Source organism: Abrus precatorius, unplaced genomic scaffold (assembly GCF_003935025.1).
Source record: "Abrus precatorius isolate BTA unplaced genomic scaffold, Abrus_2018 Scaffold2, whole genome shotgun sequence".
Taxonomy (NCBI): Eukaryota; Viridiplantae; Streptophyta; class Magnoliopsida; order Fabales; family Fabaceae; genus Abrus; species Abrus precatorius.
Window position 1 is genome coordinate 21,605,931 of NW_020874362.1, and position 72,089 is coordinate 21,678,019.

At 31.7% G+C, this 72,089-nt stretch overlaps 4 protein-coding genes and 1 pseudogene across 6 annotated transcripts in view; 4 read left to right on the forward strand and 1 right to left on the reverse strand.

The window, feature by feature from the left end:
- The window catches only part of LOC113858663 (protein LSM12 homolog), a 4,486-nt gene extending 4,211 nt beyond the window's left edge, over positions 1-275 (forward strand). Inside the window, exon 5 of one of the 2 annotated variants that reach the window (XR_003503408.1) lies at positions 85-256. The gene's annotated coding sequence lies outside the window, so the exon portion shown is untranslated. The other variant, XM_027491386.1, reaches the window with a different exon arrangement.
- An 11,624-nt stretch (positions 276-11,899) lies between these two features.
- Positions 11,900-15,567, forward strand: LOC113858877 (nucleobase-ascorbate transporter 6-like). Its single transcript, XM_027491665.1, has 14 exons — positions 11,900-12,030; positions 12,393-12,490; positions 12,571-12,747; positions 12,853-12,953; positions 13,253-13,328; positions 13,438-13,497; positions 13,611-13,795; positions 13,914-14,010; positions 14,134-14,220; positions 14,378-14,436; positions 14,523-14,614; positions 14,707-14,784; positions 14,881-15,041; positions 15,349-15,567. Exons 1-14 carry the CDS (start codon positions 11,919-11,921, stop codon positions 15,565-15,567), a joined length of 1,602 nt encoding a protein of 533 aa, XP_027347466.1. The 5' UTR covers positions 11,900-11,918.
- Positions 15,568-36,889: 21,322 nt separating this feature from the next.
- LOC113858287 lies at positions 36,890-38,106 on the forward strand. Its single transcript, XM_027490849.1, has 3 exons — positions 36,890-37,187; positions 37,266-37,414; positions 37,790-38,106. The coding sequence occupies exons 1-3, from the start codon at positions 36,926-36,928 to the stop codon at positions 37,892-37,894; spliced, it is 516 nt and encodes a 171-aa protein (XP_027346650.1). The 5' UTR covers positions 36,890-36,925; the 3' UTR covers positions 37,895-38,106.
- Positions 38,107-38,110: 4 nt separating this feature from the next.
- LOC113858286 (protein PLASTID REDOX INSENSITIVE 2, chloroplastic-like) lies at positions 38,111-42,446 on the reverse strand. 2 transcript variants are annotated; one of them, XM_027490847.1, is made up of 3 exons: positions 42,084-42,446; positions 41,919-42,017; positions 38,111-38,426 (listed from the first exon to the last, which is right to left on the reverse strand). In XM_027490847.1, the coding sequence occupies exons 1-3, from the start codon at positions 42,318-42,320 to the stop codon at positions 38,235-38,237; spliced, it is 528 nt and encodes a 175-aa protein (XP_027346648.1). In that variant the 5' UTR covers positions 42,321-42,446; the 3' UTR covers positions 38,111-38,234. The 2 variants fall into 2 exon arrangements, with proteins under 2 accessions (XP_027346648.1, XP_027346649.1); XM_027490848.1 differs by having other exon boundaries at positions 38,234-38,402; positions 42,084-42,386.
- A 27,154-nt stretch (positions 42,447-69,600) lies between these two features.
- LOC113859614 lies at positions 69,601-72,065 on the forward strand (annotated as a pseudogene).
- Positions 72,066-72,089: the final 24 nt, after the last annotated feature.

Consider the following 72,089-nt stretch of genomic DNA (forward strand, 5'->3'; position numbering starts at 1 on the left):
TTACCTGCTGTCTTGAGCTCTCAAGTTCTGTCTTGCTTATGGAGTTCATTTGAGGTACTTCCTCCAGATTCTTCTTAAAGAGTGAATGATGAAGCCTGTGATTTATGGTGTGTTGGACTTGGAACCCGAATAGGTGACTGGGTTTATATAATTTGTTGGTTTACCATTGGGAAATTGACCAATTACAATGAGCTAACATGAACTCAACTTGAGTTTAATTTGTTCCTTATATAATAAACCAAATGCTTTGGATAAATCAAGCTAATATTTCTACCTAAAGCTTTCTAGTTTTGTTCATTCATTATTTCTAACAATTTATGTGGTATAATTTGTTTATTAGGTTGTCCCCACTTAGTAAGATAAGGTTTGATTGGTTTTTAGTTATAATCCTTTTACACTGGTTGGTTGGAGAGAAGGGGAAGTTTAGAAGGAAGAGGAGGGGATGGGGCCGAAACCCTTCCTCACTCTGCTTTTGCTCTCCTCCAAAAGTGGGGGATTTGTAAGGGAGAGAAATATTTAAACTAATCAGACAAAATTATTCTTAATATGTATATTTAAGCAATCAAAATGTATACTAGTTAATTCATTTATTTCTCTTCCTCTCCTCTCCCTTTGTGAACCCAAATAAGGTATCTTTCCTCTCCATTAAGATTGCTCTCCTGCCCCTCCCCTCTTCTGAACTAAATAGTGTTAGGATAGTAGATAGATCTTTGGTAGAATTTGATTGCATTTTGGGGAGAAAGGGGAAGCATTGAAGAGACAAGATACGAGAAGCATCTTAGTAGTGATAGGGCAAGGAGGGAGTATGCTTCCCAATTTCTCTTGGGAAGACTGGGATTTGAAGCTTTGACTGAAGAGTACAAACGATGGGCACTATTTTATGATCTCATCATCCTATTTTCCCTAAGTTTTGAATTTTGATAAGTTCTGCAGCTTAGTGATGCACCTGCACCCACCATACTTCACTTCTTCCGTCTTCTATTGTGAAAAACAAAAGGATTCATATCAATTATCATTTGTCATGTTATAGTCCACAAATGTAAACTAATCAAATGGCAAATACAATCTAGTTCTTGACTTGTTCTGCACCGTTCTGTGATGATTTGCAGTTGTCCTACGTCAAGATTTGGAGGTTCCGGTCTTCCTCTTTTGCATCTTGTCTTTGTCGGGTTTGTTTTGTTGTCATCCTGGGTTCAGGTCTAATTTGAAGTTTAGTCATTGTCTTTAGTGCTCTGTGTTGGTCCAATTCGGAGGTTCTGCTATGTTCTGGTTCTGCGTCTCGCCTTTGACCCCTGCCTTGTCCTTGCACCTGCTGGACCAAGTCTGCTTCATCCCTACAAATGTGGTGTGTCATTAATAGGATTTTTAAAAGAAACGTATCATTGACTTAAACTTGAACCAAATCAACCTTTCTTCATCAGTTTGATTTGGTTTAGGTTTGGCAAAAGTGAAAAATTGGAAAATCAAGTCAATTGATTTTGATCAGTTCAAATCTCTTTCTTCCCAAACCCAAAATAATCTGACTTGTGAATACTAGGACATGATATATTTGTGTTTACTGCCCCGCCTATAACTGATGATGAAAATGCTTTATTGTTTATTTGCTTTGATATTATGACGGGCAGAACATGAATATCATTGAATCCCAAATTCTTGAATTCAAGACTTCTGATAGAATTGACACTCCAAGGTTAATTCTATGTTGTACCACTACCAAGGAGAATAAGATGCATCCATATACCAAGGAAGAAATCCCATTTTTACCCTCATCTTTAACTCATCATACTCAACAATTTCAATTCTAGAAATAACCAACATGTCTCATAAATCCCTAGTTATAGCTCCAAGCTAAATAATTGAAAGTTTCTCTCAAATTCTGGTGTTCATTGGTGATTAATGCTAACCTCTTATGTTTGCACCAATTTCGCGAAACAGCAACAATAATTATGACAATCTCATAAGCCCCAAGATAAATAAGCATTGCTTGATTTACTTCACAGCATGAATCACTCCTCATGTTACAAGCATAATAAGCATAATAAGCAATTGATAGAACCCACACCTTACAATGGTTGATTTGAAAAAAAATGTCTTCGTTGGGTGAAGAAACTAATATGGGTTGATTTTATTTTTTTTAATCTTGGAATTCAACATGGGTTTCAAAATTAATCAACCTTAAACCGGTGATTTCTTACCACTATTTTTTAATAATTACGTGCCATTTGGTTTGCAAGCAAAATTAATTTTACACATTGTAATGCACCTCAAATGCAAAATTTATGAAAAAATAATGAGTAAGTGTCCCAATTACGATTAAGGGTTAAATTTACCTAAAATATAAAATAACGAGAATACTGAATGCCTGATTAATGTTACAATTGGAGTGTTTGCACTTTTACGTTAAAAAAAACTGACCCAATACACCATTTTTTAATTTCGTTGTCAATGCAAACAGGCAATGGTAGTATTTTAAAATTTCGCGACGATAATGATGAACAATGCAAAATCGTTTTTTATATTCCGTAATCTTTAGCTTCCATTAAAAAAAATAAAAAGCATGACTTACGCGGGAAAAAATAATTAAAATACGATTTTGCAAAAGTTAAAATTCTTGGTATGAAGAAATAGACAAAAGATAAAACATGTAACTTCCTGCAGGTAAAAATAAAGAGTATATTGGGATAAAAATTTGGGGGAAAATGTTTTTGTATGTTTTTTTTTAAGTTCCTTTTATATAAAAAAAACACTCTTAAGTTTTGAGAAAAGTAATAAAAATATTATGTTTTTTATGTCTTATTTCACAGTAACTTCTTTTATTATTTTAACGTGCTTTTTAGTTAAAGAATCTTTTTTCTTTAAAAAGAACAAAACAAATAAGTTTTAAATTAAAGACCAAACTTTTGCGCATCATCACTATTTTTGTTTTTATAATTTTAGTTTATTTCATTAGGGAATTTGAAAATTTTAAATATTATATACTAGGAGTGTTCATGACCCACCCTATCTTACAACTCAGTTTGATGTATATTCTTTAAAATTTATTTTTTTAACACTTATCTATTAATAATAAAACTTTTTAACTTAATATATAATATTTTGCATTACATTTTATTTATATTTATTTTTTGTGAAAAGTATATTATAAAATGTACCTGAATGTAAATTTTATACATTTTAATTCTATAGATATACACAATGTTAAGATTATATATCATGTCACCCAATCGAGTTGACTTAATTTTGTTCATACATAACAAGTCTTGATTGGATCCAATTCATGCTCAAATTATTGATCCCATCAAAATTTTGGCCAGATAAGAGTAGGGATACACCTATCTCATTAACATTCTACCCATTATGCAATTATTAAAAAAAATATGACTATATTTTGAATGCGGCCCATTAACATACAAAAAATTGTAAGCAATATATTTTTTAATTCACTTCTTGTAGTTAGTCTAGTTTAAAAAGAAAAAAAAAATAAAGCATTTGTTCATAAATTGATCACTTTTTAAAAATTAACATATCCCAGAAAAAATATGCCATAGTATTTTAAAAAGAAGAGTAAACTACTCCAACCTCTATTTTCTTTTGCGCTCATTACAAAAACAAAATACTATCTACTTTTCAAACCTACACAAAATCTCCTTTGTTTATACAATCTATACAAAAGTCATTCTATATGTTAAAGTAACAAAAAAAATTGCTTATTTTAAGTTTATACTCGATCCACAAAATTCAGTAATTTTAGGCTTTTTTTTATATAAATAAATTAAAAAAATTATTATTCCTTAAATGTCCTGAAAAAAATAAATTTACGTAAATATCTTAAAAGTATATGTAACAGAAGTCAATTTAAATCGATTTTTACTATAGGTTTAATTTTTTTTTTTACATAGAAGTCAATTTAAATTAACTTTCACTCACATATGAATATGTTTTAGAAAGAAGTCGATTGTAATAAACTTTGTAATGCAAAATTAAAGTTGATTAGAAAATTTTTTATTATAAATAAATAAAAAAATTTCATTTGAAGATGAGAAAATTTTAAAATTGAGTATGAAAATTGGAGTAAGACGATAACATGTATTAGCAGTCGCTTTGCACCTCTGTTCTTAAACTTTACAACAATTTTTGACACAATAATATAATATGCTGCACACAATATGCATGATATGCTGACAGGATGTCACTCATTTCTTGTAACTTCTGGAGCTAATTTGATTGCATGATAACTATTAAATATCACAAAAATATCTTAGTATGACATGTTGACGGACATTTCTATTAAACTTGTTTCATATAGAGAATGAAATTTATCTAAGTCGACTTTAATTATGCATTACAAAGTTAATTATAATCGACTTCTTTCTAACACATATTCACGTGTTAGTAAAAGTTAATTTAAATTAACTTCTATTTAAACAAATTTCAAAACTAGAATGAAAGTTAAATTAAATTAATTTTTATATAAAAATTTAAAAATAGAATGAAAGTCAATTTAAATCGACTTTTGTGTAAAAAAATTTCAAAAGAAGAATGGATGTTAATTTAAATTGACTTCTATGTAAAAAAATTTAAACATATAATAGAAGTCAATTTCGTGTAAAATTTTCAAAACAAAAACTAAAGTCGATTTAAATCGACTTCTATTATATATATTTTTAGGATATTTACTTAATTTTTTTTCTTTTCAGGACATTTAGGAAATAATAATTTTTTAAAATTTATTTATCTAAAAAAGCCATAATTTTAAGCATTACAAATACTTATTTTCATATTTTATATAATTATTTACAATGAAACCCATGTTATAAGTATTTTGATTATTTTGGAGAGCTAAAATTAATTATTTTTGTTATTTATTTTCTTATATTACTCGAATATTTATTTTAAGAAAATTGAGATATAGTTAATAATATTAAATATTTATTAGAACGTGGGTTTACTCATAAAATAGGAGAAATGTTTTTGTAATGTTTAAAAACTATAGGAAATTTTATGAAATGAGTCTAAACTTAAATTAAGGGTGTTTTTATCACTTTAATCGAAAAGATAAAACCCGATCATTGGTAAACGATTCTGTTAAATACAACATTAAAATTAAATTAAAGAATTATATATTTTCAAAATAGATTAGATTTTATGTGAACTTTAAAAATTGAGATTTTTTTATGGTGAAAAGTGTAAAATAGAAGAATGGCTAAAATAATTTACTCTTAAAAATATGTATTACTAGCATTCTCTGCATGGTTAGTGACAAAAAAGATACACAAACCATCAAAGTGTAGTGGTATGATGCGAGAAGAAGAAAAAGGAAGAAGCTTGTTCTTTTGAATAACTTTTGTGTAGCACTTGTCTGACATAATTTCCTATGTAGAGTAGCCATGGAATAATAGTATAATTTACTGCTACTAACGCGCTGTGTTTTTCTTACCTTTCTAGTTCAGAATAGTAGCAGAAATGAAGAGTAATCGTAGGTCAAACAGAAATGGCGATTTTCAAAGCAGTGTATCGCCGAAAGGAGCATTTACTTTGGTAAAAGGTTCAAATTATATACGCGGTTTATGTTTATTTATGTTTATGTTTGTGTTTGTGTTTCATTTCTATTATTAAGAATGATGCTTTACAACAATGATACGTCATTTTCCAAACAGGGCTCATAGGTGTCGGTGTAGACAGACACAGGTAAAGTGCGCGGCATAAGGATGTGATCTGTGTGTCAAAATCAGTTATGAATTCAATGTTGTAGAAGTCAAATGACAAGATTAACAGTTAACACCTTTTCAGCGTTCCAGTTAGCCTTCCCTGTCAGGATTTAAGAAAGATAAAATTAAATTATTTAATTTATTATAAATTATTAAGATAAGATTTTTAATCTTAATTAATAACAACAGTATTAACACTATTTAAGGAATTGAACTTAAGGTTGCTATTAGCATTTTTTGGAAGCCCATATGCTAGTAAATTTGCAGAAAACATCATATTTCTATACATTCATTTACCAAATACCATATTTAAATAAATATCCCTTAAAATCCAAGCCTTTTCACTTATTTTATACTAAATTGCAAAGCAAGAGTTTATGTTCTAAGTGATTTTATATGCTTTTTTATCTGGTTCCAATATGATTATTTTTTATAAAAATTACTTGTAGTTTAGAAAAGAAAAGTAAATTAATATTTATTATTTAAATTTTAAAATTATATAATAAAATTTTAATATTAAAATACGTAATAAAATAGCTTACTTGTATTCTTAAAAATATTATGCTCTAATAAATTACTATTATCATTATATAGGCATAGATTATTAGTATGATTCATAATTATAAAGAATATAAGATTTTAAAATATTTTTTATTCTCTAAACATTCTAACAACTAAATAATTTTACAATATAATATTTCGTTTAATTTATTATAATATTTCTAACTTATAATATAATAGGTAAAAACTTCCAATAGTACTATCAAAATTAAACAATATAATTTAAATTAAGAATACAAATATATTACTAATTCTTTTTGTAATTATTTTAATGCAATTAAAAATATTAAAACCAACAAATTATTATTATAAATAAAAAAATAAATAATTTATAATATCATAATATTTTATTCTTTAAATATTGTAAAAGTTAAACGTTATCATTGTATACTATTTTTTTGAATTTACTATTATCAACAAAAAAAATATTATAATAAAAATAAACTACTAATATTATGATTTTAAAATTCAAACAGTATATTTTTATTGTTCATAATAAATTTTGTATTTAGAGTTTAGAGTTGACACGTATCTAGGGTTGAACAAAAAAAACTGGTTTTTTAATCCTAATCTATAACTATAGTCAAACTATTTTATAACACTAGATTATTAACAAAATTGGTTGTCTAGTTCAATGCAGTTTTTTTATTAGGTTTGTTTTACAATCATTTTGTAAAACTTGATTGCTCTTGTTACCATTTAAAATCTTATCATTTAAACTTATTTTATCATATTTCAAACATCAAATAATATTTGAGACATTATTTAAATAATAATTATTGTTACTATTGTTATTGTCATATATATTTATTTTAGGCAGTTTAATTGTTATAATTATTATTGTGTATGCGTATAGTATGATAACATATTGTGGAGGCATTTTGGACTCAATATCAATCTTCTTATTGTAATAAGATTTATTAAATTTAATAAAGTATCTTAGGCATATGCTTGGACTATTTTATTGAAAAAAATTGTAATTTGTTCATACTTTGACACACTATTTGTTGTGTTTTTCCATTTATCCATGTTTCACATATTTCATTTTGTTGTTGAGTTACAAGATATAGATGTCTTGTAATGCATAATATCATAACTCCTTCAAGTATAATTTTCTGCATTGTTAAGATACTTATAGTTTATGTTAACTTATTTTTGTATCTTGTTGTGACTATATATTGATGATTAATGTAGAACAATATGATGTTTTTATAGTTATGTTGTATAGGTGAGAGAATATTAGATTTTTTATGTGTGTGAATTGGCTTAAATTAATTTTTTTATAACTTTAATTTAATTTTAGATTAATTAGATGCCAAAATATATGTTGTTTAGCCCATATTCTATTGTATTTAAGTTTATTTGTGATAACTTTATGAGTAGACTTGACCGATTCCATTAGTAACCAAGAGGTCTTGCTCCTAAATATTTTGAGGTAACTATTGTTCCATTGAGACGATGGACATAAAACATCTAAAACGTAACAAAAAAATGTTCTCTCTATTTTAATTTTTTTCTCGTTAATCAAAGAAGCACTCAATAATAAATTTATTAATCTTTACTGCTCCAAATAATTATAACGCCTAATCTTATTATAGCATTAGTTTATTATTTGTCATATTGAAAATTAGATTACAATTTTCTTGAGTTAGTGTCATAGATTTTTTAGTTTTTATAACAAAAAGTTTTTAACAATATTTATGTTTAATAATATTTATTTTAATTAGAAAAAACATATGATAAAAAATAAGAAACTTTTGGATTGATAAATAACAGAAGAGATAAATAAGAAAACAACGGAACTATTTTTGTATTTTATAAAAATATTCAAAAATAAAAAGGAAAGTTGGTTATTATTTTATTTATTATTTAAAGATTTAGATTAAAAATTGAATATATTTTTTTATTTTTTTAAAAAAATTCATGAAAAAAAATACTCTATCCATAGGAAAAAAGAAGAAGAAATTACACGCATAGAAGAGTTGTATGCATTAATATGCAAAAAATGGTTGCATCTCATCTTTACTTATTTATTTTCTTATTTATATTTATTCTTTTCATTTTAGTTTAAGAACTAAAGAAAATATTAACTAATATTGAGAAATTCTGCATCAAAATCTTCATCAAAGATAAAAGAAAAACTTATAAAGTTATATGATCATAATAATGGTTATATAATCAGGGTAATAATTTACCAATTTGCTAATTCTTTTTATGAGGTACAAATGAGATAATTTATTGTGAAAAATACAAGAGAATTGTTGAAACTGTGTGAAACTATCAAAATTGAATATTAAATAATAATAATAATAATAATAATAATAATAATATGAGTTTTGTTGTTTAAATTTATTTAACTTTAAATTAATATAAAAGAAAAAAAATTAGATTTTGACATGCTTTTTATATTGTATCTAGAGAATAGTTACATATTAGCTGTTCCCTAAAATTATCTTTAAAAATCAGTAATGAATCTTGTAACGACCCTTTTAAAACTTTTCTTCACAATTAATCTCATTTGGTTACAATTGGAAAAGTTTTGGCTATTATTAATTACAAGATGAATTGAGTTGCAATAATAATGCTAGTATATATGCTACTAATCCATCCGAAAGAAAAGCGTTGGCCGGTAACAGATTTATTTTTCTATTTGTTAGGCACTTTGAAAACTCTTTTGGGAGATTGGCTGAGAATGAATCCATTCCATGTTTCTTGATGGAATTTTAAGTAAGGACAAATCATTATTCATCAGAGAATCTAAGAGAAACATTTTCGTTGCACATGTCTAAGAAATAGATCCTCGGCAGTTCTATTTTGAGGTGTAATGGATGCAGGTTTTCATTCCAACAATGTTTAATTATCAATGTAAACTGCATATCCGTACAATGTATGTACTATAATATAAACTTAATTTATATAAATGAAGTCAATAAACAATTCACCTTTCATATTCATGTCTCAATTTTTGTTAGATTAGTCTAAATACACTTAGTTTCTCTTAATTTACTGTACTTTTATACAAGAAAATCTCCAAGGACCTTCGCTTTCCATTCAAAGAAAAAGATTGTGACTTTAGAGGCATCAATAAATTAATGCATTATTCAGTTAAATGTTATTCTACGTACGAATTATCTAGTGGAAGAAAGGAGTAAATGCAAGAAAGAACCGCTCCATTTCTTCATGATAAAGGAAAGGATAACAGAAACGAACTTTTTTTTTCTTAATTCAATCGATTTAAATGTTGTTATTGAAATTTTGTAGTGTTTATTAATTATATACTGAAAAGATATTTGGACTGGCAAAAGTTAGTACAAATTCCTCAAATGAAGGATGAAAGAGCTGATATGACAGAAAATGCATGAACAGAAACAAGAGAGAGAGATCATGGTGTTTTTGCATTTGAAACTTTTTTAAAATGGAGTATTAGAAACTTTTATGTATCAAATGTAGTAGGTGCATTTTATTCCAAGGGTTTGGTCAATTTAGGTACCAGCATGTTGTAGATTTGAATCTTCTTTAATTTTTTTTAGTGAAATAAATGTAAATTTTAAATATTTTTTAAGTTTGATGATTTTCTTTATTTTATTATGAAACATCGTTCTTCTTATCTTAAAATTTGTTACTTTTAGAAAAAAAATTGTAAATACAATTAGATAACATAATTTATAAATATTTATTTTTTTTAAAAAAATATCACAAGGCATTTTATGACACAACTTTAACCACAAAATTTATTAAATGTGCTAAAAAAATTATGAAAGTCATACTATTTTTAACATTTCCTAAATCCTTTCAAATGATTTCTGTGTTCTTAAGTGCAGGCAATAATTTAGAGCAAAAACACTCAGAGTGACAATTTCTATAAAAAGAATATTAAATTTCAAATTAACTTCTGTAAATATGACTAATCTCTAATGCTACCATAAAATTAAATCATTTCAAGTCACTGAGTGATTAATGTGGTAAAACTAAAGCCGAAAATAAAATTGAAGAAACCTTTCGGTGATATTTTAATTAGTTAAACCAGAAAGTTCAAACTTAAAATGTTTTACTAGTTCGATCTGATGTTAACTAAATGTCTGTATCTATTATCATGACCATTCAAATGTCACCAAGAACAAATACTTTAAAAACGGTGGTGTTGAACATTTTATATCAGTTTAAATTAATCATTACGTAATACTTTAAGATATAATCGCATTAAACTTTGCTATGGTGCAACATCTTTATTCATAAATCATGATACATTCAAAATATCCTGATTACTTGCATACTTCTTAAAAGTAAGCACTTAACCAAGCATCTATCTAAGGAGTGTTTGGGTGGGCATCAAGTTCTCCTCTCACCACTGGATATTGTTACTTAATAAAAGAGAATTAATTATAACTTTAATTATTCTTGGATAAATAAGATTACCAGTGAATTTGAGGGATTTAATATTATTTGCTAATTGGCATTGCATTGCCTTAGGGCTATAGGAGCCAATAGACATGCACTTCGTGATTGTGCTCCAGTGAGCTCTTTTTAATAAGTGCAGTAGAGATTGTTTCTCAGATTTCAGAGGACAAGTACAAGATAGACAGTTCAGTGTTCAAGGGTCATGCAAATAGACACTGTAACAGAAGTGAGAGAGAAGAGACCTATACGTGAAGGTTTGACTGTATGTGAAATAAAAATGGACTAAACCATCACACAAAACCTGCAACCATATACAAAACTCCTTGTTTTGTTTATTTTTTTGGGCCAAAGTAGAAGTCACAGTTAACAACCAAATAACACAGTCAAGGCAAAAATATAAGAGCTTTTGATCATTTGCAGTCAGTAGTACTCATCAGTACATGTACTAGAGAAGAGAGCAAAAGGTTAAAAAACGGTGAACTTTCTGCTGGGTAAAATTGGTTAACTGAAATGGCCAGTGAAAGAGAGGGTTCTTCCTTCTTACTTCTTGTTAGCAACATTGTTTTTTATGATTTTTATTTTTTGACAAATATTGGTATTAGTTAAATACTAAACATGAGGTAAATAAAGGTGAAGGTCAAGATGCTTTTATGGAAACTTTATCTTTACGTGTTGAATAAAAAGAAAAGCATTGCTATTATAAGCATTAAATATTGGATTACAATATTGTAAAGCAATATGGAACTGGGAGATTCTTCTGTATTTTTGGTTTCTTTCTTGCTTTAGCAAGAGCTGGCTCCCTCTTTTTCCTTTTCTTCCACATATTCACACTCACTTTTCATGTTTTCTTAGCCTCCAAGTGGGTCTTGGGCTAAGAAATCCTCCAACATTTGCTGCATTGCATTACGTTGCTAACAAGTTGTCTCCCTTGGACTTGTTTGTGAATTTCCAAAGAGGGGAGAAAATGTTCATTTTTCTTTGAGAGCTTCTTCTCTTCTTTTGCTCTGTCATTTGTTCCCATTGCCACTGCTCTCTCTGATCATTCCACATTTCATTGGGAAAAGCAACCAGCTGTGATAGTTTTCTTCCATCCTGTTTTGTTGGTGTCTTTGTCACTGTTGCATAACTTCTTTTGTGGTTGAGAAGTTAATGTAGGAAAAACAATTTTTTTGTTTGTTGAAGCGTTGGTTTTTTGCTTTGTTGGGTTCTGAGAAGTTTGATTTTTGGTCGCATTTGAGTTGAATAAGAAGAATGGCAGGAGGAGGAGCTGCACCACAACCCAAGCTGGATGAGCATCAGCCTCATCCAGTCAAAGATCAATTACCCAATGTTTCTTACTGCATTACAAGTCCTCCTCCCTGGCGTAAGTTTTCTGCTTCATTGGAACCATTTTTCACTATTTGCTAGAACTTGACCCGCTTTCTGCCTTGCATTTTTTAGCCTATAGCCCCTCTATGTGTGGAGTGTGTTTGCATTCTTATATCAATTTTGTTAACGTTAATGCAGCTGATTTTAAGCATTCAAAAGTGGTAAGATTTTATTAGAAAAGTAAATATTTATTATATAACAATTAATAAAGTGTAATAAATGTTTACTTCACCAATAATTTTTATGCATAAAATTAAGACTAAGAGTTGACGTTTGTTAACTGATCTTAATTTTATGTTTGAGTACACAGTCATATTCAATATGATGATTGAGTTTAGAATTTTAATGTGAATGAAGCGGAGGCAATTCTTCTTGGTTTCCAACATTACCTGGTGATGCTTGGCACAACTGTCCTAATTCCCAGCTCTCTTGTTCCCCAGATGGGAGGAGGAAATGTAAGCCTTTAAAATTAAAAAGTATTCTTTTTAATATTGTTGGGTGGTTCATAATGAAGGTTGAAAATTTGCTTCCATAGGAAGAGAAGGCAAAAGTGATTCAAACTCTACTGTTTGTGGCTGGCATAAACACATTTTTCCAAACGTTCTTTGGGACTCGGTTACCTGCGGTTATTGGGGGATCCTACACCTTTGTGCCAACAACCATTTCAATCATTCTGGCTGGTCGCTACAGTGACATTGTGAATCCTCAGGAGGTTGGTTCCTCACAAAATCCTTGTTCATGTTCATCTTCACTCTTTTCTGTTTTTGTTATGTTATTCTCATCTCCCTTGTTTACCTGGTTTCTAACGAATGTGCAGAAATTTGAAAGGATAATGCGTGGAACACAGGGTGCCCTCATTGTTGCTTCAACCCTCCAAATTGTTTTTGGTTTCAGTGGCCTGTGGCGCAATGTAGTGAGGTTCTTGAACCTGTCCAATCTCTAGTTAAACTTCTTATCACTTTTTTCTCCTTCAGATTATGAATACAGTGGCTGGTCGCTTGGGATAGATGTTAGATAGATAGATAGATATAGATATATACTATTCTCCACTTTGTCTGTCAACTCAATTAGATATGATAATAACATTTTTTTGACTTTATTCAAAAGTACTTTGCAGTTTTACTGATTGATACAATTTTTTCCATCCTGAAAGTTATTAATTTGTTTTAGCCTATTGAAATCGTATTCATGGATAATTTTCTGTAATTTTTGTTTAGGTTCTTAAGTCCTCTCTCTGCTGTTCCCTTGGTTGCTCTGTCAGGCTTTGGGCTGTATGAACTGGGGTTTCCTGTGGTATATATATTTGCAACAAGAACTAGTTCTTGATTTCTTGTTTCTTTCATATATTTTCTAGTTATAATGTGTGATTCCCTCTGTGATGATTGTGGCTTTTGAATTACAGCTTGCAAAATGTGTGGAGATTGGGCTGCCAGAAATCATCATCCTAATAGTATTTTCACAGGTGATTGATAAATTTATAATTTTCTTGAGCATTAGAGCCATATTTCAACATTTCCCTGAGTACCTAAGACTAGAATTTGTACGTTATCTTTAAATAGAGGCGTGTTTTTGCAGTACATTCCCCATATGATGAAAGGAGAAAAGCCTATTTTTGATCGCTTTGCAGTTATATTCTCAGTGGCTATTGTGTGGATTTATGCTCATCTTCTTACTGTTGGTGGAGCTTATCGAAATTCGGCTCCTAAAACCCAAATTACTTGCAGAACTGATCGTGCTGGAATTATAGGCGGTGCTCCTTGGTAAGGATCTTATTACAGATGTTGTCGTCTTTAGGTTAATAGATGCTAACTAACTACTTATTTTTATACCAATGGCAACAAAAAATGGAAATTCAATTTGTGAAAACATTAAATGCAGGATAAGAATCCCATATCCTTTTCAATGGGGTGCTCCTACATTTGATGCTGGAGAAGCTTTTGCTATGATGGCTGCTTCATTTGTTGGTCTAGTAGAGGTTTGTCTACCTTCTACGCTGGTGAACTAGATACGCATTGTAGTAGCATTGCCCTTTGTGTGTGGTTTGTTGTATACAAATTCATTAGTTTTCTCATGCATAAAAAATGTACTTGTTCAACAGTCAACTGGAGCTTTCATTGCTGTGTCAAGGTACGCAAGTGCAACGCCAATTCCACCTTCAGTTCTTAGCCGTGGTGTCGGTTGGCAGGTAAACATATAGTCAGATATAATCAATCAGAATCTTTTGCTTTTTACCTAATCAAATTTTTGGTCTTATCGTTGTTGATCATACATTGCTTTAGATTCATATTTTCATTCTTCAAACTTTTTATGATCATCAATTATTGTCATTTCTGATGTATCAGGGAGTGGGAATTCTGCTGTCTGGGATCTTTGGGACAGGGAATGGATCATCAGTTTCTGTGTAAGATCCTAATTCAACAGTTGCATGTTATTTGGCATATTATTTTTCTAGTGGGAAGAGCATAAAATCATTGCCTTTTTTCCCAGAGAGAATGCAGGGCTCTTAGCTTTGACACGTGTTGGTAGCCGAAGGGTTGTTCAAATATCAGCCGGATTCATGATCTTTTTCTCAATTCTTGGTAACTTTTTAAGCCTGGCAATTTTGATGTGATTTGTTTCCTTTTTTTATCTTGAATATAATTACTTATAATGAATGAGCTACTATGTGTAGGAAAATTTGGTGCCGTTTTTGCTTCAATTCCAGCTCCAATAGTTGCTGCTTTATACTGCCTTTTCTTTGCCTACGTAGGTGCGTATAATCAACTTAGAGAAACATTGTTTTTTCTGGTCTCCAAGATTCATCAAGTTTGATTTACTTGCTGTTTCTTTGGTTCCCACTGCACAGGCTCAGCAGGTCTCGGTTTTCTTCAATTTTGCAATTTAAACAGCTTTAGAACTAAATTCATCTTGGGCTTCTCTATTTTCATGGGCTTCTCTATACCCCAATACTTCAACGAGTACACAGCGTTTAAAGGCTATGGTCCTGTGCACACCCGCGCAAGATGGGTATCCACCTATTCTCATCCTTTCTCTCTTTATTCTTTAATTTTGATGCAATCACAGTGTTATGCACTGTCTTAAAGAAACAGATCTGAAATTCCATCAAATTAATTCTTAAATAAGATTAATGTGATGCTAAAAAGACTATTTTGGGACAAAAACATTGGCAGACTAATACAATAAAGATTTAACTCCTTAAAGAATCAATTTGGTGGCTCAAATGTTTGAAAATACTATTTTTTGGTACTTAAGCTGAAAATTTTCTCATTTTTTTTGTTAAATATAAAAGTAATCCTGTGGTTCACTGTGATAGTTCAACGACATGATCAATGTGCCATTGGCATCTGAACCATTTGTTGCGGGTTTATTGGCACTGTTTTTGGACGTTTCATTGCGCAAGAAAGACAACCAAAGCCGTAAAGACAGAGGCATGCACTGGTGGGACAGATTCCGATCATTCAAGACAGATACGAGGAGTGAGGAATTTTACTCTCTACCTTTTAATCTAAACAAGTTTTTCCCTTCTGTGTGATTGGACCATGCTTTTAGAACTTGCATGGTGAAGTCAAGACATGCTATGCTGCCCATGCAATATCTCATCGCTGGTAAAGCATCTGATTTGTGACCTCAAAAAATAGCATCATTTTCTTCATTCTTAGTAAACTAGAAATTAATGTAGCAATATGAGTGTCATAATTTTGAGGCAGCTTCTTTCTTAGAGAATATAATAGTTATTTTTGCCAGTTCAGTTACTTTTGCTTCTTCTTTGTTATTCAATTGCTTCTTCTTAGGTGCAGCACAGAACATGACCAGTTAAAATAACAAATGAAGAGATAAAAAGTTAATAAGTTGGTGTAATATACCCTATTTGGTGCTTCTTAAATTGAAACCTAAAAGTATGCACAGATGAAATGTGAAATAAAGATGAAAAAAATACAAAAGAAAGAAATAGGATGGAATGCTGTTTGAATGAATAGAAATAAGAGTAAAAGAAATAAAAAATTTCACCTGTTTAAATGGACAGAAAAATAAGGTATATAGGAACAAGTAAATTATAATAAAAAGTAAGTTATAATAATCATAATTTTTTTAAAATTTTTAAATATTTTATATCATATAATTTTTTTTAAAAGTAAAACAATAAATAAATGATTCCAACCCCTCACCCAAGTCAAGAAGATACCTTATTGCATTTCATCCCTCAAAAGTGAGTGGAAATGCATATTTAGTGAACTCCACATAAATTGCTAAACTTTAGCAACTATTCACAGTAAAATCAAACCCTGGCATGAATTGAAATATCTCATTTTCAGCATTTTCGATCTCCATCTCTCCCATTTCAAGTGTAACAAAGAAAGTACAAAGCATATGAAGGAGTCGTGATTGTGATGGTAGTGCTTCACTATGGTGTTTGTGAACCTTATGTGTAAGAATTACAAATGTTAAATTCACATAGTATATCAATATTAAAATTTAGGATGCCAAAAGTAATAGCTTTTTTGGTATTCACCAAAATTATTAATTTGAATTATGTGTCTCCTTTAGACAATCTCAACGATCAATTAATTACCTTGAAAATCTCCATCTAGTGTACTAAATTAATTTCCATTTTCTCATGATATGTGTCCATATGATTGAACAAACCACTTGATATCCAAATTTATCAGAAGAAAAGCCCTATCTCTGGATGCTGAATCACGACATGATAAATTGCAAGAAAAATTTCTTTATCCAAATTGAGATTTGATTACACACAAATTAATGCACAATTATACATGAAATAGCTAGAAGTGCCAGATTGGCACAGTTAGCGAGTGAAATATGATTAAATTAATTTCTTTGATAGTGCCTTTTAGATGGATGATTTTATATTATAGGGGAATCAAGGGGAGAAATAACCACTAGTCCGCACCAAGAAGACCCTTTTGGAGTCCAATGTTTGGTAGCAATGTTTGAAATTAAAGTGCGAATATCTAAAAGCCAAGAACAAAAATTTGCAAATATAAGCTAAAATCCAACACAATTCCTTTTTAACTCATTTTTAAAACACATATTAATTTTTAAAACAAAAGAAATAATTTTTTTGGTGTTTACTAGTGTCTTTGTAAATTTGAAAATACTGATACCTAAATGATGTAGTGGTATGTTCATATGACAGTGTTGTCAAATATTTAATACAGTAAACTATGTTCAGAATGTTTATGTTGTTTTACATTTGGGGATTTTAAATATAAATATTGCAGAATGGTCCTTGACTTTTTATTTTTATTTTTTAAAAAGTATTTAATGTTTTTTTAAAATATAATATTTTTTAATTTTTAATAAAAATTTACCTTAAAAATATAATATATTACTTATAGGTTGGCTTGGTGTTACGACCTATAAGTACTTTTCTTTTTATCGTATTCAGTAAACCTTCATCGCGATATATATATATATATATATATATATATATATATATATATATATATATATATATATAATTTTTGCAAAGGATATCCTAGTTTATTTTAACTTCTATCCTTGCATATTGCTGCGACGTCTTCGTAAAATATTTTAGATTCTCCTTGTCTGAAGGGGGAGGGTACCTGCAATGACACTCTAATGGTCAAGTAAGTATTCGGTATAGAGTAATAAATGTTATTAAATATTCTCCTGTCTCTCCTTATCTGTCCTTCTTACTTTCTTTTTATAGGCATAATATTAGGCTAATGGACTTGATGAGTCAGCCATAAACCACCTTCTGATTAGTTGGATAATTAACCCTTCTTTATTTGATTAATTATCTTAATTACCCTGTTAATCTATTTTGATGTGACTGAAGGGGATGTGAGTACTGTTCAGCCCAAGGTGAGGCCGAATGGATTAAGTATTTTCCGGCCTAAGACGAGGCCAAAAGGGGGCAAGTGTCCTTTGGCCCAAAGATGAGGCCAAAAGGGTATTCGATTTCCTGTTTAAATGGAAATGATCGAATAGTGTCTTATCCAGTACATTTGCCTCCCAAGCTCGAGGAGGTATGACGTAAGGGCTTTAATTAATGTATCAACAGAAGTAGGGTTTCAAAGAAATTAGATGTTGGAGCTGTACCGCCTTGGCGCCTTTTGCCCAGGAATGAGGCCGACGAGATGTTAGCACATTTCGTCCAAGGATAAGGCTGAAGGGGTGTTAGGCACCTTTCATCTAAGCATAAGGCTGAAGGGGTGTTAGGTACCATTCATCCAAGGATAAGGCCGAAAGGGTGTTAGGCGCCATTTATCCAAGGATGAGGCCAAAAAGGTGTTAGGCACCTTTTATCCAAGGATGAGACCGAAAATGTGTTAGGTGTCATTCATCCAAGGATGAGGTCGAAGGGGTGTTAGGCACCTTTCATCCAAGGATGAAGCCGAAGGGCTGTTAGGCGCTGATAGACGATTGTCAAATTGCTATCAAAACAATTAAGTTTTCTAAAGATTTTTAGTATAGAGTCCAACCTAGGTCAATTCATGGAGACACATTCTCAGTCAAATTCAATTTTAGGTTTTCTTTAAAAAGTGCAAATAAGATTTTTGGGGTTTTGAAAATTGAAATTAATCAAATTAAATTACGAACAAAATTAAAGTGAGTAAAAATGAATTAAGAAACATCAATCTACAGAATACCAATTACGTGTAACTCTGACTATCACAGTATCTAAAGATTTAAATCTGCATTTGAACAATCACTCAATTCAATTATTAATTCAGTCAAATATCCTAATTGAATAAGTTACAAATTAAATCAAATAATCAGTTAACCTAATCCGCATTAATTATCAAATCAGAGCATCAATCGAGTCCTAATTTGAATTCTAACAATAGAAAAGTCAATTATGATCGCAATATTTAATTATGAGATTAGAGAGAAAAGAGAACAAACTCAGAGCAATTTAGCACAGAACTCAAGTTAAAATTATGGTGTTTGGATTCCACGGATTGAACAAGAGGTTTAGTCTTCCATCGAAATGCTTACTCCACACAAGAATGAGAAAAGAACAAGAGAGTTTGAAAAAAAGTAAAAATAAAGATTCTTATTTCGACCAAGTCTCAAAATCTCAAAGTGTTTAATCTCTTTCTCCTCAATTATAGGTTCTAATTAGGATAAATTAAGCGGCCAAAATGCAGGCTTCAATAATATCTAAAATTCCAAATACAATTATTAAATAACAAGAGTCTAAATGCAATCCTGCAACAATATTTAGCAAATCTGCCTCAACATCAAAAAATCATAAAAAATTGAAAATAACTCCAAATCTAGCGATCCATATATGCATTTTAAAGCCCTGGATCTATAGAATCCAATGCAACTAGAATTAGCCAAAAATAATATTTATAGAAAAAGTTATGGCCAAAAGAATAGTCAGAGGTCAGAATAACCAAAAATAAGAAATTAAAGCATTTATTTGTAACAAGCTCAATTTATTTAAATAATTAGAAAATGATAAAAACTCTAAAAATAAAGTATATGAAAAGTGTTTATTAATCAAAATAAAACTATAAATATAAACCTAAAATATGTCACATCAAATTCTCCCACTTAAGATTTTGCCCTTTGGGACAAATTACAAAATCAAACCATAGGAGACCTAAACCAAATTAGGCTATGTACAAAGCCCATCAAGTTCAAATATCATAACTAGAATGGAAATCAATCCTCACACTTCAAATCAAGTGAATGAACCATAAAGAGATAGAATTCTCACACAATATACTCTCAATCACTCAAGTGTATAGAGTAAAGTGTGTCACTCAAAATGCATAACATGAAGCATGATCATCTATAAGCTTGCCCATTGTCTACTTCTCTACTAGAATTCACACATACACACAAAAATCAAGAGGACTTTTCTAGGTTATAAAGGTGCATAGTGTAGGTGGAAAAATTACAAAGATAATCAAGCTAAAACCAAAGAGGACATAAGAATAATGGAGAATGAATCCAAAGAAAGTAACATGAAAGTAAATCCCATAAACAAAAATATAATGTAATACAATCCAAAAACAATCCTCTTGTACTTTTGCTAGCCATCCAATACTCATTTTCTTTTTTATTGCTTACTTTTTTTTCTTTGTTTCTCCTTTTTTTTTTTGAGTAGCTAATTTTTCTTTTCTCTTGCATTTTCTAAAGTAATCTTTCCCACACTTATTTATATGCTCATTCCCAAAACAATTCGAAAGTTCTTGTATCCCCTAAGGTTAGGTCATTTTATTCTTTTATACCTTTGACTTGAAATGAACTAAGATCATAAGAAATAGGAAAATTAAGTTCAACGAGGCTTAAACAATGAAAATAATGCAAGATTGGCTTTTTGGTTAGTAGTTTGCAAGAAAAAAATGATGCCTCTATCATGTTAATACAAGTATATAGAAATATAGTCTCAAAAATGCTCAAGGCAAGTTCTACTGTCATACAACTATGAGTGCAATCACACAATGAAGGAGAGTAAAATGACATGATATTGTCATTTATATGGCTCAAAATCTCATAAGATATATATTCTATTACAAATAATCAAACACAAAAGATATCAAAGTCCACCTATCAAACTGAATAATGATTCAATCAATCCATTAGAGCCATAAAATAGTCACTTAATTACACTAAGTACACACCAAAAACATAGTACTCACCTTACTTGAAATTAACATTGTCCTCCATAAAAAAACACAATAAGTATAAGGACAATTCAAACAATCCAATAAGTGAGAGAAAGGTAAGAAAACTCTCTATAAATTGGGGTAGGTGGTCAATTCAAAATTGGCCTCCTTTCGTTCATGTTCCCCCAAGCCCTTATGAAAAATCTTGAGTCGGTGCCCATTAACCTTGAAGCTCCTTTGCGATCTCATATCCTGAAGTTCAACAACACCATAAGGAAAAATGTTAATAATAAGAAAGGGACCATCCCACCTAGATCTCAATTTACCGGACATCAACTTAAGTCTAGAATTATATAAAAGGACTTTGTCACCAATGTGATCTCTTTACGTCCTATTAGCTTATCATGAAAAGCCTTGGAACACTCTTTGTAGATGTTGAAGTTCTCATATGCTTCTTTATGAATATCCTCCAACTCTTGTAATTGAAGCTTCCTATGTGAGCCAGCTGCTTCTATATCCAAATTACATTACTTGATCGCCCAGAATGCCTTATGCTCCACTTTTACTGGTAGATGACACGCCTTGCCAAAAACAACCCAATAAGGAGACATTCTTATGGATGTTTTGTAGGCGATTCTGTAAGCCCACAGAGCTTCCTTCAAGCGTAAACTCTAATCCTTTCTGTTGGGTTGGACAATCTTTTCCTACTTTATTTCCCGATTGGAGATCTCCGCTTGTCCATTAGTCTACGGGTGTGGTGTGGAAACTTTATGCATAACCTTAAACTTTTGAAGTAAGGCAGCCATTGTGTGATTGCAAAAGTGTGATCCCTAGTCACTAATTAATGCTCTGGGAAATCCAAACCTGCAGAAAATATGTGATTTCACAAAATCTACAACAACACGAGAATCATCAGTACGAGTGACTTTTGCCTCTTCCCACTTGGAGACATAGTCCACAGCTAACAAAACATAGGTATAGTCAAATGAAATAGGAAAGAAACTCATAAAATTTATACCCCATACATCAACACCTCACAGAAAAGGAGAGGTAGTTGGGGCATCTCATTCCAGCAGGAGATGTTCCTAGTCCTCTAGCATCGCTCACATGTCTTACAGAAGTTGTGTGCATTCCAAAACATGGTAGGCTAATATAGTCTAGAATCTAAAATCTTTCGAGCTATACATTGAGGTCCAAAGTGTCTACCACAAGTTAAGGAATGACAAAATCTAAGCACAGACTAGAACTCAAGTTCGGACACACATCATCTGATAATCTTGTCACTGTACATCTTCCATAAGTATGGATTATCCCAAATGTAGTATTTGGAATCATTCTTAAGCTTGGCAGCTTGAGCTTTGAAAAAGTATGTAGGAATCTCCTTGGCAGCCAAATAATTCACCAAGTCTGCATACCAACGATCATGCCCTCTAATGTGGTAAAACTGCTCATCTGAAAAGGTGTCTTTAATAGGGAGATTCTCCAGTAGCTGCTGAATTTTGCTTAAATGGCTGCCACTAAGTTTTTTGCACCACTCCTATCTCTGATCTCAATGTCAAACTCTTGCAGAAGAAGCATCCAGCGAGTTAGTCTCAGTTTAGAATCTGACTTCTTAAGCAAGTACCTCAAAACTGCATGATCAGAGAAAAAAATTACTTTAGAGCCAAGTAAATATGAACGAAATTTATCTAAAGCAAAAATAATGGTTAAAAGTTCCTTTTTTGTAATGGTGTAGTTTGCTTGTGCTTTATCCAATGTCTGAGAAGCATAGGCTATGACATGGAGTTGCTTCTCCACTTTCTGACCAAGGATAACACCAATTGCAAAGTTCAAAGCATCACCTATAAGCTCAAACAAAATCTCCTAACTTGAAAGTTGAATGATTGGAGTAGAATTAAGGCGCTTCTTCAACTCATCAAAAGCGTCATTGCAGGTCTAATCAAAGATGAAATCAATATCTTTCTGCAAAAGGGTAGATAATGGGGATGCCATTCTACTAAAATTCTTGATGAAGCACCTATAGAAACCTGCATGATCAAGAAAAGAGCGCACTTCTTTCATAGAAGTAGAGTAAGGTAAAGAAACAATTACATCAATATTAGCTCTATCAGTCTCAATACCCTTACTTGACACTACATGCCCTAGTACAGTCCCTTTAGTCACCATAGAATGACATTTCTCATAATTTAAAACCAAATTGAACTATATGCACATATCTAATACTCTAGACAAGCTATTTAAATATGCATCAAACGAAGACCTATAAATAGTAAAGTCGTCCATGAATACTTCAAGTGAGGTCTCTAGGAAGTTCGCAAAAATGCTCATCATACACCTCTAAAAAGTGTCAGGTACATTATACAGTCCGAATGACATCCGTATGTAAGCAGAGGTACCAAAAGGACAAGTGAAAGTAGTCTTATGCTAATCCTCTAGGGTTATGTGTATTTGAAAGTAACCAAAAAATCTGTTTAGAAAGCAGTAATGGATTTTCCTGCTATCCACTCCAAGACCTGATCAATAAAAGGCAGGGGAAGGTGGTCCTTGCGAGTGGCCTGATTTAGCTTCCTATAATCAATACAGACTCGTCACCCGTTCTGAATTCTGGTCAAAATTAGCTCATCAAATTGGTTCTTTGTGACTATTATGCCGGTCTTCTTAGGACAACATGGATCGGACTCACCCACTCTCTATCAGAGATCGGGTATATCATGTCAGCAGCTAACAGTTTGCCAACTTCTTTCTTCACCACTTCCAGAAGGGTGGGATTCAGCCTTCTTTGGGGCTATTTCACAGGTTTTGTATCTTCATTCAGCTAAATTCTATGCATATAAGTGGATGGGCTAATTCTTGGAATGTCTGCCAAAGTTCATCCAATTGCTTGCTTGTGGGTTGCTAAAATTTGCAACAACTTCTCCTCTTATGCATCATCCGAATTTGCTGAAATGATCACTTGCAACTTGTTATCAGCCTCTAAAAATGCATATTTCAAGTGCTTGGGCAGAGGCCTCAATTCAAGTGTAGGTGGCTAAATAATAGAGGGAAGTATCCTGGTGGAGAAGTCTAATTCTGTAGCATGTATCTGGACAGGTTCAAGGGTATGTGTACTTACTGTAATTAAGCTAGAGCTTCACGAACCTGCTACTGCATCACATGAAACATCGTCAACTGTTAAATATGTATCTATTTCAGCACAAACTTTACACAAATCTCCTATAGTGCATGTACAACTAGAAATATCAGAAAAATTAGTACAAAACTTAGTTAAAACATCAATAATATCTATATAAAATGCACTATGCAACTCTGATGGATGCTTCATAGCCTCAAAGATGTTGAATTGCACAACGTCGTCTCTAAACTTCATGGATAGAATTCCTGAGTGTGCATCAATCTTTGTCCTTGATGTTTTCAGGAAAGGTCTACCAAGGATCAGTTGGATGATCATAGGGGGTGGTTTATAGCCATTACTTACTTGGCTAGTTTGTTGCTGATCAGAGGTACCATATCTCATATTTGGATGATCATTGAAGGCAGGATTATGAGATTGGTATTGGAACCTATATGAATGTTGTTGTCTCTGAGGTTGTTGGAAATTTAAAGCTCTGTATTAGTCTTGTCTTCCACTAAAAACTCCGTGGACAGAGGCTTGTTGGCTACCATTACGCAACAAAGGACAACAATAGAAAGTATGCTCTCTAGAGGAACAAATATGATAGTCTCTGGTCACCCTTCCTTGTGAAGCAGTTTGTTGCGCAACAGCTAGTTGTCTCACGAAAGTAGTGAGCTCCTTAATTCTGCCCTCAAGTCTGCTAGAATTTGTTGCCATATGGGTTGGTTGCTGCACATTATGCACTTCTCTCATTGTTGTCATGGCTCTTGTATTAAACTACTGAGAGTTCTCTACCATGTTGTCAATTAGTGCTCTGATTGCAGATGATGTCTTGTCTATGAGAGCTCAACTGCTTGCTGCATCAAGCATACTCCTCTCCATTGGAGCAAGAGCTTCATAGAAGTACTCAATAAGCAGCTGGTCACTGATCTGATGGTATGGGCAGGTTACGCATAGCTTCTTGAATCTCTCTCAATACTAATAGAGGCTTTCTTGGCTAAACTGTCAAATACCACTGATCTCTTTTCTGATTGTGGCTGCTCTGGAAGCAGGGAAGAACTTCTCCAAGAACATCCTCTTCATGTATATCCAACAAGTGACAGACCCTGACTGTAGGTAATATAACCAATCTTTCGCTGCACCATCCAAGGAGAATGGAAAAGCCTTCAGCTTGATGTTGTCTTCTGGAATTCCTTGAGGCCTCATTATTGAGCAAACTATGTGAAACTCCTTCAGATGCTTATGAGGGTACTCACTTGCACTGCCATTAAACTTAGGCAACAAATGGATTAGACCAGATTTTAACTCAAATGGAGTATCTACATCAGGATATTGGATGCCTAAGGGTTAGTATGTGACATATCGTGCAGCCAATTCCTTAAGAGTTCTTTCATGTTGATTATTAGTCATGATATCATAATATAATTGCTCAGGATGAATTCTAGTCATGCACTAAGGGGCAAAACAATCAAAGTTAACCCCAAATACACTATTTTCTATTTTTAAGATTTTTTTTTAAATTTTTTGTGATTTTTTTCCTATCCTAAATAAAAAATAAAATAAAAATAAAAATAAAAATAAAAATAAATTTAGAAAAATGTTCTAAACGATGAAATTTGTAATTTTGAGCAGCACTGTGCGTAAAATGAATAATATAATATCAATGATTTCTGCAACTCACAAAATAATAATAAAAAAATATAGCGAGATAATAAAAGAATATGTTCCCACAGTGTTTTATCACGGTTCTTAGAATTTTAACCTAATGATTTGCGCATGCATTCTTACCTTGGGTAGTTTGTAAGCCTAAAAGATAAAAGGTCACTATAGCTAAAATCCATTCCATAAAGTCATCCTCAATCAGTAAATAGTCTACTAGATGTAGGAACTTATATAAATAGGATAAGCTCTAGCTGAAATTCTCGTGATAAACAAACATAACTTTCATCCAATATAAATTTCTAATATAAATTTTGGCAGAATCTCCTTTAATATATGAATATTTCCTTATATTTGTTTACACTTAATACAACAATTTTCTAATATAAATTTTGGCAGAATCTCCTTTAATATATGAATATTTCCTTATATTTGTTTACACTAAATACAACAAATTTCTAATGTAAATTTTGGCAGAATATCTTTTAATATATGAATATTTTCTTACATTTGTTTACATGTACTTAACATAAAAATCTAAATTTCCTTTACACATAATCTATATATTATATAACAATCTATTAATCAATGCATCAAAAACATACACATTACAATCCTAAACCGTTCTAGAGCACATCCCCTTATAACTCCACAACATGCATATTCTACAAACTCTGCAAACACAAACAATCCCACAGCACACAATAATCAGGTTCGGAGAAGGACCTCTACACCCTTCCCCCCAGTCATACAATCTCCAATCCTACAACTCTATCTTATAAATTTTAAGTCTCTAAAATACATCAAAAATAAAAAAAAAGCTAAACCGATTAAAAGTTAGAGTATCGTACCAGGAACATAATGATGCAAATTATCTTTCAAAAGGATGCTCCAATCACTCGCAAAGGCCAAAAAATTGAAGTTCCTAGAGAGAGAGAGGCGAGAGAGAGAGAGCAAATTATGTAAAACGAGGAAGGAGAAGGAGGAGGCGCGGTTTTAAGGATTTCACACATTACAGACGAATTTTTTCGTCTATAAATGGTTTAATGAAACGGTGTATTTTAAAGGTTCATTTACAGAAAAAAATTTCGTCTGTAAATTCATCAAGTTCAGTTACAGACGGAAAAATTCGTTTGTAAATCGCTAGATGAAAAGTCGATCAAAAAGGACAATATTTAGAGACGGATTTTTTCATCTGTAACTCCCGCTCCAAATTTTCCTCTCATTTTCAAATTACAAATGAAAAAATCTGTCTATAATTCTTTTCTATATTATTTCACGCCAAATGATGAGCAAACTACAGACGGCCATTATACACAGATTTTTTAGAAAATTTTTTAAATTTTTTTTTACAAAACTATCTGTAAAACCATCTGTTTTACAGACGGATAAATGGCCATCTATAAATGGCACTTTTTTGGTAGTAGTCACAACAATACGCAAAGATAGAAGTTACAGTGAATTAGTGTATCCTTTGCAGGAATATTTTATATATATATATATATATATATATATTTTAAATGTATTTAGTATTAGAAAAGATAAAAATACTATAAAATTAAAATTTTAATTTAATTAAAAATTTCCTTTAGATCATTGTATTTTTTTTTCACTCTGTAAACTTGTCCTATGGTAATAAGCCCAAACAAAATAATTAAAAAGCTCAGAAAAAAATAATGCCTCCTCTTTTTATTGTTAGCATCAGGGATAAGATTGTAGGAATGTTACTAACATTGTTAAATGTTCAATAAAATAATAAAGAATGTTAAATGAGATCTTAATAAGATACGTTATTTAGATGAAAAAAAAAGTAGCAAGAGAATTATTCCATATTTATTTACATGAGTAAAAGAAAAATAAAAAAAATAAAAAAATTATATTCAAATTTAATTTATAATAATCATAAAATTTTAATTTAATCAAAATATAATTTTTTACTGTTATTTTTTTCTACATATTTTTTTAGAATATCCAAACTATATTTTTCTCATATTTTTTATTTATATGAGTGACATTGATTTATTTAACAAAAAGTCATATTTTTAAACCACATTTCGTATACATTTTTTTAGTGACAACTGTAAATAGCAAGCAGACATTATTCTTGGAGTTTTTAAACTTTGGTTATTTTTTTTTACCTTAGAAAGAAAAAATAGAAGTTATTTAATGTTGAAAAATATTGTTTTTATGTCATTCTTTGATTACAATGATAAATATTTAAGGAAATATTGAATGTAAGTTTTGTTTTTATTTAATATTTTATTAAAATAACTAATGAGAACAAAATTGGTTGATTCTACCAATAAACGTTGATTGGAGTGGCAATCACATGAACAAGGCAAGTGCAAATATGAACCATTCCTGCGTTTGAATCTTATGAACTAGTACTATATTTTGAATATGTGCAGTGTTAGAATCATTCAAATTTGAAACCATTGGGACCCCAATAAATGCAATTCATGGCTGTCACATTGACGGGCAATTGGGCATATGATATCATAGTATGTAGACCCCTACATCAATAATATTGTCCATTCCTCATTTAATATTTGAGCCAATACCTCACGTGTCAAAGATGTCTGTAGATGTGAATCAAAGAGGAAATTTCAAGCCGTGTGGCTATGATATCGTTACAAGAATCATACATGTTTAATAAGACTACCTCTTCTGTCATAATGAGGGGAACGATTCATCCCAATATTCAACAAAACGATAAGTGATTTAACTCTCTCAATATTTTTTGGGCCATCTTGCTAAGATCACAGCATCTAGGAAATAAGTAAATATCTTCTGGTCCATAAATGAATGAGGATACTCATGTCAATCAGATACACACACCAATAGTTTTCTAATAAAAATATTTAGTTGGACCTACACAGAATTTCAGCTAATAATGAAAATATTTTAAGAAAAAGTATACGAAAAAATGCATTTTTGTTGCTTCAATTTTATCTTTATATTCGATTTGTATTGGGTTTAGAATATGATTTGATGAAAATAATTTTTGTTGTCTAAAAAGTCATGCCAAACAAAATAATGACCATTGATATATCTTGTTAAGTGTTCACATTTATCCAACTATTAAACAGATACACATTATTTATTTTGCGTACAATTTAATTTATGATACTATTGCAATGGCCTTTATAAAAGGGTTTTTTTATTTTAGGATTAATATCCGAGGTGGACCATGACATTTTTTCCTTAATGACAGATTACTAAATGATAGTCATGTACATAACATCTTTAAAATTGAAAGGACGAAATTTCATATTGAAATATACTTTTAAAAATTTATTTGTTTATTAAATTTAAATCTGTTCACCCACCACCTTTTTTTTCAATCCCCCATATGCATGCTTTTGTCTGAAGTTCCCAATCCTTATGCTTATGCTTTATTAGAATTGAGTTTAGAACATGATTTGATAAAAGTAATAATTTTCTACTATCATTAGGCGTCTCGGAATCATGTCAAAAAAATTGTCACAATTATATTTACCTTGTAAAGTGTGTGCACGTTTAGCCAACTAAGAAACAAACATAAACTTACTATTTCCGTTGCAAACAATTTAATTTAAATATAACTATATTTATATTAGGATGTATTTATCGTGGGATTTATATAAGGTGGACCATAGCATATTTTCCGATCGGTGGATTGCTAAATTATAGCCATTCATATGACATCGTTAAAATTGAAAGGATAAAGTTTCTATTAAGATACTTTCAAACATTGTTTTTTCTTTCTAATTGAATTTTTCTATTTTATTCATGGTATAAAATAAAAGAGAATATTAGTGTTATTTAGATGTAATAAAATAGAGTAGAAATGGATAGATATATAAATTGTTTTTTTACTCTATAATTTCACAAACTTCAAAGCATTGGTGGATAAAGTGGAGTTCGGTTAAATTCGATTGATAAAACTCAAAATCAAAATAAATCAACTATTTGAATTCTTAGGCCAATTTGGACCATCAAATCATCGAGTAACTTAAGTTTTGATTTAAATATTTATGGGAGTAATCGGGAAAGTTTAGACAGTTTGTAACTTAGTAATGGTGAAAAGCAGTAAAAATAAAGAAATGAAAGACCCACAGGAAAAAGAAGAGTTTAGAAAAAATTGAAGCGGTGCAAAGGCAAGAAAAAATACAGTTAAAAAATAAAAAATAAAAGACCAAAGAGAAAAGAGGAGAAGTTCCAACGGAGAGGGGAGGGGGACTGAAGCAATGCACTAAAAACAATTGAAAACTTCGATGAGTTATATCAAGAACATATCAAGTGAACCATACACTAATCAACTATCCTAAATCGATAACAGTAAAATAAGACACAAAATCACCAAACTAAAAGAATTAGCATGGATTCTCCAAAAAAAAAAAAAAAAACTAATAATAATCTGACAATGTTACCTCATATGCGAAAAAGATTATAATAACATAACACTTTACTCTTGTGCAAAAGTTAGCCAAACAAAAGTTCTTTTCACATTTTTTTGATGGCGTCCTAAAAACTCTTACAAATCTCTTAAAATAAACTACCAAGAAGCAAATGACAACTATGCATATCCATCAGGTCATATTAGCCCATGAAGCACCCTCATTCAAAAGTTGGCCAAACAAAAGTTCTTCTCATAAGTCTTAATCATTCTTTCGATGGTGTCCTAAAAACCCTTGTAAATCTCTTAAAATAAACTACCAAGAAACAAATGACAACTGTGCATATCCATCAAGCATGGTCATACTAGCCTATGAAGCACCCTATGCCAAATATTAAACATTGACATGTTTATTATTAAGTGTATTCTGCTCGTTGTTAAGCATAACCCTGCTGATTATTGCTAAGCGTGACTTTGGTAGTTGTTTATGCTTCCCATCAAATTTTCTCTGATTATGACCAGAATGTTTCTACAATTCACTAGTAATAAGTTCATGCTAAAATACAATAATTAATAAAGAAATCAATGCAAAATCTCCATAAAGTAGTGGCCAAGTATATGAAAATAGACTATGAAAGCGCTCTAAAAATGTAGACTTATCAAGTCTCTTAATGTTTGGGATTTTATTTTACTTTGAGTAAAGAGTTGTTGTATTTACAAGGATTTCTTGATATTCATGCAATTTTATGACCGTGCATACCTATCAAGCACGATTGTGCTAGCCCACAAAACACCTCCATGCTGAATACTAAGCATTGACATGTTTATTATTAAGTGTGGCCCTACTCATTGTTAAGTATGACCTTACTAATTGCTAAACATGACTTTGGTAGTTGCTTGTGCTTTCCATCAAATTTTCTTTGATTGTGATTAGAATATTTTGCAATTCACTGGTAATAGATTCATGCTAAAATACAATAATTAAAAAAGAAATCAATGTAAAATCTCCATTAAGTAATGGCCAAGTATATGAAAATAGGCTATAAAAGTGCCCCCAAATTGTAGACTTATCAAGCCTCTTACTATTTGAGATTTTATTTTACTTTGACAAACACACCAAGTTTTCAATGTAGAGGTGAGTAAAGGGTTGTTGTATCCACAGATATTGCTAAATATTCATGCAATTTCATGACCATGCATACCATCAAGCACTATCATGCTAGCCCTTGAAGCACCCCATGCTGAATATTGAGCATTGACATGTTTATTATTAAGCGTGACCTTGCTCGTTGTTAAGCATGATCTTGCTAATTGCTAAGCGTGACTCTAGTAGTTGCCTATGCTTTCCATTAAATTTTCTCCAATTGTGACTAGAATGTTTATGCAATTCACTAGTAATCAATTCATGCTAAAATATAATAATTAATAAAGAAATTAATGCAAAATCTCTATCAAGTAATGGCCAAGTATATGAAAATAGGCTATAAAAGTACCCCCAAAATGTATTTTATTTTACTTTGACAAGTGCACCAAGTTATCAATATAAAGGGTGAGTGAAGGGTTGTTGTATCCATAGGGATTGCTTGATATTCATACAATTTCTAATATCCTAATTAAAATAACAAATTCCTAAGTATTTACAAATGTACAAGTGATTTTGAGTTAATTTTTTGGTTGGTTGAGTTCATGCAAAACACTATTAAAAATGAATTAAACTAATATGATTAGATTAAGGATTGTATTTCAACATTCTTCTCCTCATACTTTGACAATTATATACATTGAACATGTTCCAGAGTTATAGATGCACTATCTTTATATTCCCTTGTTTAGATTCCTCGCATCCAAGTTTCAAAGAGAAATTTCTTGAATAATAATTCTTTATCTATCCAACAAACACTCCATCATTACAATTCGCATCCAAGTTTCTAAGAATAATTTCTTGAATAATAATTCTTTATCTATCCAACAAACACTCCATCATTACAATCAGGAGCTATTTAGCATACAACACATTGAAATCTATTTCTAGGGTTCCTACATATTGTGTGAGTTTCATTCAAATAGGGTTTCAAGATAGTTTTCTAACTCACTCTAGATTCTCAAATCATGAATCATTCCCTGTAAGGTAGAATCAATCATTACTAATAGAATGAAATCACCATAACTTATGGAAATAAATACTACCAAAGTATTCAGAGTTTGAAGATTATATGCAATCCCAATAAAGGTTTAGTTGCCCATGGCGTACATTACAATAAGGAAAAAAATGGTTAAAATAGTTCCCCAATGATCTTCACTGCTCTTCCAAACTTTCTCCACTATTCAAATTAGGTCATCAAATGCGGACCTTCTTTTTCTTAAGCTGATTTTTCTTTCTTAATGGTTAAGTGAATTCTTGTTTAGGAGAGAATTTTTGCTCAAGCGAAAAGCCATTTCTCACTCAAGCCACAATCTCGCTCAGGATGATAAAGGAGTCTTGGTCAAGCGAAGGTCATTCTTGCTCAGGCGAGATTCAAGCAGAGAGCAGGTCTGCAACATGCAGTCTCACTCGAGCGAGGCAAACGAAAAACTTCTCACTTAAGTGAGACTTAATCAAAATAGGTGCCTTAGCCTCTTTTTCCTTCAATCCTCATCAAGCCTTGTCCTATAGAAAATGCACAAGAGAAATGGATCAAATATTTCTTCTTCTTAGATAAACAAAACAATAAATGCTAAATTTAAATGACTTCAAATAAAAAGGATGTTAAATTTAAATTGCTTGAAATTAAAGGAAATTAAATTAAAAATTAAAAGAAATGGATAAGTGTTCAAATATACACTGCAAACTAGGGGTGATTAGCAGTCGGTTTCCGTTAGTTTTGGACCATTTTTCTTCAATCTGATTAAACTCATACCTATTTTTATGTCATTCATTTTTACCCAATAATGTTTCTAGTGAAACAATTTTTGGGTTAGTGGTAAAAGGGTTTGCTTATTCTTAGTTTGTAGTTATTTGAGTTCTAAAATCACTCTTTCCTCTTCCTAGGGTCTCTTTTCTCTTTTTTATCATTGCACCTTCTTCCTTTCTCTCTCACTTTCTTCTTTTCTCTTACATAATTATGACTGTTATTGAGTTAAGATTTATGTGTTTCATATTTTAAATGGTCGCCATTTTTTATGATCTTTCATCTCTAGTGATAGTGCTTTGTTTTCATCTTTCAAACTCAACTTAATCCACTAGTCTAACTTGTCACCTACCAAAGTCATCACCCGCTCAATCTAAGATACTATTGAGACGGAAATAACTTAAATTTGTAGGAAATTGGATTGCTTTGATTTCGAGTTTTTGAACCCAAACCCACTCAAACATGGCTATTGTATGCCCCTAATTGTTATGGGTAATAAACCATAATGCTTAATATATCTCAAATAGAGAGAGTTTAGCCTAATAAAAAATTAGTTGTAAAGAGCACAATCTTATCAATTATGAGTTTGGACCTTTATGATTGAACCTCAAAAAAATTTAATTTAAATTACTTTCAAACACTAATGAAAGTATCAAATTATAAAAAAAATTGATAAATATATTTTAGAATAAATTTTTTTATTTTTTAGTTTTTTTATGCTACATAGGCCTCTCTCTTATATTTTAAAATTGTTCTATATTTATATACACATAAATTTAATTAAGTTCAAATGGAATAAAATTTACTAAGACTTTTTAATCGATAGTTAACTTAAAATGTGATTAAAATGACAAAAATATCATAGAAGAGTGATTAAACTTAAAATGTGATTAAATTCAAAGTAGTCATTATCATTTGATTATTTTTATTTCATAAATGTGAAATATTTTGATATTCATATGAAGAAATAACTATGGTAAATTTTTAAAATATTATTTTAGTTCAGAGTATAAGTATCATATATTTTACATTAGATAATTTTATTTGAGTTACAAATTTTTACAGCATAATGAGATTAATTCTCTTAATTTTTTTTTATTTACAACATTTGAATTTGAGATCTTAGTTAAGATAAATTAAGAATGTACCATTTAAACCAACTCCTATTAGTAGTAATTACTCTTACTTTAACCTTTTAAATGGATATATAAATATAGTATTTTTTTTATCAAATTAAAATTAATAATAAAAAGAAACAATGCAGTAATAAATTATTACCATGCTGTAATAACAAAGTATTACTTTCCTTGTTTCCTTTTATTTATTTACTTAAGAGATACACATATTAAAAAATTATAATTAATATTTTACTTTATATTAAAATCATTTATAATTTTTTTAATACGACATTGACTGTTATTTCTCTTTTATAGTGCATAAAATTTTTATCATTTATAAATTTTGGTAAACATTTTGTTACCATGGGTACATTCATGATAAGCACGGTTTGGTTCATTTCATCTTGAAAACCAAAGAGCAGATAATTTGTCACGGCACTCATGGTGATTGATTTACTGTTCTTTTAGAATTTGTTTTATTTGAAAATTGAAAGTTGTTAATATCATATCAGTCCATGTTAATACGTTATCAAACCTTTGTTAAGCTAGTAATTGATTAGCATGCATGGTTAATCCATTGCTCATAATAGCATATATCAAGTAATTGATTACCGTATCCTGTAATCAATTACTAAGTTCTTTGCAGCAACCTAAAAGCATGTTTTTAAGCTAATGATCAATTATCAAGCTAGTAAAATGGATTCATAATGTTAAAAGGGTAATTTAGAATATCCATAATCTAAGTAAAATAGGTATTTATAAATAGAAGAAGGGAATTAATCTTCCCATTTAAATTTTACATGTCATTCTTGTAAAAATATTATTTGTATCCAAATCATTGTTATATATTCACGTATACAAGAAGGGAGAGGTTGATATTCATACTATTCCACAGAATATATCACTTTTTATTTTTGGGTCAAACAAAGTTAATCGATCACTTCTTTAATTGGTCGAAGTGAATAGATCACTTTGAAGTTACTTAAATTGCTTTGGACTTGGACTTGCAAGCAATCAAGAAAAGCCGTGCCATGTCTTCACACTTCGTGTGTTGCAACATTTAAATGCTTATTGTTATTTTTATTTAAGTAATTTTTTAAAATATTAATTTTTACTAAAATTAAAAGTACTTTGAATAAAAGATATTCAATAAGAGTGAAAATAAACATATGGGACTATCCCTTTCCAAATGTACTAAAATACTAAAACTATTAGTTTTAAAATTAGATTTATCATCAAATTAGTAAAGATATTGACTGACAATTCACTAATTTAACCGTAATTAAATTGATAATAACTAAATATATAATTTTAATATTGTATAATTTATTTAATAATAAATTACGATAAATCATAATAAATTAAATTTTAAATTAACATAAAAAGTTATATTACAGGTTTTATTAAATAAAAATTATAAAAATATTTAAATAATAATAATAATGCGTATATAGATCTTATGTGAGTTTTTACTTATTTTAAAAATATTTTAAAATTAAAAGTTTTTAAAATATAAAACAACCCGTTCGAACCTGTTTTTTAGATTGCATTTTGATATATTTTGCCTGGTTTGCGATCGGTTAGAACAGTTGTTGCATTGTTTGTTTGGTTATCTAAATTGGTGAGTTGACTAATTTCTAGTTGAATCCACCGATCCGACATAAATTTTTAAACATTTATCAACATCATGATAATAATAATAATAAAATTGTATCAAGATGTATAGCAGTTAATGTGTGTATTTGAAAAAAATAAAAATATCCTTAATTTAAAATTAGTGTTCTTAAATTGATTTGAAAGAGTCTAAAATAAAAGTTAAGATTATAAATTATTCAAAATTATTATATCGTATATATTTAGATAATAAAAAATTATTTTTAAAATAATGTAAATTGATATTTAACAATTTATATTTATAATTCATAATTTCTCTCCTATGTTATTCTCATTTTAAACATTTTTTATTATTAATTTTATATTTTTTCATTTAAACACAACTTAAATATATCACTAATTATATATTAATTACTATTTCAAAATTGTTAATAACATGTTCCTGTGGTTTAGGTCTTTGGTGTAACCTTCAAGTTAGATTGTAATTAATCTCTCTAGTATGTCATTAAACTCCTATTCAAGGTGAATTTGAATGCACATATTAGCTTGACACTTTTTCAACTGTTTTTGTTTTTGTTTTTTTAACTATGCTTATGTAATTTAACGATAGAATTGATTAAAAAAAGTTAAAAATAATTTATTTTAAAAATTTATACTAAGAAATATAGTTAAAAAAATAAAAATTATTTCATAAAGTATTCATATATGAAGCAAGAAGCATAGATTGGTAAAATATTAAAGAAGTTTTTTTTGTTTTTAATTTGTGACAATTATTGGGAACGAAATACGATACTAACTGAGTCAGTGTGGAACAAAAAGAATGTTAGTATTACTAAACCGCACGCTTTGCTTATTAAATATGATTTTAGCAGAAATATTATACAATAAATCCCAAATGTCTAACCTTAAGCACATCCTTGACTCCCTCAACGTCGCCCAACAGATCCGTCCAAGCTCCTTAGCTTTCTCCTCTCTCCACGTGGCACCTTCGCCCGCTCCTTAGGTCCGTGCCGGTGCCGATCACTCATTTATTTCCAACTATAAAATAAAAATAGATTCTTTTAAGATATGTCTAATAACATACAATAAAAATTTATATATAATATTTTTATTCAAAATTATACAATATCACAAAAATAGTATTTTTAATAACAATTATTGTTGATTAATTTTGTATTATATATCCTTTAACATAAAATTAAAAAAAATTAAACAAGTAGTTTACATTATTACACCATATTTGACAATTATTAATACCAAAGTCCACAATAATTATTTCATGCTCCAATTAATGTCAACTTGGCTTTAAATTGACTTGCCTAGCAAGCCGGAGTTAGTTGGCGAGGACATTTTAGAGAGAAAAAACACTCTTTTACTATAGCTGTGGGGTGCAAGGTAAGAGCTGTGCAGAAAAAGACCTTTTGATTAGTGCACATCCTTCCCTCTCTTCATTCATTCTTCATAATCATATTATAGCTCTCACTCATCTTTCATTTTGTGTTGAGAGAGATGGGCAATTGCCAAGCTGTGGATGCTGCAGCTCTAGTGATCCAACACCCCTCAGGGAAGATAGAAAGGTTGTATTGGCCAGTGAGTGCAAGTGAAGTCATGAAGACTAATCCAGGTTATTATGTCTCTTTGATCATACCATTGTCTGTGTCTGAAGGCCAGAATCAGGATCAGAAGAATGTGGTTTTTACCCGTGTCAAGCTGCTCCGGCCGAATGAGACTCTCACTCTTGGCCATGCTTATAGGCTCGTGACTACTCAAGGTAATCAATGTTTAAGACGGTTTGTGTTAGCTTAGTTTCTTTCATGTGGTAAAAAGGTTTTCTGTTTCTGGGTTTTAGAGGTTATGAAGGCATTGAAAGCCAAGAAAAATGCAAAGATGAGGAAGCCACAGGCAAACGCGGTAGAGGCTATGCAAATAGTGCACCTAGAAAAGGCAAGTTCGGATAGTGAAAATGGAGGGATGTTGGACTCTGGAAATATATATCAGGTTTGCTTCTGATACTCATCATCATCAGTCATTTTTCCCTCTGCCGTTTTGGTTAGATAATATTTCACAAATGATATTGTATTAGGAAGTTTTTCAATCTATCCACCAATGTTTCCACTTCAGACATTGATCTACCAATTCACTCTTCACTGAATGCTACTCTCTTTGGTGGATATATCTTAAAATACGTTACCAGTGTTGCAACTCTGGCCCTTGCAGTTCTTTGGAAACAGAGAACACTTAAAATAAAGAGATAGGAAAACAAAAACACATAGGCAGGATTTCATAATTATATACAACTTTTTTCTTTATTTTGTGTGTTTGTCTTTATTGTGAATGAGTACTCTGATGCTGTAACTGCATAATGAGATTCAGGCAATAAGGGCAGACAGACACAAGCAAAGGAGTTCCACACATGCTGCACTCAAGCTGAAATCGTGGCGTCCCTCTCTGCAGAGCATCTCAGAAGGTGGGAGTTAATTGTGACATGTAAGGTGTCTCATACAACATTATTTGATTGCCTTTTTCATGTTTGATGCTCCTCCTGGTTGAATACCCGATACATGGCCAAAGTTCAAGAAAGGTTCCAACTACGAACTGCAATTTCTCTTCCATTACCAATCGCAATCTCAAATAAATCACCATGTTCCAGGGACAGCATGTTTGTATAGCACCATGAAGAAGAAGAAATAAATAGCAAATGTCAAAATCTACAAGTGATATATTTTTTTCTTTTTTGTTGTTGTTAAAGCGTCCATTAGTTAGAAGCAAATAAGAAATCTTTACACTGTAAAAGATAAAAAAAGTTGTAAAGTGGAAGTCATTGTAGTTTTGTGTTCCAAACTTCCCAATCCTTATCAACATAATTTTGTGCCCATAATAGTGACGCCCTTGCTGCTAGAGCTGCTCCTGGTAATTTCCTCTTCTTTAGAGCAACCAACATATCCGTGAATGGCTCCACCAACAATGTCCCAGGACCTCCATACTCCTTGTGCAAAAACTCATTAAATATCTGTTTTCCATTTAATGATGGTTATTATTATAATCAATTAAGTTCAAATTGGAATTACTACATAAAAACGACATATTTTCATTTATGCTGATGCACCAGGTAACATGAAACAAGTTCCATATTAACTAAGTCAGACTCTAATATCCAATGCCAAACACACATACAAACACATACCTCAGATCTGCATAGTCTTGATGGTATTAAAATCAGAAATGATATTATAATACGTCTCTAGATTTAGGTATTTTGGATCGATTATATAGAATGATAAAAAAAAAAATAAAGATATTACTCATATAATATAAGTTGAGTGGTTAAAATAAAAACAAACATCAAGAATTATTTGTGATTATGAAGTACTTATCAAACTGAAAGAAAAGTTTTACCATAAATATTGGGCTTTAAAGGAACAATACGATAACAAAGTGAAAGTGCCAAATATGTAAATTTTAATGTGGATGAGTAGTTACAAGAAAGAGGATATAATAAAAAATGATAGTATTCGTGAGAATATTAAAGTAGTATCTATAGTGAAAAAATGACTAAAATTCATTTAAAATATTTTATTCACGTGCAGAGAAAACATTTGGAGAAATCAATAAGGAAAATAAATTGCATGACTTTTAGCCTGATAAAAAGAGATTGAAGAAAATATAAAAGGACCTTAAATGAAATTGTTAAAAGAAATCTTTTGATTAATTAGATTTCTAAAACAAAAATTAGTTTTTGATCGGGTTCAATAGCATCGTGTGATCTAAGTAGTCAACCCCACCTAGTGGGATAAGGCTTTGCTGTTATAGTTATTAACCTTGTTGTCTACACACCAACGCTATGATTGTGCTGAGAAGACAAAGCTAATGTTAATCCAAATGAATTATACTATACTTTATTACTTGATCATCTTCCTTTGGAATCCAGACCCTTAAACTGTGATTGAGATACCAAATAATATTGATTAAGCAGGGTTCATAAGCCAGAAATCTCCAGCAACACCAATCACATTAAGCAGAGTTCATAACTTTGCAAGTAGTCAATAAGAATTAGGACAGGCCAGATATTTCAATGATCAAACGCCACCATTAAAAACCAGCTAGTGAACTCTTAAAAAAACTCATAATGGCAGCCCCTTTCCCATTATAGTATTGTTTTATTTACAAGGTATTTGTAGTATGTTATTATTCCATCAAACACTGGATAAAGAAAGAAATAAAGCAATATAATTTAATTCACAATTTTCCAGATCTTAGCATTTCAAATGATCCCCAATGTGTAGTATTTCTATTATCACAACAATCCAAAGAAACTATATCTGACCACATAATTATAATTAAATCAGACAGTAATTACTGATTGAGGCCCAAAACTGTCAATTGAAATTGACCAATATATGGAATAGTAGGATACAATTAAATGACATCAGGGGTTCATATGCAAAAACACCAACTTGGAGAGATTCGAACCGCATTAATAAAATGGTGATTGTATATAAACAGATAAACGTAACTTTGACTTTTGGATAATCATTCAGGAAAATTTAATTTATAAAATTCTGTCGACTTAGGACTCAATGATTCAAAACGGTTAAAGAAAAGGTCCATATAAATGAAGTCATATGAAGTTTGGACCAAATTGGCACATACAATTAAAATTCTTATTAATTTGACATTATTTGTTCTAGGAAAAGAATGACAAAAACAAACATTAATGAACAAATTCCTTTAGACATATGCATAGTGACCAAAAAACTATAAGATGAGAATGTTGTTTTAAAGAGTACGCATGGTAACAAAGAAGGGTATTATCAAAGAATTAAATGCAGGTCTTTAAAGTTTCAACTTCATTAAAAAATCACTAAAGTACTGACAAAGGAAGTACAGTTCTTTACTGGACGAGATAAATGTAGCATCTAATTTTGTTTTTTATAGAGTCCAAAATTCTATATACAAGATCAATTACTCTCAGCCTTATCTTTTACTAGACAGCAACACTGCATTAATTTATCTTTTAAATCAAAAGCAGTTTTCTAATTATAAGCGGTCGAGAAAAAATCCATTAAACCAAACACTTCCAGCCAGAAAAAAAAATAAAAAAATCCCCTGATCAAATGCTTAAAACATGAGATGTAGAATTATTTTCTTTTGCTAATTAACCCAGCATAAAAACTATAGAGAAAGACAATACATCCCAACTCAAATTTCCAACAGAAATCCATATGAATAGAGTAAGTCTAATATTATCTAAGAATATATTTATACATGTCATGGCTTGCTTTTCTGTCGATTGATGAAAGAAATGCAAAGTGATTAGTATGCAATTAAAACCTAACTTGGGAACTGGAAAACAACCTTAACATCATAAAAAGCACAACTATAAAGAAAGAAAGAAAACAGTAGAAGAGAGTGGAAGAGAAAGAAGAGAAACTGATTGGTGTGAGGTCTACATGCACGCAACCAACCATTATGTGAAAATTGACACATGTATGAATGAGACCGAAACTTGGTTTTAAAAATTGTGGAATAAGAAGGACATCATAGGGTACTTAAAACATATATTGCTTTTCAAACTGAGATCACAATTACAGTAACCAGTGAAGTCCGAAGATGAAAGACAAGATACATTCCAGCATAACTTAACTTAGTAAGCTGTAAACCAGTTCATTTATAACTCTCACAATCAAATCATACCAAAATTCAGAGTCAATCATTGACCGTATAATTCTAAACATATAATAATACTTTTCACTGGAATGGACAAAAAGAAACTTTCAAAGTTGCATAAAGTGTACTACCCCTACGTAACTTGAGAGCATTTTCTTATATTTCAATCAATGTTGCACGTTGCAACTTGCAAGGGTACGAGTACGAGTATCGGATACGATACAATATGATAAGTAAGTACATTAATTTTTAAAATATTAAGATACAAATACAGCAAAAACATATCAAGTAGCATAATTTTTATTTTAAAAATTACTTATATTTTATTAATTAATGTTTTTTAATTCTTTATATTCTTAATATATATAATATTAGCTTGTATATTATCAATGCATTACTATTGACCATTAATATCTTAAAAAAAGTACTAAAAAAACATAATCATAATCAAATTTGAATAAGAACATTATATTCAAGTTATGATATAAAATATCTTTATTTTCCAAATATATAAAAATTAAAATATAAGATAATACAATCAAACTTCGATATCGAGAATGGTACGCTTACGAAATAGGTTGCCAGTTTTGAACTCACCATGAAAAGATCATATACTGGTTCAATCATTTTCCCAAGCACCAAGCACTCAAGTACAACCAACAAATCCCAACCTCGACTCACATAATTCGAAGTCATGTGAACACTAAAAATGATTTCAAGCATTCCAATGATTTATTCTTCTTCTTCCCTAATTGATGAGATTTTAGAAGAAAACGAGAACAAAACGACACCCACAAGCGTTAGTTATGTTTATGAAAAGGGAAACGACATTCACCTGAGCGCAAACGTCAACAACCGCATGAAGGTCATTCCCAAACTCGTCAATGTCCTCGGAAAGCTTTTGCAAGAGCTCAACTTTAAACTTGTGGGTCTCCTGCAATATACCCCACTCAATAAAAGGCACGTGCTTCAAGAATGTGGAAAATTTGACGGTACTTACGGATTCTGCAAATTGGGGACTTGGGTGAGGGTACACGTGGTTGTTTGTGGGACAATTTGCGAGGGCGCAAGTTAAGGTGATTCTGGAAATGGGTTTGGTAGAGAGGGGCGAAGAATAAGACTTTGGCAGTGGCCAAAAGTGGCGCCGGATAAGGCAAGGCGCGCGTAGCATAAGAGTTTTTGTGGGACAGAGAGTAGAAGAAGAGACAGATACGAGAGAGGAAGTGAAAAGCAGCATTGGAATGTTTATGGTGTTAATGGCTTAGGTTGAGAATGCTCTGCGCTCCCTTATTCGTCTAACAGTGGTGAGTGACTGCCTTCGTGATCTTTTCATCTGCCTTTCCCTTTTGGTTTGGTGGCGAGTAGTGAATATATTATAATTTTTCTATTCTATTCAATTCGGTTTTCTCAACTCTTTTATATAAATAAAATTCTATAAAAAATGAGATATTAAGTTTATGTCAGATGTCACAACTCCTTGTCGAAAAAGATATGTACAATATTAGCTGATTAAAACTTGTATTAAATTTAAATATTTAAAAAATAAATAAATATTTATATTACATAACTAAATTTATATCTGAATAGTCTAGACTGATGTAGCATTAGCTACTTGTAAATATTTAGATTTTTTATTTTTTATTTTTAAAATTTTGAATTTATTTTACAAAAGAAAAATAGAAATAGAGTTTTAAAAAAAATAAAAATGTCTTAATAAAATAAGAAAAATTTAAAATTAATTTTAAAAAATAAAATAAAATATTACAAATAATTAAAGTTTTAAATCAATATTACTTTATAGGTAAAAAAAAGAAATTTTTAAATTTTTTATATTATATAAAAATTCTAGCAATAAAAATGGAGAGGAACCATGAAAAAGGAGCCGGGAAAAATTGAGAAAGAAGGGGATTTTGCTGAAAAATAATGAAGGAAAAAGAAAGTGGAAGAAAAAAAAGTTAAGCAAAGATAAGATTTTAATAATCTCAATTAAGTTTTATTATGCATCCTATAAATTTTTATTTTATGCATATTCATATTTTGAATGAGCATTTTATACATTAACTCAATCTTATAATATTTTGATTTTTTATAATTTGTTTATATACAAACCGTTACTGATCGCCACCTCTCTGCAAAAGTTTGGCTACCCACTAAAATGAAATCTTCTTCATTGTTCTTTCTCTTTTTCCCACTTCCAAATCATACCACTTTCAACCATCCAAAATTCAACTTCCTCTCCATTCATTTTCCTCTCTTTCAAACCATTACTTTCAAGTATCAAGATCTATCACCTCTTCACTCATCATTTTTTCCTTTTCCTTAACCTACCATCATTACTAAGTAAGAGACCTATCATATAAATTTCTCTCTTACCATTCTTCTTTTCTCTCCCTTCTCTCCCACACTAACTTCTACCACCCCAAAACAATGACCTTCATCAACCTCACCTCCACCCTCTCTATAACCTTAAAATCCTACGCTACATCTGAAAATTTTAATTTTGGCCATTTTAGCTCTTTTTTATTTTATTTTATTTTATTTAGATTCAAATTTATTATTATTATTTTTATTTTGAATTTTATTTTTATTTTTCTTAGCTCAACACACTTTTTATTATTTCAATTTCTTTTATTTTATTTTATTTGTATTTTATTGTTTTTTTAATTTTTTTTATTTCTAGTATTATTAGTAGTATAATTATTATTTAGATAGAGTTCTTATTATTTTATTTATTCTTTTTTATGTTAGCCTAACTTAAATAAAAATATTTAACTTTCTCATTTTTATTTATTTGTTTATTTATTTTAATTTAGCTCTCTTGATTCTATTTAATTTAGAATAATTATAATAAGAAATTATTGAAATTGGTTAAACATAACTTTATATTTTGTTTTATTTTATCATATTATACTTAAGTTATGTTTTTATTTGTAAAATTTATTTCATTCTAACATTAACAATAAATTTTTTTCATAATTTTCTATGTTATTTTATGGTTCATGTCTTAATTATATGTTAGTTATTCGTTTTTTAAAATTATTATCTTTTATTTTATTTATTGTATAATTGTAGAATGTTGATATGATTAAGTTTATGATTTACTTTCTTTTATTTCATGAATAGTAAATTATTATTTTTATAAAAATAAATAAATAATAATATAATTATATCAATTTATAACACTCATGTACGTGTAGCTTTTCTATATAAATTGATAAAGTCTAAATGGACCTATGTTAACTTGACTTTACACAATATTAATTTATCATATTTTATCTTTAATTAATCAGATAATTATCTTAACAATTAATCAAGACATATTCTTTCTCTAATTACTACTTTACTTATCAATCAACTAATTTAAATCAAAATTGTTCTATTAATGTAACAATTTATAATACTAATGTGTAACGACTCTACCTTTATACATTATAAATTGTCAAAATCTACGTGTATTAACATTACCTTGGTGCATTATACACCATCAATTTATACAAAAATTAATTTAACTTCTAAAATTAATCAATTATATAATTATTTTTATTTAATTAAAATGTATCATCTAATTCAAAATATTTCTCTATTTTATATTATAAAAAATAATTTATTTGTTTAATTAAATTAAAACATTTTTATCATATTAGTGCAACGATTTTTAGTATTATTGTGTAGTGTCTCTATCTTTACACTCTTTAAATTGTAAAGATTTTTGTGTACCAACATTACCTTGAGTCGTATACAATATAAATTTATCAAATAAATTTTTAATCTTTTTATTAAATAACTATTTTCTTTAATCAATTTAAATATATTTATTCTTTTCATCAAATGAAATTAATTTCATAATATAATTTTTATTAAGCCATATTTCAAATTTTGATAAATTAAATAACTAACCATTTCTTCATTTTATTATATAAATTTTTGCAACATCGATGATTTACATTATTTTCGATTGTCCAAATATTATAAGAGATTTATGTATAACTTACGCAATCTTAAATTCTCTTTCAACATAATTATAATTTAAATATAAATTCAAATATTTCATTTGTAAATAATTTTTTTTAATGATTTACAATATAGTTGTGTGATCTTCTTTCACCTTCCATATTTTTTTTTTCATTGGATACATGTATAACTGGGTTATCTTATATCCTAAACATTATAATCTTATGAAAATAATTTTAATTTAAAATAACCTTTATTTTACTCAACTTAATTTTAACCAACCAACTTCATAATTTTTAGATAGAAATACTATGGCTTTGAGTTTCCCTTTGCATCCAGCGGGAACCAGACAAGTCAAGTCAAAATAATTTTTAAAAATAATTTTTCTATTTTTTAAGATACCCATAAACATTTCAATAAATAATTTATCTTTTTTTAAAACAAAAATAAAAATAATTATTGTTTAGGGATTAAATAAATATTTTTCAAAATTAAAATAAAGTTGCATAATTAATTGAAGGTAACTGTTGTTTAAACGGATATTATAGGATGCTAATATTTTCTCTACACATAAATGACTATCAAGTTCATTTTTAGTTTCAAAGATTATTTTTTAAAGTTTTTTTAAGATTTTTTTAAAATAAACTTTGGTGACAAGACTTTTTAAAAAATATTCTTTTATTTTTAAAAAATATTTTTGTTAAACATATTTTTACTGTACCGTTATGATCGCTTGGTTGCGATGCTACTGTTGCTACAGCCTGATTTGAGTTGCAAGGGTTGCTTGACTTGCAAGTTGCTGTTGCAGAACTATGTCTAAGCTCTACCTCATGACTGCCACCATGACCTCCGTAATGTGAACTATTCAATTCATGTTAGGTGGTGAAGGAGGGTTCGATCTTGGTATTCTTTGGGATTTCGCTATCTTAACACAAAATATAAGCAATTTAGAATACTAATAGCCACCCCTATCTTAGAATTGGTCATTCAACTACACAAATAGTATACCATGCATGACACACACATAAATCAGCACACCCCACCACATAGCAACACAGCCTTGGTTATAAACTCATTTCATTATAGGCTCATTTTGCTTTTAGGTAAAATAAATGTGTCAATTTACTTAATTTCTTTTATATATATTTGGTCCTTATTTTAATTGTTTGATATATTTTAGTTTTTGTTTTCAAGGATTCTGCAACTAAAGTAGAAACAATTTGATGTAATTCTAAGTTTTTGTGAGACCAACTTTGTATTTATATTAGATTGTGTAATTGCACAGTTAGTGTCCCTCTGCACTTGCGAATGTTTATTATTATTAAACTCAACGAAATAACTAATTCGGTATGAAAAATCAGTTTTATTAGTTTACAATTTCAGGATTGATTTATTAAAATAGAAAATATTTATTGTATTAAAAATATAAATATGCAAAAACATTTTTTATAATTATATTTAAATTCATTTCATTTGTGTTATGCAGGCAAATTTTTATCCTCTCAAATCATCTGCAATCTGCGTTGACCCCCTGTTAACAAGAAAAAAAAAAGTAAAGTGAAAACAAAATTAGACTTGTTTTAGCCTTTTAGGTCCAACGGTAGAGGGATTAAAGTAGGGGTTAAAAATAGAAAAACAGAAACTAAAAATAAAATAAAATAAAAGATTAAAAATAATTGACAATTAATTAAAACAAAAAAAAACTGACAATTTATTGAAGGTTAAAATAAATCAAACACTATCATTTATATAATTTTATGATATATTAAAAAAATAAATGAGTTGTTCTATAGAAATAGTAAAATTAAAAGCATTTAATCTAATTTTATTTTATTCTATTATATTAAAAAAATAAATGACTATTTTTTTCTTAATTATTTAAATAATTTACTATTAAATTCGTAAATATATTTCAAAATATTCCACTAAAATGGTATCTGAAAGCTGAGTTGAATCAGTCCAATAAGAATTTCTTGTGAGTTGTGAAGTGTCATGCCCCAATTGCGATATGGTAAAACTTAATAAAATATGTCATTCTACGGCTCTACTATCCATGGAGGTTGCTCCAATTAAAGTGAGTTGCTCTAATCAACTTACATATTTGTGTTATTTGTATTCAAACATAATGTAGAAGCAAAATGTTAGTCATGTCCAAACGGCTATGCAAATAGAAAACATATCTATACTTCAATCAGACTCAAACATATATATACAATAGTGAAGAGTCTAACCCACGGTTCCTTAACACCGAGTTGACCTGTTTGGGATAAAGAAAATTTTCTAAGTTAAAAATCATCTTGAAGGAAACTACATTTCAACAAGTTTTGAGGGTCAAGAAGGAGCCAAAGATAAGCCTGAACATAAGAGAATATTGGAAGATTATCTAAGATCTTTGGTTTTAATTAAAAGGGACACATTTCGAGCTATTTTAGGAGATTTTTGTCATATGGTTGATTTTTCTCTAATCTGCTTGAAAGATAAGAAAATATTCTAAGACCACAAAACTAAAAGCTTTTTTCGAGAAGTTTTGAGGAGTTTTTAAGTCACTGACACCCAAAACTACTCGAAAAATAGAACTGGCAAGAAAATATTTCAAGTCCACGAAACTGATGGTTTTTCGAGGAGTTTTGAGGAGTTTTCAAGTCCCTGACACCCAAAACTGCTCGAAAAACAAGACTAACAGGAAAATATTCTAAGTCCACAAAAACTGATGTCTTTTCGAGGAGTTTCCAAGTTCCTGACACCCAAAACTGCTCGAAAAACAGGAAGTGGTAAGAAAATATTCTAAGTCCACAAACTTGGCTGAGCTCCAGATTTCCTCCAGAATTGCTCATAAAACAGAAATGAGCAAAGAAAATATTCTAAGTCCACAAGACCAAGACAGGCTCTCAAAACTCCAGAATGGCTCGAAAAAAGAAGTCAAGAAGAAACTATTCTAAGGCCATAACATTAAAAGAGTCTTCTAGGTTTCTCTTAGAAATACTCGAAAGATAGGAGTCTTGAAAAATCCAAAAGCGGTTACCAGTAGTTATCAACATTCACCACTACGCAAAGGAGATCATGGGCGATAGCGATTACAGCCCCAACAAACAGCACAATCACATGCAATCGTGGATAGTGAGCATCAACAGTTGAAGGCAGTTACTAAGAAGTGCTCGCAAAAGGAGGAAAAAGGCGATGATCTTCATGTTTATAAATACTCCACAACACTATTTCACAAGGGACGACTTTTTGCACCCAGACACCGCACCTAAACACTCTGAGACGCTGAAACCCTGCACCGCGCCAGACACCAGCTACAAGGAGACCCACGGTGGCCGTTGTTCGCTGTTGTGAGGAGTCGCACATTTACATTCCAGCACCTTTACATTCTCTCATTTACCTTTCTGCATTTTAATTTCAGTGTTTGTTGCTTGTATCTTTGTACACTGTTTGTTTCCTGTTTACTACATTTTTGTAAAAGCATCTACGTTTGGTTCAATTCTGCCCATTTATTATTCACTATTCTTGCTTAATACTCTTTTACGCCGTTAATTTGAGCATCACGTTAACAACACACTTAAAAGAACCCAAAGAGGACCTAAATCCAGTCCCCAGATTGATCTTTGGATTATTTGTTTACAATTGTCATTTTTTACCGTAAACAAATTGGCACGCCTGGTGGGACAATATTGTGTGTTTTGAATGATTGATTGCTTTGTTGCATGATATTACGTAACGCACGTTGTATTATGGCTAATAGAGGAAGAAATAGTGATTCTAGTTCTGGGAATGACAATTCTAGAAGTAATGGTAGTGATACCAACCCAGAAAATGTAAGCGGTAGTACTACTACTGCCGTACAACCCACACCAACGACGACGTTACCTACGCCGTCATCTCTCGTAGTTAGCCAATTTATGGTTGCTATGCCACCAACCAATCCCAGCATAAATCCTGGCCCAAGGCCAAGGCTGGGTGATCATCCATTTGGCTTACCTCCTGTGTGTATGCCGCCTATCTTTGGAGTATCAACCTACTCCAACCCTGTGGTGACAACCGTGTCACCCCAGAGTCGCACCATTCCACCGGGAATGGGTGTACTCCATACCATTCCACCGGGAGAATAGGTATGATTGGTGGAGTACCTGAAACGCAATTTGTGTTTGGAGCTTCGAGTGGGGATTCACTTCCTGCTAGCTCGTTTTTGAATGTTGTCTTACATTCCATGAGGCAACAAATGGATGAAAACAATCACGAGATGGTCAATATGCTGACTCATCAAATGACCACTGTGTTGAATCCCATAGTGGAAACGACTAATACCAGCTATCAAATTTTGGCTGAACAAATACGTCGAATTGCTGACGTTTTTGGCGCACCTCAAGTTCCTATAAGGCAAGGGCAAAATGTTGCCCAAACATCTAATCGAGATGCCACAAATCTTGGTCGAAATGGTCAAATTTTCGAGCAAAATAGACCAAATTTTGGTCCGAGACAAAATGAGGAAAATTTCCAGGTAGACCAACCCCTAGTTTTTGCTCGAAATCCAAATGCTCCATTTGAGCAAATTGGTCGAAATCTCAACCAAAAATTTCTGAGACAAAATGAGGGTGATTTCCAGGGAAATCAACCCTTTATTATTGCTCGAAATCAGAATGCTGATGAAATACTTGAGCAAGTTAGGCAAAATAATGTAGGGGGCATCAAATTCAATATCCAAACAACCCGAATCCTCAAAATATTGCCAATGTAGTCGAACAAGTTTTGAATCAACATAGGTTCGATGTAGGGTATGCTAATAGACCCTACTTTGTCTCAGCATTCTCTGAGGCAATTTTGCAGGCTGAACTGCCTCGGGTTTGGAAAGTCCCGAAATTCACTAAATTTGCCGGAGATTCCGGTGAATCCACAGTATAACATATAGCTAGATACGCCATAGAATGTGGAGATTTAGGTCGAAATGAAGATTTAAAGTTGAAGTACTTTCCTAGTTCTTTGACTAAGGGGGCCTTTACCTGGTTCACAACCTTACCCCTATATTCAATTCATAATTGGAATCAATTAGAAAAAAGGTTTCATGAACAATTCTTTCGTGGTGAAGCGAAAGTTAGCTTAATGGATTTGGTTAATATAAAAAGAATACATAATGAATTCATTGATGATTATCTAAGTAGATTTCGACAAATGTGGTCGAGATGTTTTACTCATTCCAGAATATGAACTAGTCCAAATGGCTGTAGGCGGATTAGAGTACTCGATTAGAAAGAAACTGATTAATCAGCAGCTAAGAGATATGTCGCAGTTAGCGACGAAAGTGAAGCAAATCGAGCAACTTAAGGCTGAAAAATTTGTCCCTAAGAAAATAGAGAAATTTCCTCGAAAAGACAAAGTGGCTTACATAGGTCTCGCTGAAGAAGAAATAGGAAGCGAGAAAGATCTCGATGAAGAAGATGTTGATTTAGGGGTAAATGAGGTAAATGTAGCTGAATTAAAACCAGGACCCCCTTATGTTTGTCAATCTTTAAAACCACTCGAAATTAAGGACAAAACTCGGCCTAATAAGAGTTATGCCTTTGATGTCTCTAAAGCTGATCATATTTTCGACATTTTATTGAAGGATGGGCAAATTATATTATCTGATGATCATAAAATCCCTACTCTAGAACAAAGAAAGGGTCAAAAATATTGTAAGTTTCATCATGTTTATGGTCATTGGACTAATAACTGTGTTTGTTTCAGGGATCTTATTCAAGACGCTATTAAGCAAGGACGATTGAAATTTGAGCAAAAAACCAAAATCCCGATGAAAATCGACTCTGATCCCATGCAAATAGAAGCTAATTTTGTGGAACCTATCGACATACTGATGGTCGATGTTGCTGAAAAACAGGAGTCATTCGATCGAGCTGTAGAAGAGTTAGAAGGAAAAGGCTCTTTGAATGACACTCTCGAAGCCTTCGAGAAGGAAGAAGCTGAAATCTTCCCAAGGGCTAGTGACTCGTTGCTGGACTTTCTAACTCGAAAGAAGGAAGCGGACAGTGAGGTCATGCTGTGCCCAAGGTGTAGCTCTGTCTTCGATAAAGCGGCAGCTAAAGCCTTCGAGCAATCAGAGATGAAGAAACACTATCAGGTGACCACCAACCAGGTGATCACTAAGAACAAAGGGATCCAGACCCAGAATGCTTCTATCACCATACGTGATCCCCAAACTGTTCAAAGCAGGACCTTCGTACCTGCTCAAAACGTTCCGAGCAACACATGGGTTCGAAACGTGCTGCACCCATCATTAACTCGACCAAAATTGCAGATGGTCGAAAAGGGCAGACTGTCACATTCGACGGTTATGCCACAACAAGTTTTCTCACAACCTAAGTTTTTTATTCAAACTGGGTTCCATAATCCATCCGGGAGCCATTTTCAGTCAAAAAAGCCTTATTTTAAGGCTCTTATGACTAAAACTCAGTGGCGAAGGGCTCAAAGAATCAGGAAGGCTGAGCATGAAGCACAAGCCTTGGCTCAAGCTCAAGCTCAAGTCCAGGCACAAGCTCAAGCTCGAATCCAAGCCCAAATTCGAGCTCAAAATCAAGTCCAACAAACCTAGAGAAATGCCGCCAGAAATATGCGGCGTACCCCGGTTAGTGTCGAAGTCAAAACGACTCAAGAGAGAGCACCAACAATGAAAAAGGACTTGAGGATGAAGAGCCCAAAAATCGAGTACAATGTGGATGATGAATTGATCACTGATGTATTTGAATCAGGCTTTGAAGTGATCTCGAGGATATACTTGGGGTCGTATCCATGCTGCCTGCTGAATATGCCGAAGGAATCGGCGAAGGAGATGAAGAAGACTTTTATGCTGATGACGAACCCGATAATAACCCATAGGGTTATTGTTATTTGGCAGAGGATGGTTCACTTGCTAAATCGTCGACTATTTTTGAGAAGCCGACACGTGAAATGAATAGCCATATGAAGCCGCTATACATTGCGGCTCGAATTGACGAAAAATTTTGAGTGAACAAAGTCCTTGTGGATTCTGGGGCAGCTATCAATATTATGCCCAGTTTTTTACTGAAAAAAATTGGGAAATCCGAAGTGGATTTGCTCCCCCACAACTTGGTGCTCACGGATTATGAACGGAAATCTTCAAGTTCCAAAGGGGCCCTAATCGTCAACTTGAGGGTTGGATCTGTTTCTTGAGCAACAATTTTCGTGGTAGTGACATCTAAAGCAAGCTACAACTTACTGCTCGGGAGAGAATGGATTCATGGAGTTGGAGCAGTACCTTCTTCACTGCATCAGAAACTATGTCTTTGGAATAACAATGGAGTGCTGGAATATGTCGATGGAGATCAGAGCTATTTTAAGGCTAAAGTACATGTAAGCAGTCTCGATAGCAAAACATTCGACAAGTCATTTGCTAACATTGCGCCACTGCGTATAGAAGATATAGGCGGCCCTAATTTTGGCCGAAATCCTCTCCTACCAAATGCTCGCGAAGTTCGACATCAGATTCGCTTAGACCCTTCAGTGGGTTTTTACGGCTTCCAAGAAATAGTGGAGGCCGAAAAGAATGGAAATGAAGAACCTTGAAAAGAGCCTTTTGGCTCGAATTTCGGCTTACATAGCCAAAAATAAAATAAAAACGGCTCTTGAAGCCGGGGATACTTTGAAGGCCGAAAAATTTAGTTCGGCCATAAAATCACAAAAAATTAAAGAAATCTCGGCCTATAAAGCCGTAGACCCAATCCAAGGCCGTGCAGATATCAATATGATCGAAAGTTCAGCTCATCTAGCCGAAAGAAGACGCGGCCCTAAAAGTGGCTGAAGGATGGGAGGCTGATTCACCATATTCGGCCATTAAGACAAATTCGGCTTATCTAGCCGAACAAAGGCACACAGAATTCGAAACATGTGTGATTCAAGAAGAATCGGTCTTAGAGACCGAAGGCAATGATGTCCGGCTTGATTGCATCTATGATGATGCATCGATTGGCTTTGAGAAAGATTCAGCTCGAAAAGGGCCAAAAATGGAGGCACAAGATCCCTTAGAAGAAGTGAACCTTGGAGATGAGAAAGAGCCGAGCTTAACTTTCATCAGTAAATTGGTCGATGAAGAAGTAAAAGACCAATTAATCAAGCTACTAAGGGAATTTAAGGATTGCTTCGCCTGGGATTATGACCAGATGCCAGGCCTTTTGAGGGAATTAGTTGAACATCGACTCCCAATTTGACCAGAAAAGAGGCCAGTAAAGCAACCACCTAGGAGATTTGCGCCAGAAATTTTGCCAAAAATCAAGGAAGAGATTGAAAGGCTCCTTAGAGCCAAGTTTATTCGTACAACCAGGTATGTTGACTGGATCTTGAACATAGTACCTGTGATTAAGAAAAATGGATCTCTTAGAGTTTGCATTGATTTTTGAAATCTAAATACTGCTACACCGAAAGACGAATACCCTATGCCAATAGCCGATATGTTAGTAGATTTGGCAGCAGGTAATGAAATTTTAAGTTTGTTAGATGGATATTCAGGGTATAACCAAATTTTTATTGCTGAAGAGGATATATTGAAAATAGTTTTTCGATGCCCTGGGGCTTTAGGAACTTATGAATGGGTAGTAATGCCATTCGGATTAAAAAATGCTGGAGCTACATACCAAAGGGCAATGAACACTATTTTTCATGACATAATAGGCAAATTTTTGCAAGTTTATATTGATGATATTGTTGTGAAATCTAAGTATAAAAGTGACCATGTTGGTCATCTTCGACAAGCATTTGAAAGAATGCAAAAATATGGCTTGAAGATGAATCCTCTAAAGTGTGCTTTTAGTGTTATTGCAGGATAGTTCCTTGGCTTTATTGTTCACCAAAAAGGAATTGAAATCGACAAGAATAAGGCTAAAGCAATATCTAAGACACAAGCCCCTTCGACTATAAAACAACTGCAATCGTTGTTAGGGAAAATAAATTTTCTACGAAGATTTATTTCCAACCTTTCTGGCAAGGTTAAAATCTTCTCACCCCTATTGAAGTTAAAGAAAGAAGAAGAGTTTCGATGGGAGGCAGAGCATCAAGCTGTTTTCGAGGAGATAAAGCAATATTTGACAAGACCACCAGTAATGGTTCCGCCAAAGAAAGGTTTTCCCTTGAAGTTATATATTTCGACATCAGAAGAAACTATTGGGAGCATGCTAGCTCAAGAAGACGAAAATGGTGTCGAAAGAGCTGTTTATTATCTTAGTCGAATGTTGATAGGTGCAGAATCTCGATATAGTCCAATCGAGAAATTATGTTTGTGTCTGTATTTTTCTTGTGAGAAATTGAAATATTATATTAGGCCTTTCGATGTACATGTTTATTCACATCACGATATAATAAAATATTTCTTGTCGAAACCTATCCTTCATGGTAGAGTTGGAAAATGGGCGTTGGCTTTAACAGAGTATTCTCTAATTTATAAACCACTAAAATCTGTAAAAGGCCAAGTCGTTGCTGATTTCGTTGTTGATCATTTGATTCCAATCAAAGAAGTAGATTTTATAAGTCTAAAGTCATGGAAATTGTACTTCGATGGATCTAGTCATAAAAATAGAATTGGAATCGGAATACTGATAATTTCACCAGATGAAATCCCAACGAAATTACTATTCTAGATAAAATCAGCTTGTTCAAACAATGAAGCTGAGTACGAAGCATTATTAGCTAGACTTGAAATACTGCTAAATTTCGGGGCAAGAAATGTAATCATTCGAGGAGATTCCGAGTTAGTAATAAAGCAACTAACCAAAGAATATAAATGTTTAAGTAGAAACCTCGTCGAATATTGGGTAAAAGTGAATAAGTTATTACAAAAATTTGACGAAGTCATTCTAGAAGATATTCCTTGAAACAAAAACCAAGAGGCCAATGAATTAGCCCAAATTGCCTGGAGATATAGAATTTCGAGTGAAAACCTGGCAAAATTAACAGAGATAAGGGAGAAGTTAGGGTCAACAAACCTTGAGATCCTAAACATAAATGACTTAACTGACCAAGATTGGAGGAAACCTTTAGTCAATTATCTCAAGGACCCCAACATTCCAACTGATCGAAAAACAAAATTTTGAGCAGTTAACTATATAATTGTAGTTGATGAATTGTATAAAAGGGGTGTTGATGGCACTTTACTTCGATGTCTCAGCGAACATGAGGCTTATATTGCCTTGGCAGAAATCCATGAAGGGATCTGCGGAGCTCATCAAGCTGGAGAAAGAATGAAATGGATGTTACTTCTAGAAGGATTGTACTAGCCCTTGATGGTTAAAGATTGCTTTGACTATGCAAAATCTTATGAAGAATGTCAAAAGCATGATAATATTCAACACGTTCCAGCCTTAGAATTACATTCAATAATTAAGCCATGGCCTTTTCGAGGCTGGGCTCTTGATTTAATTGGCCAAATTCATCCTCCTTCGACAAAAGGCCATAAATACATCATTGTAGCTGTCGACTATTTTACGAAGTGGGCTGAGGCAGTTCCATTGAAAGAAGTTACTCAGAGTGATGTTGTTAATTTTATCGACGAATACATAATTCATCAATTCGGTATACCAGAAACTTTGACAACAGACCAAGGAACTGTTTTTATAGGTCGAAAAATAACTCAATATGCAGAGTCCTTGAATATAAAAATGATAACTTTGACCCCGTATTATGCCCAGGCCAATGGACAAGTGGAGGCAGTAAATAAAATTTTGATCAAGTTAATTAAAAAACACATTGGATCAAAGCCAAGAAATTGGCATGACACTTTAAGCCAAGTATTATGAGCATATAGGAATTCTCCAAATGAGGCCACGGGGACAACCCCATTTCGACTTGTTTATGGCCATAAAGTCGTTTTACATGTTGAGGTGAATCTACAATCAGTTAGATTACAGCGGCAATTCGAGTTACCAAGTGAAGATTATTGGGCCTTAATGTTTGATGAATTGAATGTCTTGGATTAAATTTGTTTAAGTGCCTTAGAGAAAATGATTCGACAAAAAGAAAGAATTACGAGGTCATACAACAGAAAAGTACGAGGCAAGTTTTTTAATGCTGGTGAGTTAGTATGGAAAATAATTTTACCATTCGACAAAAAATCAAGAAAACTTGGAAAATGGTCACCCAATTGGGAAGGCCCCTTCAAGATTGAAAATGTGTTTTCAAATAACGCGTATTCAATTCGAGAACTTGGAACTAATAGTCGAATCATGTCGATTAACGGTAAGTACTTAAAACCATACAAACTAGAAATACATGAAGTAAAAATAACTTAAGTCAAGGCAAATAAAAGATAATTCGAGTAATGAAGAGGCCAAATGAATAATTTAAAGCAGAATTCGAGTATTTACATTAAAATAACTACTAGAATTCAAATAAAAATACATGAAAAAATCAAAAAGGAGGCTTCGAGCGCATTTCAGTATAAACGGCTCTCAAATTTTGATATCTGGTTTCAAGAGCCGTACATTGTGCATCCAGACTCGAAATATCCTCCATAGCTTGAGATCTCTCGATAGTCAGGGTCTTCACATTTTCTATAAAAAAATTTCTTTTCTTCTCACAAGCCACACTAGCTTTTTTCAGCATCTCTGACTCCTTTCGAGCTCTTTCGAGTTGTTTCTCTAAATCAAATATTCTAGCATCAACCTCTTTCTGCTTCATATCGGCATTGGTAGCTGATTCCTTTAGCTTGACCAACCCAGTTCGAGCCTCTTTCAACTTATTAGAAGCAAAGTTCTGCATTGCTCGAGCTTGATCTTGTTTAGAACCAACCATAGCAGTTTGGTCTATAATCGCTAAAGAGTCGGTGAAAAGAGATTCAAAACATTGGAGCCCTTCAGGAAATGTCGAGAGCTGAGCCTTCAACAAAGAAAGTAAGCCTTTGATCTTGGCAACCAAGTCCTTGTCAGTTGGAAGGTTCTTCATCATTGGCGCATCAAAAACCAAGGACCTAAGCTCTTCGAGCATTTTTTCAGCAAACTCAATGGGCTTGGAGACTTCTGAGTGTGACCCGGAAGGAGTTCGAGAGGAAGAAGAAAATGTGAAGGTACCAGCCAAAATCTTGTCAATGGCCCCCTCTGGATCTTCCTCCACCATGGCATTAAAATCATCCAAGTTTAATTCAGCGTTGATGGATGATTCTGGTGGGGCAACTTCGAGATGAGGAGTACCTTCGACAGAAATTTGGGGGTCTTCAGGGACTTGATTTCCCTTTTCAGTAATATTTTCTTCAACTTCATGCAAGGGTCCCTCCTCTTCTGATTGATATGTGACAACATCAACCTCGGGTGAACCCAAAGGAGGTGTTGGTCAAGATGTGAGGGACACCTAGAAAAAAAAAAGTCACAAAATTGACATTACAAAAAAATAGATTTCAAGTAAAATCATGCCTTACCTCAGAAGCTTGCTCTGTTTGAGCTTGATCTTCAGAACTCGAGCTAGATGACCTCGAAGAAGCATCTAAAGAAGAGCTCGAAGTCCCAGAACTTGAAGACGAAGTTGCTTCATTCCCCAGCGCCAAGTTTTGGGAAGCAACTTCACGGTTCTTTTTCGAGCTTTTTTGAGATTCCTCAGGAATAGGGGTCAAGCGCTTTTTTGATTCCTGTTGAACCCTAGGAGGAGAATTGACACTTGGAGTGTCATCAATTGAAACCTGTTACAAAGAAAAGGTTAAGGTATTGCTCGAAAAATAGAATTTTACTCGAAAAAGCACAAAATACTTACCTCCGCTGATGGAGCTGAAGGTTGATCAGAAGTTGGCTGAGAAGGAGTTGGAACAGCCATTTCGACAGAAATTTTGGATTTGGCAGGATTTTTGGCTTTGGTAGTCTTAGCCTGGAAGATGGAGAAATTTCCAAATGATAAGCATTTCGAGAAAAGCAAAGTGAAATTAAACCTAGATCAAATGTTTACCTTAGACACCCCAGAGGCAGCTTGGGGTGTAGATGAATCCTTTTTTAGGGTTTTTGAAGAAGAACTTTTTCGAGTAGATTTCTATTTTTTCTTAGGAGGCTCATCTTCTTCCCAATCCTCTTGGTCATATCGACCAACAAAAGGTTCCGTTGGAAGAGCTGTAAAAAGTACTCGAAAAAGGTTAAAATCAAATAAAAAATACACAAGGTATTTCGAGGACAAGCAGGGTAAACCTTACCATCTTTGAACTTTGTAAGGATTCTTACATCTTGAATATCAAGATGAAAAGGGTAAGAGTAAGTTTTAAAAGAAAACCTCGAAGCTGTTACTCTATTTCGAGGAGGAGCTAATTCGTTCAAAATAGTTGAAGGTAAATCGACCCATTTTGGTGAAATTATTTGTAAAGCCAGAGCAAAATTACAGTTTGGCAAAGGGGGAAAAGTTGGTCAAAATTTTTTGAAAAGGAGTTCCTCTATGAACTTTTCAAAAGGATGAAATTTTTTGTATCTATTAACCCTTTCTTTGGTTTTCTCTCTTAAAGAAAGAGCAGCCTCAAAAATAGTTTGAGATATCCTCTGTGGTAAGTAAAGCACTTTAAAAAATCGCTCAAAAGATTGAATTTCTCGAATATGCATACCTCTCGTCTTGGCTTTTGGATCTCCCTTCTGAAACACAGAAAAAGCACGGGTCATCTTCTGGTAGCAAGCTTCGACAAAAATATCACATTGTTGATAATAGCTAGACCACCAATTCTCAAATGCTTGTGTGCTATAGAAAGAAAGCTCGAATTCTACAGAAGAAAGCTCTGGCCTACATTTTCTAAAGAAGCTAATGGCTTCATTCAAATTGTCAATGCTTTTTCGAGCATTATCCAAGACACTCTAATTTGTCCCTTGAAGCATAAGAGTTGGCCTGAGCTAGCTTAAGCCAAATTGTCGAGCCACCAAATTTGGCTGATAAGCGACCACCTGATAAGGTCTTGGAGTGAAGCTACAGAAAAGAAGTTGACAAGAAAGGAAGTGCCTCCAAATTATCAAACTCTCAGCTTGGGCACCTGGAGTTTTCGACGGGAAAGGGCGCTTGAACCAAACTGGTCCAATTTTTCGAGAAGAAAATGGGGCTAATTGAGGACTGAAGGTGTGTAGGTTCAAAAAGAAAGTAAAATATTGTCGAAAAGCATCACAATAATGCTTTTTAGCAATACTTGGAGTGAGAAAAGTAAGTCGAAAACCCTCTATTTCTCGAGAGGTATGAGGAGGTTCAGAACTTTGTAACTTATCTTCAAAAATAGCATTCAGCCACAGCTGAAGCAACCAAAATGGACCACTAACGACAGGTAAGGACTCATTAGATCTTAAAGAAGCCACTGCTTCGTTCAAATTTTCATAACGATTCCCCAGGATAAGCTTCCCCAGGCATATTGAAGATTCTTCATGTAAAAGCTGGGCAAGAGTAAGAAGGGCTTTTGGAACTTAGAGTGACCTCGAGCAAAAAACATATGGCGAAAGCCAGAACATAAGAAAAGCAACATGTTCCTCATCAGTAACTAGACCATCTCTATTCATGTTAAGAGAGATGAAGAGTTGATAAGAAAGTTTTTGAAAATTAGGAACTACGTTTGGTTTTTTAGGATGGGAATCTGGTCGAAATGAAGGGCCAGTAGGCTTGAGCCCAGTAATAGCAGCAACATCAAAAAGAGTAGGGGTTATCATACCGCAAGGAACATGAAAAGAACTGGTACTTTGATTCCAAAAGAAGAGAGAACTCATGATCATGGGAAAATTATAAGACAAATTGTACCTAGAAAGTTGAATTATGTCGTAAATCCCTATCACTTTCCAGCTATCTTGTTTTTCTTTTTCAACTCTATCTAACCAAGGAAGATAAAGATCTTTAGTAACTGGGGGCATAGTACGAAAGATTTTTTGTAAACTTTGGAGGGAATCTAGATTATATTTCGAGGAAAAAGCCATGATCCCTTCGACAGAAAAAGGAGAATCAACAGAGTCCTGAGGAACAAAAGGACCTAAAAATGCATGGGGCTTCGAGTTCATTGTAAAAGGAATAAGTACCTGGGATTTCCAAATAGCCAACTTCTCTTCTTTGAGAGGCGGCTCAGGTAGATAGCTCGAATGACCAATAGGCATGAGCTCAACATTGGAGAGAGCCAACGGGACCTTAGACTTAGAGGTCATTTCAACGAGAAAAAGAGAAGATAGGAAAGAACTGGAAGAGATTTCGACACAAAAGTAGAAGAGAGAGAACAGAGCTCTTAAAAGGAGAGTAAAATATGAAAGTGTAAAAAATGGGAAAGTAACTTCGCCTTTTTATACTGGTCCTCAACCTCGTGCAAGGCCCATACAAGAGCCCAAGTCCAGAGTATTTTGGCACTTAGTGGGAAGATGAAGAGATAGTGGGGTGTCTTTTCGATCAAAAATGGCCTTAAATCCCCAACAGAACGGAGCACGTCTCAATAATGGGACATTTTCGGTAACTGCCAGGTAGTACCTGCATTTATTGCGCCGACTTTGGATGACGTGCCTGACATAAAGCAGGTAAGTGGCAGAGACGCCATAAGAAATGGCGGGAAAATTAGAAAATGAAAATTTTCCAATTAAATATCAAAATAAAAAATATTAAAATCTCATCAACCTGAGATATTAATATTTTGGGGGGTATCTGTTTGGGATAAGAAAAATTTTCTAAGTTAAAAATAATCTTGAAGGAAACTACATTGCAACAAGTTTTGAGGGTCAAGAAGGAGTCAAAGATAAGCCTGAACATAAGAGAATATTGGAAGATTATCTAAGATCTTTGGTTTTAATTAAAAGGGACACATTTCGAGCTATTTTAGGATGGCTCTAAAAACTCTAGAATGGCTCGAAAAAAAAAGTCAAGAAGAAACTATTCTAAGGCCATAACATTAAAAGAGTCTTCTAGGTTTCTCTCAGAAATACTCGAAAGATAAGAGTCTTGAAAAATCCAAAAGCGGTTACCATTAGTTATCAACATTCACCACTACGCAAAGGAGATCATGGGCGATAACGGTTACAGCCCCAACAAACAGCACGATCACAAGCAATCGTGGATAGTGAGCATCAACAGTTGAAGGCTGTTACTAAAAAATGCCCGCAAAAGAAGGAAAACAGCGGTGATCTTCATGTCTATAAATACTCCACAGCACTATTTCACAAGGGACGAATTTTTGCACCCAAACACCGCACCTAAACACTCTGAGACGCTGAAACCCTGCACCGCGCCAGACACCAGCTACAAGGAGACCCACGGTGGCTGTTGTTCGCCGTTGTGAGGAGTCGTATGTTTACATTCCAGCACCTTTGCATTCCCGCATTTACCTTTCTGCATTTTAATTTCAGTGCTTGTTGCTTGTATCTTTGTACACTGTTTGTTTTCTGTTTACTACATTTTTGTAAAAGCATACGTTTGGTTCAATTCTGTCCATTTATTATTCACTATTCTTGCTTAATACTCTTTTACGCCATTAATTTGAGCATCACGTTAACAACGCACTTAAAAGAACCCAAAGAGAACCTAAATCTAGTCCCCAGATTGATCTTTAGATTATTTGTTTACAATTGTCATTTTTCACCGTAAACATGACCCAAAAGTGATATATGAAAAGTAGAAGTAGAATCCGAAGAATTTGATATGCAAGCAATGCGCCCTTTTAACACCACCAAGTGTCTTGTCAGCAAGAACATTGCATTCCATTCAGGACATGGATCATTGAGGTCAGGTAAGGGTGTTATGTTATAAGGAACTCCTCTGTTCAAGTCAAACGACACCAAACACATTTCTAATCCAGCTTTCTCATCCCACCAATGACACATTCCATTCAAGTACAGGTGAGCACCAACAGGATTGAGAGCACATGGAAGCATATCGATATCAAGTTTCCTCCAAGAATTACTTCTTAAGCTATATATCTCCCATACCATGGGCGAGTGGCAAATGTAGATATAATCACCTTATAATCATACTTTGTCGTAGCCAAAGCCAAACCCATGAAGACGGTGGTCTCTGGTTAGGATTGGAGGAAGGACCTTGAATTCACCGGTCTTTGGATTCCACGGTAGAATTCGATCATATTGACAGAGACAAAGAATGCCATTAACAGCGGAACCCAAAAAATAGCATTCGCCATTAACATAAGACAGAGGACAATCTAATTTGACCATGTTTTCATCACAGAACACGCAGTCCAAACCAATGTGATGCCGAGGCCATGTCTGCTTAAGGAGGAGACATGAATCATGGTGATAAGAATGCCAATCAGATATGAAAGCTTGGCGAAACATGCTCATGAAATAAGGGTTTTCAAATAGAAGTCACCATGACTTGTGCACGCAACTGAATCGCTTGATAGATTTTAGAGGCAGTTTACACAGAATAGATAAGGCAATATCATCTGGGATATGCACTGCAGCCATGGAATCGTGACGTGCCTGTGTTTGTAGTGTGTTAGAAAGTTTGGAAATAATTTGACCTGTGAAACTAAGAAATTCACGCTATCAGAGAGCACGAACAGACCACGCTATCATGATCCTATAAAATCTCCAACAATCTTAAATTTCAAATAAATAAAATAGTTAATTAATAAAAAAAAATTAGTAACGGGACTTTTCTTTAAGGAAACTAAAACCCGCTAACAAGATCAGAAAACAATTTTAAATTGAAAATTGAAAATAATAATAAATTAATAAAAATAGTAACGGGGCTTATGATTTTTCAAACCAGCTGCAGTCGGATGCTGATAAAAAAAATCTAGTAGTTGTGTTTAGGAAAACGATTTAAAATTTGAATTTTAAAATAATAATCAATCAATGAAAATAACAGTAATCAGATTTTTATTTTTTTCTTAAATAATAGCAAAGATACTTATCCTAAAAAATATGTTAGGGAATTTAGGAAACAATCTAAAATTTCAAATAAAAATCACAATCAAATAATTAAAATTAGCATTGGAATTTTTATTTTTTTTAAAAATAATGCAAGCATACTGATCCTAAAATTTTTAATAGGAAGTTTAGGAAATAATTTTAAATAAAAATCAATTAATATAAAATTATTTTATCTTATGGGTTCTTGTTTTTTCAAAAAATTATGTTTATAAATTATTATTTGAAAATTAAGGGTTTTGTTGCCAGGATGATAAAATAAAATATTGTTTCTTATTTTCAATGGGTATTCAATCAACATAAATTTTATTCTTTGATACAATTTGAATTAAAAATAAGCAAGAATACCAAAGTTTATGTAGTTTGTTATTTTGATATGCATTAAGTATAAAATAAGAATCTATCACTTCTATCTAATTATATTTTTAAAATTCTACTCGCTTAAATGTTAATATACTAATATTACTTATTAAATAATTAAAATATTAATATAATTTTCACTGCTATAAAAAATGTTACTGATAGACAACGTTTTACTACCAAAATAACTAATTTTTTTTTAAAAAAATTGTGGTATAGAGTTCAACCTAAGTAGATTCACAAAGACAAGTTTAATTAAATTCAATTTTAAATTTTTTAATAACGTGAGTAATAGTTTAGGGATTTATAAATATCAAATTTATTAAATTAAAATTATGAACGAAATTAACTTGAATAAAAATAGATTAGGAATTATCAATTCGCATAATCTCACATGTATGTAATTTTGATTATCACAGTGTCTAAAGGTTTTAATCCGAGTTTAAACAATCACCAAATTTAATTATTAATTCAATTGAATAATCTAATTGAACCAGATTTTGAATTAAATAAAATTATCATTTAACTTAACCTAAATTTAATTATCAAATCAGAATATCAATCGAATCTTAATTTGAATACTAAACACAGAAAGTTAATCATAATCACAATTCACAAATACGATATTAGAGAATAAGAGAGCAAACTTAGAGCAATTGGCCCAAAACTCAACTCAAATTTACACAATCTGGATTTCACAGATTGAATAAGAGGTTTAACCTTTCATCGAAACATTTAACCCAAGCGAGAATGAGAGAATTCGAGAGAACGTAAAAATAAGAATTCTTATTAAAGGTCAATTCTCAAAAACTCAAAGTATCTATTTCACATCCTAATTTAGAACTTTATAAGTCTATTTATATGTTATGATTAGGGTAAATTAAATGACTAAAATTTGAGTCTTAATTGTATCTAAGAGCCTAAATATAATTATTAAATAATAAGGGTTCAAATGCAATCTCCCAACAATATTTAGCAAATCTAAATGAAGTTTAGAAAATAATAAAAAATTAAAAATAACTCCAAATCTAACAATCTATATATGCATTTTTAAAGATTTAGATGTGTAGAATTTAAAGCAACTGGAATCAGCCAAAAATGATATCTATAGAAAAAGTTATAACTAAAAGAATAGTTAGAAGTTGAAATAACTGAAAATATGAAATTAAAATATTTATTTATAACAAGTCTAATTTATATAAATAAGTAAAAAATGATAAAAACTCTAAAAATAAAGTATATAAAAAATGTTATAAATTAAAATAAAACTATAAATATAAATATAAAATGTAATATATTAGTTACCTTCATCAAAATTGTAGTCATATGTTTTTAAAATATTTGATAAATTATAATCAAGATTATTATATGATAAATTAACCTCTTCAACGTAACAACCTTTGATAAAATATACAACAAAGTATAATGTTAAATAATGAATTAATTGTAAAATAAATAAAATGTTATAAATTTTTTACCTGCATTAAGTAATCTTTTCATTTTATCCTTCATGAATCATTGTAGAACTACTCATTAAATTAATATCAATATATAGATTAAGCATTATGTAGATGATTGTTGTTAAAAAACATTTATTATGAATTAAATGTCTTTATTATTGTATATTTAAAAACCCCAAAATGTTGTTCTTCATAAGATTTTATGAATCTACGAGTCATTCTTGAAATATTTAATTTTTTTTGAAAGTTTTAATTTTTAAAGAAAATTTCTTCTAAAGTTCATCATAATTAACATCACCTTTTAGTAGTATCATTTTTTTTTAATCTCCTTCAAACATTAAAAATTTTATTCTTACAAATATTTTACCATTTAAATAAATAACTATAATAATTTGTCTCATTTTTAAAGACTATTACTTCAAATGCATAAATAATTTAACTATTAAAACTAAGAAATTAATTAAATACAAATAATGATATATTATATTAACTAAAAATAATTAAATAAACGTCCTAACTTAAAAGAGCTTTGTAAAATAAAAAATAATGAAAAACTTACGAATATGATTAAAATAAGTTTAAAATGTAGTAAAAAAATGAACATAAATAACTATTTTTGAAAATTTTTTTCTTATAAACAGAAAGTGAATGTGTTGGATAAACTAAAATTGAACGCAGTAAAAGCAATGGATAAATAAAAATTCTAGATGATTAGAATCTGTATGATGTGGAAATGAGTAAATACAGAAGAATACATGCATAATTAAAATGTATTACTTAACTAAATGTCACATGTTAGCATCAAGTTAAGTAATGCATGTTAAAATAGCTTAATATAGAGTTTACTCACATGTGTCTTTCACTCTTGTATGTGATGCATTTTTAATAAAAATCATTCAGTTAGTTTGCCACGTGTCAATTTTTCTATAAATGACAATGTTTGATAAACTCAACTACTTTGATGTTATTACACGTCAATGCTAAGTTAAGTGACATATATTTAAATTAAAGTTTAAGTATTTTTAATTCATTGTAATAAATTATTTTAAAATTAACTTACATTAATAAATTGTTTACAATTTTACTCTATTGGGTCAAACACTTATTATTATTGTTATTATTATTATTATTTAGTCGTGTTAAAATAAATATAAATCTAATTGTATTGTAAAATGAAACCAACCATACTATCTATTTAAAAGTGAATTAATGTTGATGTTTATGATTTGTGGAAGGAATACTAATCTTGCCTAAATTAATACTTTTATAGAGCTCAAAAAAGTACAACTAGCACTATCCTTTCACTTTGTCACTAAAGCAACAACCTCTTCCATCAATTAACATACTCTTCTATTTATTATTAATTTTATAATACATGCAAAAACGCTAACAAGTCACCGCTAAGCTTATCTCATTATAGTTTTTTTAATGGATTATAATATAATGATATTAAGTTTTATGGTTTAAGAAAAGAAATGATAATATATTCAATGGCATAATTTGACTAATATTTTTATGGAGCCAAAATAGTTAAATGATATATAGTTATTTAATTATTTGTTTCTAATTTAATAATGTCATATGCATTACGATAGCTTCTTTTATTTTTTCCATTGTTGATTAATAATATTACTCTTTTAAAAAATTTGATGTGTTTAGTTGTTAGGTTGTAATTACATAAATTTTAATTGAATTGAAAACTTTAGAGAAGAGAAAGAGTATTCAAATAATAAATTCTTATAGGTTAATTTTGATTACCCTTAACTTTTCTAAAAAGATAAGTGAACAAGGCACATGAAATGATTTTATTATAGTTAGAATTAAACATATTTCAATTAATATCTATCTTTAGTTATTTTCTTCTCAATTTAACAAGTGACACTCTAAAATTTTAAATAATATGATTTGTTATTTAGTAAGTTTAATATAATTTTGTTAGTTTCTCTTTATCATTATTGTATCATTGACATTATTTGTTATTTAATTTTCTCTTGTATCATTCTTGTATATCTTATAAGTGTGAAATAAAGTTATTTAGTCATCTATTATCAAATTCACTGTGTTATCTTAATTATGTTTATTCTTTTTATTTTTTTGACTACCTCGTAACAATATAATTCATTTTGTTTTTTTTTTTTTTTTTTTTTTTTTTTTTTGCTAAGAATAGGAGCTAACAGTCCAAGTAACAAAATAAACTAAGGAGTGGATCTAGGAGTCCAGCAACCACCCTAGTCTAGGCATAAGAAAGGGAGCAACCTACAAGGAAATTTAGAAAAACTAACTAAGGAGAAAGGGATTCCACACCAACTTTGGCCAACAAGTCTGCACAATGGTTAGCCTCCCTAAATATATGACCTAGCCTAACAGACTTTACAAATTTAAAGTTGTCCCTTATCTTACAAATAACATGAAACTAAAGATGGAAAGGGAATTAAACATGTTGGATGAAATGAAGGGCTTCCCATGAGTTCGTCTTAATCTACCAAGGAGTTTGGCTAGCATAATGCAGAAATAATTGGGTGCTATAGTAAATTCCCTAAAATTCTGCTTCAAAAAGGGAATAAGGAGGCAGCGAGCAATAGAAACTAGCAACAAAATTTTCTTTCCAATCTTTAAGGATACCACCAGCAGACAGATTAAGGCAAATTGTTCCATCAATGTTTAATTTGAGTTAGTCCTTTGGGGGAGGAACCCATTTGATCTTGGCTTTGTCCACCGCTATCCTGGGAAGGAAAATATGAGTATTCTACACTAAAACTCATAAAACTCAATATCAAAGATTATTTGTCTAACCAACACATAAACCTGAGCAAAACAATTATTAAAGACAATATTATTCCTATCTTTCTATAGATGTCAAGTAATAAAGCCAAAAAGTTTTAACCAATTGGAATGATTGTTCAAATAAGGACTGGATAAATTTCTATAGAGTCAATTTAAGAGACCAGCAGAGAAAAACCAAGCCCACAGGTCAGAGCAAATAAAATGATCCTAAACCTTTCTAACATAAAAACAGTCACGAAAAATATGTATAATAGATTCATTCCCATCCCTACACATAGGACAAGTATCTATGTTAGTCATACCCTTCATAGACCTTTCCTCATTAGTAAACAGTTGATCATGGGAGATCTTCCAAAGAAAAAAGGCCACTTTGGGAGGACCTTCCCATTTCCAAACACGTTTAAATATATTAGGCCAAGGGGAAGAAGGAACTTGGTCCTAAGAAATTAACTGGTATACAATCTTAATAGAGAATGATTTTCTAACAGAGACCCAAGAAGCAGAATAAAGTCTACCATTAAGGATTGTGGGATTAATTTTGGCAATTGCCTCACAAATGGAATTGGAAAGAAGGGAGGAGAGTATATCCCAGTCCCACCTACCCTCAACAGAGAAGAGGGTCACTGGAATGTCCAAATCCCTATCCGAGATATGATGTAGAGCATGATTTATAAGAGAACAGTCAGACACCCAATGATCTGTCCAAAATCTAATTAAACAGTCAATACCTAAATTCCAACTGAGACCTTTAGCTAACATAGGCTAGATTGAAACTATGCTTTTCCATAGGGGGAAGACCTATTGCTGCCCCTAAGGGCAGATAATGCCCATCAGAAAACTTGTATTTTTTAACATAGACCTAGGCCCAAAGATCACTAGGAGAGGTGTAAAGTCTCCAACACAATTTTATTATATAAGCCTTATTGATTATATGGAGATTTCTGAACCCTAAACCCCCTCATTCTAAGGTTTGCAAATTCTATTCCAGTTAATCAGGTGACTTTTCTTAGTAACTAAAGTACTCCAAATAAAATTTTTGAAAAGATTGTCAAATTTCATTACACATAGCTATAGGAATCAAGGCAGTTGGAATAACATAGGAAGGAATACTCATGATGCAAGATTGGACCAGGATGACCCCACCAGCAAAAGAGAGAGATTTCATTTTTTAAAGGGAAAGTTTTTTCCTAACCTTATCAATTAAAAAGGAAAACTAGGTCTTGGAGGGTTTATGATGACTTACTGGAATATCTAAATATTTTCCAAATTAACTAGAATTTTTAATGCCTAAGAGATCACTAATATTTTGTCTAAGAATTAGGTGAATGTTATGAAAGAAAAATAAATCAGATTTAGCAATGTTAACCTACAGGCCAAAGGCCTTACAAAAAAAGTGCAGGATATTCTGAATGATGGTTGCTTAAGTTAGGTCGGCCTTGGCAATTAGGATGATATCATCAGCAAACAGAAGATGAGAGATAAACAGGTCATGAGGTTCAAAGAAAAAAGGAGTCCAATCATTATTGAGGATACTATCTTGGATGAGATATGAAAGCCTTTCAATGCACAAGATAAATAAATAAGGGGAGATAAGATCCCCTTGACGGATGCCTCTAGTAGGCTGAAAAGTCTTAGTAAAACTATTATTCCAGTTTATGACCACTGAAGAAGAGGTAATACAAGCTTGAATAACACTAATCATATTAAAGTTTATACCAATCCTTCTGAGGGTATCTATAATGAAATTATGCCTAAGCTTGTCATAGACTTTTTCTAAATCCAGTTTGACTATCATATAGCCATTTCTCCCTTTGAGATTGTGGAAGGAATGCATTATTTCCTGAAAGATTAAGGAGTTGTCAATCTCTTGTCTACCAGGGATGAAAATGTACAAATTAACAAAGATCAAATGGGATAGAGAGTCCCTTATTCTATTAGCAAGGATTTTGGTAATGATCTTATGACTAACATTACACAGAAAGATGGGTCTAAATTCTCTAATGGATTCAAGGTGTTTAGATTTAGGGATAAGGGTGAGGCAGGTTTCATTAACATTAATAATTTTTCTAGGATCTTAAAACATAGATAAAACAAAATCATATATGAACTTTCCAAGCACATGCCATTGGTTTTTAAAGAAAAAGGCCTGGAACCCATTAAGGCCAGGAGCCTTGAAATTTCCAATACTAAGCAGGGTAGTTTTAACCTCATCTATGGAGACTTCAAGGGAGAGAAGCCTAGAATTAGACTCTCTCAAGGGGGGAAAGAGGTGTGAGTGTTAAGGATAAAGTCCTGAGGGTCAAGATCAGGATAGTCTAAGGCCAGGGTTTTCAAGGCAAAAAGGTCATAAATCTAGGCCTGGTTCTCATCTTTAAGTGCTTCAATCCTCTTTTTATTCCTCCTTCCTAAGGTAGCTCTATGGGAAAATTTTGTATTTCTATCTCCTAAAGACAACCAATTGGCTCTATATTGATGATACCAATATGTTTTCTCCTAATCCACAATGAGCTGATACTCTTACCATAAAGTTTTCATAAGATTTATAAGGAAAGAATTATTATCAGGGCCTAATTGTTTAGAAAATTCTACAAATGAGACATTTTCTCTTCTGAGACCTGCCAAGAGTTTTTAACTTGATTAAGAAAAGCAGAATGGGAAAGTCAAAGGGCAAGAAATTTAAAACTCTTATTACTCTGGATAAGGACTACTCATAGAAAATTTTAAGCCATAAGCCAGAGTAGTTTGATTTCAAAAAAGGGATATGGATAACAAACTTATTAGGAAAGGAAAGATGCTAAGAGCTATTGACAATAACCATGTCCAACCTTTCTTTTAGGTTCCCTTTATGCCAAGTGAATTAAGGGTTTCTTTTGAAAGCCAGATCACAAAGCCCACATTGGAGGAGATAATCAACAAAATTATTGATTATGGTAGGGTTGGAAGGTTTACCCCCTAACCTTTTCAATACTAAACAGGATAGAGTTGAAGTCCCCAACTAGGGCCCAAGGGCAGCTAACTGAGGACCTAAACTCAATGAGTTCCTACCAACAAGCAATCCTAAGGTGTTCTTGGAGGCTAGCACAAATTGAGGACAAAATCCAGTCCTCATGTCTAGGAGTTTGAATTTTAAGATGAATAAAGAATTTAGATTTAAGTTTGAATAAAGAATTCTTAATCAAATTCTTCTCATCTATGTTTAAGCAAATGAAGGATGAATCCCATCAAAAGAGCCAATATTGTAAATTTGATATTCCAACTCCTAACATTGTACACCTTTTCCTTAACCTTGAAGCATTGATAGTTTCTTTCTTTGCTTCTGCTACCACAAGAATGATAGGACGCAAGCCCTAAATGTTTATAGGTGTTTTTTTTTTTCTTTGCTCATAATTGGTCTAATATTGCTTGGTCTTGGTGTTAGATATTGTAATAAAGATGTTACTATCTCAACTTTTTTTACATTATAATAGTCTGTTCCATTTTATTTATCTGAAATGGCTCCAACAAGCAATAGAGGAGCACTTAATATTGGATTTCAAATTATGATTTTAATAGACATCTTAGTTGCAAATCTTATAAACTATGCAATTGCCAAACATGAAAATGGGTGGAGAATTTCTTTAGGTATAGGAACTATTCTAGCAATTATCTTATGTCTAGGATCTCTTTTCTTAGATGACACACCCAACTCCATGATTGAAAATGGCCAACATGAAAAAGTTAAGGCATTGTTACAAAAGATTTGTGGAACTAATTATGTTGATAAAGAGTACCAAGATCTCATTGATTCTGGTGAGATAGGAAAAAAGTGGACCACCTATGGAAGAACATTTCACAACCTAAATTTAGACCTTAACTCACTTTTTTGCTCTTTAATTCCATTTTTCCAACAACTAACTGACATCAATGTTATCATGTTTTATGCACCTATTCTTTTCAAGACCTTTGGCTTTGGTAACGATGCTTCACTTATGTCTGCAGTTATCACTAGTGGTGTTAATGTGGTTGCTACATTTGTTTCAATTTTTACTGTGGACAAGTTTGAACGAAATATATTGTTCCTTGAAGGAGGAATTCAAATGCTTATTTGCTAGGTAAAAATACATATCAAACTATTAATTTTTCACAATGATCATGTATTTATTATTTAATATACAAATATAATATGAGAATGACTAATGTAATAAAAATCACAATTCTTGCTTGTAGATTGTTGTTGGAGTTATGATTGCTTTAAAGTTTGGTGTGAATGGTGAAGGTTCATTTAGTAAGGGAGAAAGCAAACATACTCTTATTTTTTATTTGTACATATGATGTTGCTTATACGTGGTCTAGGGGACCAAGGATGGTTGGTGCCCAATGAAATATGCTTTTTTGAGGTTTGATCTGCTGGACAAGCTAATAATGTTGTTGTGGATATGTTGTTCACTTTTGCTATAGCTCAAGTCTTTCTCACCGTGCTTTGCCACTTAAAGTTTGGTCTCTTCTTTTTCTTTGCTTGCTTTGTGGTCATCATGACAGTCTTTGCTTTCTTACTTTTAGACAAAATGCATACCAATTGAAGAAATGAATAATGTAACATCCTAAAAAAATCAGACCAATTCTTGAACT

Excerpts from the sequence above, each read along its gene's own strand:
- LOC113858287 (XM_027490849.1), top strand. The coding sequence starts at position 36,926 with ATGGGCAATTGCCAAGCTGTGGATGCTGCAGCTCTAGTGATCCAACAC. Across the intron at positions 37,188-37,265 it reads TAGGCTCGTGACTACTCAAG|AGGTTATGAAGGCATTGAAA; the intron begins GTAATCAATGTT and ends TCTGGGTTTTAG. Across the intron at positions 37,415-37,789 it reads ACTCTGGAAATATATATCAG|GCAATAAGGGCAGACAGACA; the intron begins GTTTGCTTCTGA and ends AATGAGATTCAG.
- LOC113858877 (XM_027491665.1), top strand. The coding sequence starts at position 11,919 with ATGGCAGGAGGAGGAGCTGCACCACAACCCAAGCTGGATGAGCATCAG. Across the intron at positions 13,498-13,610 it reads TCCTAATAGTATTTTCACAG|TACATTCCCCATATGATGAA; the intron begins GTGATTGATAAA and ends GTGTTTTTGCAG. Across the intron at positions 14,785-14,880 it reads CCTTTTCTTTGCCTACGTAG|GCTCAGCAGGTCTCGGTTTT; the intron begins GTGCGTATAATC and ends CCCACTGCACAG.
- LOC113858286 (XM_027490847.1), bottom strand. The coding sequence starts at position 42,320 with ATGCTGCTTTTCACTTCCTCTCTCGTATCTGTCTCTTCTTCTACTCTC. Across the intron at positions 42,018-42,083 it reads GTCCCCAATTTGCAGAATCC|GAGACCCACAAGTTTAAAGT; the intron begins GTAAGTACCGTC and ends GGTATATTGCAG. Across the intron at positions 38,427-41,918 it reads TTGTTGACGTTTGCGCTCAG|ATATTTAATGAGTTTTTGCA; the intron begins GTGAATGTCGTT and ends AATGGAAAACAG.